Source organism: Chinchilla lanigera, unplaced genomic scaffold, assembly GCF_000276665.1.
Source record: "Chinchilla lanigera isolate Chin_1 unplaced genomic scaffold, ChiLan1.0 scaffold00120, whole genome shotgun sequence".
In the NCBI taxonomy this organism is placed as follows: domain Eukaryota; kingdom Metazoa; phylum Chordata; class Mammalia; order Rodentia; family Chinchillidae; genus Chinchilla; species Chinchilla lanigera.
The window spans coordinates 2,429,719-2,493,348 of NW_004955521.1; the positions used below are offsets into that span (position 1 = coordinate 2,429,719).

Below are 63,630 nucleotides of genomic sequence, written 5' to 3' on the forward strand. Positions count from 1 at the left end.
TTTAATCGAACTCAGGACCTTGCGCTTGCCAGGCAGGCACTTGTGGCGCTGAGCTATATCCCCAGCCCATGCACCGAAAATATTTTTACAAAGGTTTTTTTTTTGGTACTAGGAATCCAACTCAGGACCTTGCACTTGCCAAGCAGGTGCTTATGCCACTGAGCTATATCCCTGACCCTGAGGTTATTAAATTCAGCAAGGACAGCATAGACACAGTTTGGCACTCTCTGTCACAGAGCTCTGCACATCTCAGCCCAGAAGCCTCAGCTGCCTCCTGTTCTTGTGCTCCCAGCTTCACTATGGTGGTGTGTTCTACAATGCACACCAAAGTATTCAATCCATTCACTCACTCATTCCAAGATCCAACAACTATATTTGGAGAATGGACTATGTCAGCGATATTCTAGGACTGAGTGTAGAGCAGACAAGACAACATAAAGGCCCCACTCTTGTAGGGCTTTCAGGGTACAGTTTCAGTAAGAAGCGTATATTTCCCAAGAAACAAGGAGGTACATGAAGGAAATAAAATAGGGCACTAGGGAGAAGGGTGAGTGGGGCCCCTATGGGTAAAAATGGGGAGCTGGAGGTATGGCAGAAACTCCACGGTAGACAGAAGTCTTTGAAAGCGGTGCTTCAGCTAAGGCAGAACAACACCAGGCAAAGTACTTACAAGTGGCCAACGGCCCCAGGTCCGCATGGTGAGCAGAGGGAGTGGTGCATGGGGGTGGAAAAAGAGGGGCAGGCCAGACCCCAGGGTGCCAGTGGACTGGGAAGATCTAACACATGCACTCGCCACCCAGATTGCACTCCAGCCTTCTCTACTGTGTACAAGTGTAAGTGTGCATCTGTGTACGGTAGCCCAGTAGGCAGGCACTCCCTGACCTTTGGCTTCTATTTAGGTTGAGCAGAACTTTGTGCTTTGAATTGAGCTCAAATTTGCAGAATGTGAGGACAGGGAAAAAATGAGGGTCGCTGCAGGCAGCCGTGACTTTCCAAGCATAGTTGCCATTCCCATCACTGGCCTTTTCCACACAGTTCTCTCTCTAGATTCCTGAAGTGTTTCTTCTCTCTACCCCATCAGGGCTGGAGCTTTGCCCTCTCAATATCCTTTAGGGGTTCTACAGCATCCTTAGTGGTTCTCTGTTTTTGTTTGTTTGTTTGTTTGTTGTACCGGGAATCAAACTCAGGACCTTGCGCTTGCGAGGCAGGTGCTGTGCCACTGAGCTATCTCTTCCGCCCCCTTTAGTGGTTCTTTGAAAACCCTAACTATGTCCCCTTCAAAATTCTCATCAAACAACCAGCCTGCAAGTGCTATTCCTGCACTGACCTTGACCGAGAGATTTTATTCCAAGAACACTGCACCAAGCCACTCATTCCCTCTCAGCGGTTACCTTTGCTGACTCAGCCTTGGTTGCTGTAAGCGGCATATAATTCCACATAACACGAAGACATTTCTGGGTCAATTAAATGTCACTCAGCTCCTACGGTTCCCTTTCTTTACACAAAACTTTCCAGAGACCAGAGATCTTTCTCGAGTGATGCAACCCATACCAATGAAATGATTCAGGACAAAGTTTTAAACCTCAAAGCCAGTGTAGAGCAGAACAACCACAGGATTTTCAGATTATGTGACTCCTGGCGAGTCAACTGCTTCAGCATTAAGACAGCAGTGCTAACAGTGTGTGCTGATGACCGCATCCATGAGCACTTCTGCAGCCCTAGGGAGAGGACTACTCACGCCCCAGCAAGTGACTCCACTTGCTCAGGAACCAGTCAGTGGTACCAGCTACTCCAGCACTAACTTCTCTGCTTCATTGATAATGAGACACAGTGTAAATTAGTCCAGGAAGGCTTTGTTTTGGTTCACTTCTTAAAATTGCAAGGCCCCCAAAAATGTTAACACACATAGATTTTTCTATTGGTCAGCTTAGGTTACCAAAACAAAATACCACAAACTGCATGGTTTAAATAACAGAAGTTTACTTCTTGCAGTTTTGAGGTTGGAAAGACCAAGATCAGGGTGCCAACATGGTCAGCTCCAGGCTCCTGATGAGAGCTCCTTTTCTGGCTTCCACACAGCAGTCTGCTGGCTGTGTCCTCATGTGGCACAGAGAAAACTCTGCTGTCTCTTTCTCCTTGTTGAATAACTGGTTAATTGATGGGTCTTGCAAAGTTGCCCAGGCTGCCTCCAACTCCTGGGCTCAAGTGATCCTCCAGTGTCAGCCTTGAGTGGTTGCACAGAATGCAAGATTTGTAGGTTCAGGAAGGCTCCCACCCATATTTCAGAAGGCTGAGAGGCAGTGTGCCCCTGATAAAGCAGTGTGTGAAGCTGTAAGATTAAAGCCAGAAGTGCAGTAGGGATCCCAGAAAGCTGAAGCCAAGAATGTGGAATATCTGAGGAATGCCTCAAGGAGTAAGCAAAACCTGCTCAAGAAAGAGTCTTTAATGGTGGCAACCACTAGCAATGTCATAGGAATTGGGCTACCCAAGCCCTTTAGAGTTCACATCTTGTCACCAATACTTGCCCCTCATGCTTGATATGGAAGTACAGTATTTAATGTTTGTCCTCATAGATTTTAGTCTTGCTTTGGTCCCATTGGCTTCTCTTCCTGTATTCCTTTCTTTTGGAATAGGAATGTTTGCCCTGTGCTGTTGTGTGTTGGAAGTGTTTAACATTCTCTTTGATTTTACAAGGGTTCACAATTAAGAGTTTGCCCTTAATCTGAAGGGAGACTTTGGACTTGGACTTTTCAGCAAGGCTGGAACTGTTAGAACTTTGGAAACTCTTAGAGATGGCCTAAATGCAATTTGCACAAAGAGATGTGCATGAGTCTTTGGGGACTCATGTTATGCTTTATATCTAGATGTCCCCCTAAAGCCTCATGTGATCATAGGCAGGATCTTTGGAAGATGGTTGGATTATACACCAGTATAGCTGACTTCCTGTTAGGAGGTAGAGTCTGGTCCAAGGAGATAGTTCTCAGGGGCATGGCCTGGAAGGGCTTATCCCCGCCCAGCTCTTCTCTTCATTTTCTGCTTCTCAGCCACAGTGATATGAGTAGCTGTTCCTCCACTATGCCACTCTGCTCTACCACCCTGCCTTGGAGTCTCACAACCGTGGACTGAAACCTGTACAGACTAAAGACACAAGAAATCTTTCCTTCTTTAAGCTCTGGGTGTTGGTTATTGTGTCTCAGTGACAAGAGAGTGACTAAAACTAAGAATAAAATCTAACACAAATGCTGCAATTTATTTATTTATTTTTAAATGTTGCAATTTAATCTCCCTTAATAGTCAGTGTCATAGGAATGGGGCTTAATAGTGAGTTGTATGTTCAGGAAACCCATTGCATTATTTTCTGAACTTTTGTGAATTGCTAAAATATTCAAAAGTAAAGATAAAACATTTAAGAATACCAAAAGCAATTCAAATCAAGACAATAATTCACATTACAGCAACAACAAAGTATAAAACTAGAAAGTTGTGTTTAGAGGAAAATGCAAAATGTTTCTTTCGTAGGCCAGCCCTCAAGTCATGCTGCTCAGATTGTCAGCCCTCCTCCAGTATATTTAGAAAAACAAGGGTGGGCAAAGTCTAACAATTTCTTTCTTGGAGTCTATAATATGGTGATGTACTCTTGAAACTCCAAAAATGGCAACAAATTGGAGATGAGTGTTTGATATCATAACAGAGTGTGACATTTCCCATTTTACAGTCATCCCAGGAGTGAGTGTTTTTGCCCATAGGACCGATAAGGCCATGAAGTGGAAATTACATACAAAAAATTCAAAACTTCTTCAACTTTTCAAACCCTTGGAAGAGACCATCTAGCAGAGCAGTTTTCATACTTCTTGGCCCCGGAATGCTTTATTCTTTACCCTCAGAGAAAAGTTACTGGGTTTAGTTTATAACTGGTATTGCCATATTTTGTAGGGCTTCTGTACTTGTCAGGTTTGTGCATGGGGCAGTGGGTGTACTGCTTTTTGGTGAAGGTAGGTATTTTGTGGCCTTGGCCTTTGGGCTGGGAGGGACTTCACTTCCAGTTAAGGCCAGTACATGGACAGTACGGTGGTAGCAGTTGGACTAACTATTGCTGCTACAGGATTTGCAGGCTGTTATATTTTACAAGCCATGAAGCATATGGACCCTCAAGTAAAGCAAGTTTTTCAGAGTCTACCAAAATCTACCTTCCATGGTGGCTATTACAGAGATGGGTTTGAGCCCAAAGTGACAATGGGAAGCAACATGAATACTAGGTATAAGCCCCAGTGCCAATAAAGAAAAATTGAGACGCTCATCAATGAATTATGCTCTTAAATCACCCCATCAAAGGCGGATCTCCTTATGTAGCAGCCAAAATCAATAAAGCTAAGGATTTAATAGGAAGTCAAGCTAAAAAATGATGTAAATGTATGATGAATTTTAAGTTCATACCTTATGTATATGAGTACTTTTTAAAAGTAAAAACCTCTGAGAAAAAAAAAAATTATTGAGCCCCTAGAGAGCTTTGGGCATATGAGTTATACTTGTCATTATTTATCTTAGCAGAAGGAAAAACTGGAAATTTTTTTTGGAATGTTTTAAAAATATTTTTTATCCACTTATTTTAAAGTTACAATAACATACCCACTACATGTCAACAAATATTTTAAATAACAATAACTTTTTAAACACAGTGAGGAGAGTGGCATTGTTTTAAATTTTGGCAAATCTCTTTCATGTATGATATAACAGAAGACAGCTGTAGTTTTATGTCTGTTTCTGCCTCAGTCATTTGCAATTTGCTTGTTTTGGTTGAGGTATATGAAGACAATCTGGCCGCACATGCATATGTAGTTAGAAAAGGGTAGACTGTTCTAGTGACCTTTTCACATAATTGTGAATATTCTTCTTTAATGCTATACCAAAACTCAACAAATCACAGTTCCTTACAAATTAGTCACAATAACCAATGTGAAACTATAGAAGTAAACTTTTAATACTTCCATGAAAATCCACTGCTGTAACTTGCATTTTGAGTGGACCTTTAGACCACATGTAATATTATAGTCACTTGGAAATGTTTTGTTCTCTATGTGTCTTAGTTACTTTTCTTGTTGCTGACACAAAATACTCAACACTCAAAGGAAGAAAGGTTTATTTCAGCTCATTTTGTAGAGGTTTCAGTTCACAGTCAGCTGGCTCCACAGTCCGTGGTATGGCAGGCAGAAGGCAGCAAAGCAGCAAGCAATGGCAACAGCAGAAGCAGCAAGCAATGGCACCAGACCTCTTTCTGCCCCTTATATTCTACCCCTTATATTCACACATGGGTGTGAGGCAAGCAGCCCTCACACCCATGGTGGGGCACCATTAACCCCAGCGTCACTCACCCTTGACCCAGCAACCTCCAGAAGCCCCACCTATGAGTGCATGGGGCGGTGGTGAGACATTTGTGCACAAGCCAGTAAGTTATACAGCTCTCCCAGAGGCTGATGTATTTCATGAAACAAATAACCACATTTGTTATTATCAACACTGGTCTCTCCAAAAGCGCCTTTAAGTATCTGGAAGCTATCAGGCTGATAATGGTAAATACAAGCTTTCTAAACTTTTGATTTTCTGCTTGAAAGCTCAACCTGTATCATTGGCAACAAACACAATCAGTTGTTTTTCTTGAAGTAACCAGCTTGTTTCTTCCATATTTAAGAAAATGCCTGCCAAAAGCTCAAATGTGAGTCATCACAGTGTGAATTTCCATCGTTCTTGAGTAGAAATTGTGCCCTGAAAGAGAAAGAAAAACAAGATACAGCTCATAACTTCCTGATCAAACAGTGCTTTCCCTCCAGACAACCACCATGCCCCGGGGTATGGCAGCAGCGCCACACACATGTGTGTTAGTCCCGTGGCATCAAACGGCAGGAATTCAGAGTTGAGATCCTAGGAAATAAGTGACTATTCTCCTTCAGTGGGGGCATTCTTGAGAGAGGCGGCTTTGTATTTCAAATGATGAGCGTGTGGCAGTGAAGACCACAGTCATTAGTGACGGAACTTGGTGCTCTTGCCACAAACAGTCCACCATGGCACTTTTATTCATAATTGCTTTCTAGCATCGGGACAGACAGCAGCAAAATGAGAAAGGCAAAGAAACTTCAGAATTAGGATAAAAAGAGTTTTGACCTTACAGACCTCTTACAAAGGTCCAGGGACACCCAAGTATCAGAAGGCACCCCTCTGAGAATTACTGAGCAACAAAATAGCTTGGGCAGTTTTGTGTTATCTGAAGGTTAAATAACAAAGATCAATGCCTTTGGATACTGCAACCGCTTAAAACTAACTTCCAGCCAAGCATGATAGCACACACCTGTCATACTAGAATTCTAGGTGACTGAGGCAGGAGGATATCAAGTTTGAGCCCAGCCTAGGCAACTCAGCAAGGCACTGTCTCAAAATAGTAAAATTCAAAAGGGTTGGAGATATAGCTCAGTACTAGGGCCCTGAGTTCAATCCCCAGTACTGGAGCACAAAAATGAACAAACAAAAAATATAACTTGTTTCTGTTTTTCTAATCAAAAAGCCCAAATCAGATTCTCTGCCTCATTTGTGACCACATACCTGCATTACCCTCATCTATCACTTTTCCTTTTCCTCTCATTTCACAGGTAAAGATTAACATTAAATACTTACAATGTTCACCATATAGTTTTTAAAAAACATTAAAGAGGAAGAATGTGACTTTAATAACATAAAATTCTCCACCTAAGAAAGTTTCATGTGTAAGACTTCAGTTAAAGTCTTCATTCACAGTGAGGTACGCACACCCATATTTATAGCAGCACAGTTCATAACACCTAAATATCAGAAACTGCCTGTCTGTCTGTCAACGGATAGATAGAGAAAGTGCGGTGTTCATACACAGTGGAGTACTACTCTGCCCTAAAGAATAATAAATTTGAGTAACTTGCAGAAAATGGATGAACCTTAAGACCACAATAAATTCTGTAAGAGAAATAAATCAGACACACAAGCTTAAATATCACACAGTTTCTCTTATATGAGAAATTCAAAATATAAATAAAGAACAAAGTAAAAGACAAGTAATAGGAATTAGAGGGTTAGACCCTTTCTTAAAGGGGAAGAGGATCAAGATATGAAGGAAGCAAGGAGGGAAGGAAGGGGATGAAAAAAAAAATTAAGATTGCTGTGTACACTTACCAGCTCCACACAAAAAACGTAAACTTAATGTACTGCAAACCTGTACTAATAAATATTTAAGAAGACAGTCATGGTGGCAGATACCTGTAATCCCAGCACTCAAGAGGCTGAAGCAGGAGGACTGCCATGAGTTAGAGGCCAGCCTGAGATACATAGTGAGTTCAAGACCAGGCTTAACTGCACAGCAAGACTCTTTCTAAAAAAGAAAAAAAAATTTTTAAATTAAAAAGACTTTGAAGTTTAGTACCAACTAATATTCAATACTGACCATAAGCAAGCTACTATAGCGTATGTTTCATCTTCAAGTTATATTTACCTTTTATAACTCATCAGATACTGGCACATTCTTTAATTAGGAAGATTGAGGTATACACATGTTGACTACTTGCTGGAGGTCTACTATGGTGCCCTTACACAAGGCTTCACATTGACAGAGCCTCTTTTCTATTGCCCTAAAATAGGACTTTTAGGTCATAACTTACCCAGATCCCCCAAGAGAAGCCCAGGAAAAAGGCTCTCTTTTTCTGCCAACTTTTCTCAGCTTCCCTCTTGGGGAACCGCTGCCTTTGGGACAGACAGCAAATTAGGTCTGCGCCTCAGGGTGACACCACTACTGCGACAACAGACATCCACAGTTGCCCCTCAGTACCTGAAACACAAAACTGTCAAAGAACAGGGATTTCCTATGACCCTTGCAGTTGTCAGTCAGGCAAGAAAAATAAATCCAACTTTGACCAACATTTGAAAATCAGGAAGTTAAGAGTGTGCTATTACACTGTCAGAGGAGAGAAGAGAGATCCTGAAACTAAGCACACAAAATCCTTAAATCTTCCTCTGGTTTAACAGTCAATTATGGCCTCATCAAAGGTCTTTGCCATCACAAAATTTTGTTTATAAAAATTCAGATTTCACCTGGCAAAACCAAAGATCAAAAGGCACGCCGCATGTTTGGGACTGGGAAAGTCTTTCCTAAGACTAGTGGTTTTGCATCAGAGCAGATGCAGAAGAGCCTGTGGGACTGAGTGAAGACGGGTAGTGCTGGCTGAGGGAAGGTGCTGCGCATGTCCCTCTGGCCACGCGGAGTAACTCACCTGCCCAGGTAGGTGGAGCTGAGTGCAGCAGGAGAAGACCTGTGGAAAGCATCATTGGGCAGGAGGGAGTCATTCATCAGTCACCTGCCTTTGGTTGAGGAAGTCTGGCAACTGGAGAACTGCTGTCTAGATCCCTTTTCTATGTGAAGGAGAAGACTTTTGCAATAAAACAGGCGTTTTGTCATCTTTTAACAAGATGTCCGCTTTATTTTTTGAAATACAGAAAAGATAAGTGAAAACAGGAAATCTTCCAACAGGTCCTCTTCTATTCAGTGAAAACAGAAAATAAGATTTTAAACTATATCAGTACATGTTCAGCTCCTGTAGTTAAAAGTATATATGACTCTTCATGGAGTGCTTGAAGAGCAACATTAAGCAGCCCTTCTATGAATATTGTTCAGTATAAAATTTAGGTGTAGGGAGCTTTAGATTTCCTCTAAAATCCTGCACTATTAGGAAAATCATGTATGAGGATTGCTCATGCAACAGCTTGCTTTAGTTCATTCTTTCACTTGTAAAATCCATAGGAATACGTCAGAAATGGTCAGTTCATGAATATTATTTGCTTTATTCCAAATGAAATTAGACCTGGGGAGACTTTGCTACTTACCGGTATTGTAGCAAAGCAAAAATCTGCTCCTGTCTCAGTCAAGCAGAGCATTAGATAAAACACTGGTGCTGTGGGGCCAGTCCCTCTGGAGGGTTTGCTCGTTTGCCTTCGTGCAGTAAGTATTGGCACACTGGGTCTCCGGGAATATCTTGAAGCTGGCCTAACAGCACATTTGCTGTATTTGTTTTTGAATATAAATGGTACTCAAAACTATGCTTGAAAATTAATTTCTGCTGAAAAACAATAAACACTAATAAATTCAGATTTTGTTTCTGCTAACAATTACTTCATGAAGTTGTTAGATGTGGTGGAAAGACCAGTTCACAAATACACTTTGCAGCAATTAAATCCCTTTGAAATCCAACTATGCCAAACTGGATGGATTCTTCTCAGATCCTGGGAGGGATATCAATACAGGCCTGCATGGTTTCTATGACTTAGTGTGCACAGGAAGAGCAAAGGTGTCCATTAGGTCAAGGTTGTTGCTGTGAAAACAAAGAAAATTAATTTTTAACATTTGGGTCAAGACAAAAGAAAAGTTACACAATCCTTTCATGAAAATACATTCTTAGTTGATGTGGACAATGAAAGGAGCAGAGAAGATACTTTTCTACTCCCTGCTTTATAACTATTGTTCTAAAATCATAACAAAGGCCAAGGAGGGTGCTTTCTCTGTGGGTCCCTAAGTCTAAGATGTGGAAAGTGCAGTTACAGCTCTCTGGCCTGCAGTAGGATCCAGAGATGGTCTGCTCGCCCTGCAGGCTGGAATGGGCAGATTGACGTGCTTAGCCCATTCTCCCAGGCACAGCCATCTGTTTACGCTGCGCCGGGATCACAGTGCTAGGGATTGCTTAGGTACCCTTGGTGTGGCCTGCAGACAATCAGGCCTGGAATGCTCAGCTCTGAGCAGCCTCGAGAAGAAGGAAACTCATTCTGGCGAAGGCTCCCAGAGGCTTCAGCCAGTTTTTGTCCTGCTGTGGACCTCAGACCTTTCCTCCTGGGTCTTTTGTGCTAACCTTCCTCAACTGTGAACAGGGGATGAATCCCTGGGTCCTCCTCAGAGTTATGCTCATATCTCTGTTAAACTTACAGTTTCTCAAGAGGTGACTGTCAAGTGGAAATGGTAATATCAACACAAATAGGGAAGTTTTACACAGACGAAACCAAAGTGTCTCTTCCTTAACACAGAGCAAGGTAGACAACTTTGAGGTAACAGAATAAGATGTTTTTGACAGTAGGAGACTGATCTAGAAAAAGATAGGTAAACTATAGTTAGTCATCTGCCTAAAGATTCCTGCGTGACAAGCAACTTGAAGGACCAGGGTTGGGGAGTTCATTATGTTCTGTGCTGGCCAGGGCAATGGCTTGCAAATAAGACATCATTGTGTGCATATGTCGGTAAGAAAGAGTGTAAACTAAATTGATAAAAGCAAAGTTAACAGCATTTACATTCATTAAAGCAGTATTAGTGAGCTTGTAAAATTCTAAAGAAGTAGAAGTGCATAAGATGAAGAGCTGCAGGAGCAGCGAGGCTGGCCCTGTTGTCATCCACGCAGAAGACGCGGCCTGTGGACCTCAAGCAGGAGCACTGCTGGGCAGAAATGCAAGCTAGCTGTACTCAGTGGGTCCTCTCTGGAAATATCTGGCAGGAACCAGGGATGAAGGAGATTAGCCACACTTCTCTTCCTCACTTGAATTTGCTGTATTTATGTGCATCTCAGATAAACCAAAGTATAAAAATATGTGGTGAGTTTTCTGCTTTCATCCTTCTTTTCCCAAGAAAAATGTGATATATATTTTGCAGATAGGAGCACTGCCCTGTGAAAACAGAAGTCAAAGTGAGAAAACCAGAAAAGCCATACACTGCCTTCTCTAATTTCATTCATATCAGATGCCTAAGGAGTTTAAAGAAAAAAGTAAGATTCCCTCTTGCATCAGCTGTTTATAATTCTTCAGCAATCTTGTCTTGGTTCCAGATCATATTGCCGGGTCAAGGCTAAGATCAGAATGCCCAATATAGTGTCAGTTTGTATTTTAGAAATTGGTTTGTTAATGGCATTCTAATGTCTATCATCATATAGCAGGAACTATATTAATATTTCTTTCTCTCAGGCACTGTTACACAGATGTCAGCTCGAATCTCTATAGAAGCCCTCTACAAGTCAATCTTCCTGGAAATGTATTAGTGATTCTGTGGAGTTTCTAGAAATATAAGAAGTGTGAAAATTATAATTGGAAAAGAGAAACTTTTTAAAAAATTAAACTTAGCTTGGAATGTGTTAAATCATTCAGCTGGATGACAATAACTGCCCTGCAAATTATTCAAAAGTACATTCAGCTAATATAAACTAATAATGCACAGATTAAATTCCTCTACACTGTCTCAATATGTCAAGTGTTTGTACAAATCATACACATAAGAGTGCTGTGTGTTTGGGGTGAAAGCGATGCCCAATGCTAATATTTCACTATTATGAATTAAATGAATACAAAATCCGTTTGTAAAATGTTACTGATGTTTCTCTTTTAACATAACCTTTATGCTGTGTTCAGAGAGCAAAATACAGATGTTTCCCAACCTGCAGGGCTGGAGAAAGCCTGTCTGTAAAGAGCACAACTGTAAACCCATGAAAGGTGTGTAAACAGATGACAGGGACAATTACAATGTGGAATTGATTAGGTTCTCAATTACTAAAAGCACTTCGCCTGCATTATTCTTTTTATGCTACTCTTTGATGACAAAGAAAACATGAATAGCTCATCAGGACGGCAATATGTTCGTGTTTTGAATTTCTCTCCTTAAGGGAACATCTGTAGCTGTAGTTGAGGCTGTAGAAAGAGAATGAGTTTGCATGGCTTCTTATAGGAAGAGGAATTATAATTATAATCATTCAACCCACAAGCAACATCAGTCATTTTTAGTTTTTCAAAATGGCCCTGAAGAGTAGGCAAAGCTCCTACATGAAAGCAGCAGTAGTGTTAGAGGGGAGAGGTTAGGGATAGGTCCTGAGAAAGCACGGCAGGGAACTGGACCTATTAGGTTAGGAGCAGATGTGGTAACTGGTCCACTGTTGTAAATTTGTGCATAAAATAATCATTATTTATCAAGAATTGATTAATTGCATCTGCTTCCATGAATATATGTAATGCCTGTATCTTATGGAAATTTCTTCTCTGATTCATGCTTTGCCTTTTCAGCTTATCTTACAGATGCTGAAGAATCTCATAAAATAATCATAGTCAAGATTTTAGAAATAAATATCACATGAAGGGCTGCATTCAATTCAGGAGTTTCAAAACGCCCACCCCGGCCCTAGAATAGACCAGAACTTTCAGGGATCACTTCAAATGACCCCGTCTCCACACTGGATCTCTCCACTTACTGGGACTCTGAATGGCGTTGCCATTTCTACACCCTGTGCCTTGACGAGTTTGGATTCTCAAGACTTAATTGGGAAAGGAGCCCAGCTTTGAGGTCACAAAGAAAGACTGTCATTCCAAAAGTTGGCCGTTCACCTTAAAAACATCATTTCCCTGTGGGCTTTTTGTTGTTGTTGCTTTAAGTTTTGGTTTTCATTATGCTCTGTTTTTCAAAGGCATCAAAACAGCCAGCCTGTGACCCATACCAGAGTTGTTAGAACAGAAGGATTAATTCTAGACTTGGACCCAAGTGCTGGCAGATGGTTCTGAGAACGAAGTTGGGAGCATGTTTCAGAACACTGAGAACTCATGCTTGTAATGTGCAGATGTGGTGAGACTGGAGTAAGTTCAGAGGAGTGACAGAGATGATTAAAGGGATAAAAAATGGTTTCTGAGGGAATGCTAAGGGGATTCTTTTTGCCTTTATCCCAAGAAATGAGAAAATAATGATTATTAACTTCAAAGCCAGTTTGTGCTTCGTGTCAGCAACAAACTCAATGAATGGAAATGGGCTTGAATTAAAAGCAGGAAAGAATTTGGTGAGAGGAAAAAGAATTTCACATCCTTCAGAGGGAGAAATGTGGCAATCTGAGGTCATGGAATCCACATTTGTAAACAGTTTTTAACAAAGGACTGTGGCACACATCTTTTAAAAATCTAAGTTCATTGACTTTTTTCTTGTTTTTTTTCTGGCTAGTCTAGACTTCAGAGTAAATGCTGGAAATATGTAAATACTTCACTTCCCTGCTTCTTGCTCTCCTCCAAACCTCACAGTCCACACTATAAAGGGAAATTCGTACCTAACTCTCACTTATCAGTGGTCAATGTTTTCTTGATTTTTTTCTATTTCAGCACTTTGTGGAGACAGATGGGGAAAAGGAAGTGCAAGATTATGGCTAGTCAGGGATGCTTAAAGAGAAGAGAAATAGGCAGAGATCTGTAAGAGAGCATATGTCATTGATCTTGTCTACAAGCTAATTGAGAACATTCCCATGCTTTGCAGGGCAATACTACTTCTGGGCTCTCAGGATTTAAGCACTGCTCAATAGTTCGACATAGGGCAGTATGCCTGCTGGATACCAAGACTGGGGAAGCAGTAACTCAATCTGTCTCTGAGCTCCAGTGCAGAAAAACTAAGAAGACCCTGCTTCTGTCTAGAGAAATCTCCACATTTACTTTTTAAAGAATAATTAATAATAGTAATAATAGTAATAGTAACAATAGTAGTAATAATAAAGAAAAAAATTTAAGCCTTTATTCTAAACAGTCAAGGGCCAACCGACTCCTCTGTTTCTTTCTATAGTCCAAATTTTCTTTCTTAATACTCTTTTTTTGGGGGGAAGGGTATCGAGAATCGTCTTTTTTTTTTTTAAGCAACCAGTTCTGCCCAGTGAATGGCCAAAATGAGGCCCCAGCCACATGTAAAAAAGAGCAAAAGCCTCCACTGGTGACCCACAAGCTGGCTAAAGACCCAGGCAAATCTCATCACCATATGGAGTCCCCATCTCCTATGAGAAACCACAGGGGTGTATGCAGGGGTGACATGAATGGAGTGCTGGATCGTAAAATGTTATTCACATGTGAGAGATCATTGTTATTGTTTCCTGTAATTATTCTGCCTAATAACAAAAGGAAAATAACTGATTTTGACACCCAAGTTTTGCTGTAAATAGGCAGAATGTTGTCATGAATATGCAAAATATTATGATCATTGCCATACCTAACTAATTGCATTTGAAACATGCTGGCCATAAAATAATTAATTAGCAGTGCAGAAAGGCATCATGATACTAGCTATAAATACTAAACATAACTAATTATTTCCGTCATAAAATGGTCCTGCCAAGTAATTTATAACAAACCCGGCGTGGAAGGCAAAGCCCAGAGTCCTCCCACAGCTTGCCGAGCAAGGGCTGTGTCACCCAAGGCTTTCTATTTTGTCATATTGTTGGGATGAGTGGATACCAATTTGAACATAAACTAAAATGAAACTAATCTAGGATTTTCAATGTTCTTTGAGCTGTTGGGTGATTGTGGTGGAAAATTCAGGCAGATCCTTTTGTTGTTGACATCAAAAGTGGTAGGTCACTATGGACCTGCGGAGTACATTCTGAGCTCAAGCAAAAATTGATTTCCTTTTTTAAAAAGCAGCTGGCATTACAATGAATAGCCTTCTTTCGATTTTTCTTCTCCAGTGAAGCATTCAGTGAATGCAGCAGGCATAATAGGCTGAAGTAAACAGTGTCAGGTTCTGTTATATCAGGAGCTCTTTTAAACCAAGCAGACAAGCTATCATCAGTGCCTGAAACCCTGCAAATCATGGCAGAGTCAGAAAATGAGTTTGTTTCCTGACCAGTGTGTTGATGACATTTTGAAGAATGGAGGGAGGCGCTTTGCTAATCACTCTGGCTGCTGCGTGCTCCATTATGATGCCATCTCGTTAATGAGCAAAAATAATGTGCCTGGATGAGGCGGTAATAGAATTAGAGCCTCCGCGAGCTGGACTCAGGACTGTCATGAGCATTCTCTGATCCTACGTGAAACGTGTGAGAGGACCTTGGGATTCATCTCTTAAAATCATTTATCAGAATCCTCTGGCCTCATTTTTTTTTCCTGGTGGTTTGAAAATAGGAATTTGGCCTACATCATAACAAAGTATCTCGCCCTACTTTTTAGTCCTTGGAGTAAAGACTTCATGACTAACTCAAAGACAGTCCAAATTGTGGGTGTTTGTCCCCCACGTTTGTGAGATGAGTGGATATAAACAAGGATTTGGTAGATGGACAATGTTAAAATACATTCATTTCATAACAGAATTGAACTTGTAATTATTTCACTGTATCCTAAAGAGCTTGAGACTAGCATTAATTATATTCTAAAAAATATTTCTTTTGAAGTATACAGCCTTCTCTCCTACATAAACAGCAATGCTACAGCTCATTCAACCCTCTTCTGTACCAGCCAGGGGGAGCATAAAGGTCTCCCGAGAGCCCGTAGAATTCAAGGCAAGTACCATTCACATGCAGCAGCTGAAGCTCCGCCCTGAGAGTCTCTCTAACATGAATCCTCTGCCCACTGCTCTCTGGATGAGAAGCTCCTGCCAGGACAGAGGAACTCCCAAGGCACCCCGATGGGTAAGTGCCCATGGGCAAAGCCAGGAAAATAAATACTTGCCACATGGTGCTGGGGACCCCTTCTTCTTCATCCTTCACTGGAATAAAAATGCTTTCTCACCAGGAGGGTGTTTCTAAGCAATCGCACCTCTAAATAGAATGTAATTATGGAGGAAATTAACTTCACAGCTGAAGAGTGTGTTGTCATGATAATTTAGAAGACTGGGAAGGATGTTTTCTGAGCAATCCCTAATCTTTTCTTCTTCTTTCTTTTTGGTTATCGCTTAATGGTATTCATTAAAACCGATAACAGAAATTGCTTCTCTTTAAATTTCCTACTGAGTCTCAATTTAGTTGAGTTAGACTTTTCTTGAAACAATACATTAGTGTCATGCCCAATTGACTTGGTTGTAAAGGAAATAAATCTCCTATGTGACTTTGAAGCTTGCATCTGGAAATGGTTAAAAATAAGCACTCTGTCAGTCCATTGTTCAAAGAATGATTTGGGTACCCTCGTCTCAGTCTCTGTACACTGTCCCCACTTGAGTTCTGCTGTGATAAACATGTGAGAGTCCTCCCTGCAGTGTCCAGCAGAGTCCTCCAGAGTGTTGGAGGTTATGTGTGTTCAGAACACAGAAGCGGTTTACCTTCTATTACTAGCCCACAGGTCCCTGCCTTGGGTGCACAATCACCCTGGGTCCCTGCAAGTCAGCATGCAGCCTTCCTGTGAGCCTTCAAGGGGTCCAGATTAGAGTCAAGAGGTGCTAACAAAAATTATAGTGAGCACTGGTGTCCTTTAAAAGTAAATTTCACCCTCAAGTAGTTAATAGAGAAAATGAATCTTCCTCTCCCTCTATACTTAGCAATCTTAAGCTTAATGTTCAGGTTGGTTATGTAGAGTCACCCAGATTTGTGACATGCGATCAATCCACCATTTACTCAAACTGGATGGCTAGATTCAACACCCAAGTGGTATGGACGGTGAGAAAATGGTGATAAATTCTACTTTGGTCCTCCCCACTAATATACCAGCATGGTTGAACCACATGAGACTGAGTCACTATGTCCACATTCAGATCTTCAAGATGGTAATCCAGCTGAGTCCCGGGTACAACAAAAGCCAGGAAGGGCACCTCATAGTTGAATCTGAGCCCCTGCCCTGCTGTGAATTGTATAATCTTCATAACTTGTAAGTCTGTTGTTACTAGAATTTCTCTTATTTTAATCCCTTTTTAAAAGAGAAGAAAATTAAAGCTTGGGAAGATTGAAGCCACCCAGCTAGTGAGTGGGAAGACCCAGATCTAAGTTCTGGACTTTTGGTCTCTTGGAGCCAAAATACATGAAGATGGGTTGTATCCTCTTGATTTCGCCATTGGCATCAATTTTGGAGAAGACACTGTCACTTCTCTATTGTTCAATTATTTCAACTGATAGTGTTATAACCAGCCGCATCAGGGATGTGAATGGGCATGGAAGTGGTTACTTTATCCTCTCTTAGAGCAAAATAGGAGAGGACCAATCTTTACTATCTGTTGTATACACAAACAGTAGTCCTTCAATGTGGGCATTTTGTCTGCCTTGTGTGAATGAGAAAAATGAACGTCCAGAGAATATAATGATTTGGCAATTTCACGCAAGTCTACAGTAGTGGAGCCAGGCTCCAACTGAGATATTTTGTCCAAATGTCACATTGAAACCAGGGTTGGGAAAATAATTTAAAATCTATAAGGTTTGTTTCTGTGAATAGAAAAGAAAACTCCCCAAGTACACTACTGACATTGTTGAATTTAGAGTCCTCACTGTTTAAATCTTCAAATCCAAATAAAAAATAAGGAAATGACCTTAAAATCATTAGTCTCAATTTCTCATGGAATAAAGCAGAATAAATATGTTGATTTTCCTCATTTTGTTTGGGGTTTTGTCACAGCATGTCTCAGCTGGATAACAAAGAAGTTAATATAAAATGAACCAAACTGGAAAGCACAATGACAAGATTTGGCAATCGTTTACAGTTTAGCACTCTGCTGTGGAACTCATTACAAATCCAAGTCTGTGTGTCCTCTACCAACTCCCTGCCTTTTCAACAACTTAAACACATCTGCAAGGATTAGTAGCTCTTCACTGTAGCATTTTCTTTTTCCTTTTGTTACTAGAACATTTCTTACAAGAAAGTCAGTGTCAGATGTGTAAAATGATATAGTGTGCAGTTTTGCAGAAACAAAAGGTGTTCTGTAGAATACACATCAAGCAAACACTACAGTGAGCCAAGCATTGCGTGAATCTATGACATGAATAAATAGATGGCACTTTGCATTTGTAAGTTCTTTTCAGTGCAGGAGTAAACAATCACATGACCTGGAAATACAGCCCTTAGGACTGCAACAGAACCGGTCTTCACAGTAGTCCAAAAATACTACAGTCCTGGATAGACAGAAAAAGTGCTAAAATTGATCAATGTCCCAGGAAGACTTGATATAAGTTTCACATAAGACAAAAGAACTATGTCAATCTGAATATCGTATATAAAAGTTCAAACCAACTGTCTAAACTAGCCATATTATCAAAATGGAGAGTCAACTTACTCATGAATTATATGACTTTATCATGTAGTTGGTTGCAAGATGTAATATCAAGTACTATTTTCCACATAAATCTGATGGTCACAAAGGAAACTACAAAATGCTACCAAACTCCCAAAGCTAGAATGCCCAGCAGCAAGGCACATGTGTGCTCTTTCCATGTGCACTTGTTCTGTTAATAGCAAATGGTTTCAAACATTCCCAAAGAGGGAGGCGGGTGTGTAAACATAGTTGCCTTCAGTTTGAAAAGTGTGCAATATTTTATAGAGCCAGTATGTCTGGAAGTAGAATTTCTGAACTAATGTGACATAAAAGTCTTCTAGTGTTAGTAATTCTCCATCCTCTTCAAATAAATTTTATTCACATATCTACCCCCTACAGTGGCAGAAAACTGTTACTGTGGCTGTGCTCTGTCTTGGCTTAGCAAGAGAAAATGGTTAAGAGCAAATGGTTAGTGTCTTACCACTTTCAGAATAGATTCTCAGGGACTAACATCAGCAACAGGATGGACTAAAAAATGGAAGAAACAAATATATTTCTACTACGGTAGATTTGAGAGAATGCCAGAGTAGAGCAAAAGTTGTGGAGAGCAGACTGAGGATATCCACAGAGGAAAGAGTAGGGAACACCTTGCTTGTGCCACCCTAGCCCCCAGTCAAGCTTCTGGAGCCCGTCCTTCCTAGGGGAAGTGCTAACTCAAGACTGCAGCTTTATCCTGGCCACCACCAACACCTGCAGCCTTCACCACTAGGGGTCTCTGAAATTTTCACTGGTACCAAGCTTAACTCATGATCAAGTAGAATTTACCTTGGAAAATAAAGTTCACTTAATGTATGTTAGTCAATGTGAAGTTGGTTTAATATATGTTATTCAATGTGATCTACAGACAAAAAGAAGGAAAGACAAAAATTACATGATCATCTCAACAGATGCAGAAGAAGGACTGGACAAAGTTCAGTATCCTTAAGTAAAGCACTCAACAATTTATGCACAGAAAAAAAATTTCCTCAACATAATAAAGGTCATTTATGCCAAGCTCCCAGATAACATCACAAACACCACAGAAAAACCTAATTTTTTTCTTTTAAGATCAGGTACAAGGCAAAGATTCATATCACTTCTAGTCAACATAATATTGGAAGCACTAGTAAAGGTAATCAGACAAAAAGACTCATTCAAATTAGAAAGAAAGCCATAAAATTATCCCTGTTTTTAGATAGCATGATTTTATACATAGAATATGAGTTTTTAAAAACTCTACCAACCAGAAGTGACCTAGAATAGCAAAGACAATCCTGAGCAACAAAAACAAGTCAGGAGGAAACATAATCCCAGACTTGAAATTATACTACAAAGCTACTGTGATACAATCAGCATGGTACTGGCAAAAAAAATGGAGCAGATTAAAAGATGCAGGACTAATGGAGCAGATTAAAAGATGCAGACACAACTAAAAACACAGTCTATGATAAAGGGGCCAAACATGGTCACTGGAAGAAAGATAGCCTCTTCAATAAATGGTGCTGAAAAAACTGGCTCTCCACATGCTGATGACTAAAACTAGATGCATGTCTATCATCATGCACTAAGTTAAAGTCAAAATGGATCAAAGATCTAAATATTAAAGCAGAAACACTAAATCTACTGGAAGAGAAACTAGGTAGAAATCTTGAAAACATAGGGGTAGGCACATTCTTCATGAACAAAACCCAAACTGCGTGGGAAACACTTCAAAGAATCAACAACTGGGATCTCATCCTATTAAAAAGCTTTTGTACTTCAAAAGAAATCACCAAAAGACTGAAAAGACAACCCACAGAGTGGGAAAATATTTTAGCTAACTGTCTCTCAGACAAAAGACTTATATCTACAACATATAAAGAATTGAAAAAACTTAGACCTCCCAAATTCAAAGATTCAATCCAAAAATGGGCATATGAGATGAATACACATTTCTCAAAGAAATACAAATGGCAAATAAATACATGAAAAAATGTTCAACATCATTGGTCATTCAAGAGATGCAAATTAAAACAACACTGAGATTTCATCTCAGCCCAGTAAGAATAGCTACCATCAAGAAATCAACTAACAACAAATGCTGGAGGGGCTGTGGGGAAAAAGAAACCCTTCTTCACTGTTGGTGGCAATGTAGACTGATGCAACCACTTTGGAAATCAGTTTGGAGATTCCTCAGAAAATTAGGATTAGAGGTCCCATTTAACCCAGTTATTCCCCTTCTAGATATTTTCCCAGAAGAATTAAAAACATTATACCACAGTGATATATGTGCACCCATGTTTATAGCAGCATAATTTGTCACAGCCAAATCTTGGAAACAACCCAAATGCCCATCAACTGAGGAATGGATAAAAAAGATGTGGTATTTTTATACAATGGAGTATTACTCAGCTATAAAGCAAGATAAAGTTGAGGCTTTTATAAATAAATGGATGCAACTAGCGACCATACTCATAAGTGAAATAAATCAGACCTGCATGCATAGTCTGTATTGTCGTCCTTGTGTAAGAATCTGAAAGAGTAAATAAAATCTGAAGGGTACGATAGATATTGCGAGGGGGAAAGAAACTGTTCAATAGGAAAGAACAACTGGGGTGAGGGAAAGGAGAAAACAAAGAAGGAAAGGGAAAAAATATGTACATATACACAAGATAGCTAAGATAATTGTACTACTAATTTCTATTGGTTTATTGAAAGGAACAGTTAATATTTAATTGTTTGATCAACTTTGCATACCTATATCTGATAATCTGAGCATCTACTTTGAAGATAATAACAAGTAATACAACAACCACTGTTGATTTCCTATCATTATGTTTTGAAATTCTGTATCATTTTTATAGTTTTTGTGTTTTTTGTTTGTGTTCTTTTCCCTTTAAAATAAAAAAAAATAAAAACTCTACCAAAATACTGATAGAACTCAAAAACAAATTCAGTAACATTGCAGGATACAAAGTGAATACACAAAAATCAGTTGCATTTTTCATCACCATAATGATCTATCTCAAAAAGAAATAAAGAAAACTCAAAACAGAAATAAAGAGCGAAATAAAATAAAGATCTTTTTTGAATGGGAAGGGAAATAAGAGGAAAAGGGGCTGGGGAGGGGTTGGGAATAAAGAATGAATGAAGGACTATTATGTACTTGTACCAACTCCTCACAAGTAATGTGATCATTATGTATTGCAAATGCATACCAATAAAAAAGATACAAAGAAAACAATCCCATGTAAAATATCATCAGACAGAACAAAATACTTACACATAAATTTAAACAGGAAGATAGAAGACCTGGTTACTGAAAACCATAATGCATTAATGAAAACAACTAAGACAACACAAATAGTGGGAATATATCCTGGGTTGGATTGGGAGAACTAATACTGTTATATGTGTCCATATACCCAAAAGTGATCTACATATTCAATGCAATTCCTATCAAAATTCCAAAGACATTACTCACAAAAAGAGGAAATAATCCTAAAATTATATGAAGCCACAAAAAAACCAAATAGCCACAGAAATTTTCAGAAATAAAAATAAATCTGAAACTATTGCATTTCTTAATTCCAAATTATGTTACAAAGCCATGGTAATCAAAACAGCATGGTAATAGCATCAGAGCAGATATGGTGACTGAAATGGAATAGGGCCCAGAAATAAGTTCAAATCTACACAGTCAACCAATTTTCACCCAAGGCACCAATAAGACACAGTGAAAGATACACAATCTCTTTAATAAGTGGTGGTGTTGGGAAGAAGAATGAAATTAGACTCTTACACCATACATAAAAAATTAAATTAATATGGATTAAGGATGTAAATATCAGACCCAAAACTATACAACTCTTAGGAGAAAACATAAGGGGAATACTATTTGACATTGTTCTTGGTAATTTTTTTGGTTATTGCACCAAAAGTTTGGGAAAAAGAAATGAAAAGAAGGGGAGGGCCAGGGAGAGGAGGGGAAAGCAAGGCAAGGCTGAATGTGGTGAGGCACCCTTATAATCCCAGTACTTGGGAGGCTGAGGCACTGCAGAGGAAGCAATCAACAAAATGAAAAACCAACCTTAAAATTGAGAGAAAATATTTGCAAACCATGTATCTGATAAGGTGTCAACATCCAAGATATAAAAATGATTTATAAAACTCAAAACAAAAGAAATCAAATTTTAAAATTGACAAAGAACCCAGATAGAAACTTCCCAAGGAAAACATACAAGTGGCCAATAGATACATAAAAGGATGTTCAACATCAGTAATTATCAGGAAACTGCAAATTAAAATCACAAATGTACTTCTTGCTTATTAACATGGCTATTTCCAAAATAAATTAGAGGTAAAAAGTGCAAGTAAGATTGTGGAGAAAAGTAAACCTTCACACAATTGGTAAAGCTGTTACAGAAAACAATATAGAGAGCTCTCCCAATTAAAATGAGAACTACCATATGACCTAGCCATTCCTCTTGAGTATATACTCAAAGGAAATAATATTGATATACTTAAGAGATATTTGCACATCCATATTCATTAGCATCACCTACATTAGCCAAACTACAGTAACTACCTAAGTGTCTGCTGACAGATTAATGCATAAGGAAATGTGGTATATACAGCATATTCAGTAGAATATTATTTAACCTTAACACAGGAAGAGCTCTTGCTATTTGCCATGATACAGATGAAGCTGGAGGATAGTGTGCTGTGTGAGATAAGTCAAGCAAAGAAAGACAAATACTGCATGTCTCACTTTTTGTGGAGTCTTTTCAAAAATTGCATGTATAGGAATAGACCAGAATGATGGTGGTTACCAGGGCCAGGAAAGGAGACAGAAGAGGAAGTTGAGGCTTGGGTATGATGTAATGGGGATATGTGTGGTAAAGGATACAAAGTTGCAGTTATGCAGGATAAATAAGTCGAGCCATCCTGTGTACAGCATGAAGACAACTGTTAATAATAGTGTACCCATACTGGAAATTCACATACTCTTAGTACAAAATTTCTAAAAGATAACAATATGAGAGGATGGGTGTGCTAGCTGGCTTGGCTAGAGTAACCATTTCATTATGTACATCAAAACACCACCGTGTACCCCTTAAATATGTACAGTATTTAATAAAATAAAGACACATTTTACAAAAATAAGTATCATATTCTCTCTCACATGCAATCTGCTTTTTAAATCATTTATACAAAGATGGTGCCTTGAGAAAAATATATTCTTAAAAGACTCTTATTAACTTTTATTCACAGAGCTGAATGAGGCCAATTTCCAGGGCAGGAGTGCTGCCTTCTATAGAAAACTCCATCTTATTTTAATTTTTAAAGAGTGAGCCTACTGGGCAGTAGGCTATTGAATCACCATTGCATGTGTTTATTTCATGGCTTTAAAGTTGCACGCTAGGGAGTCCTCTGGAGTGAGGTTTGTTTTTCTGCAGAGTGAGTACTGCCAAGACAGCAGTCTCCTGTCCCCAACGGGTGCTCCTAGTGCTGGCTCCCCAGCCCCACGTGCATGACCTCCACAGAGAGGGAAAGAGTTAACCCCTTGGGCTCTGTCCAGTTCTCTAATTTGACATCGAGTTTGGAATGCAGAGCTATGAATTCCTATTCCTGGATGCCCACTCAACAGCCTATGAAATGCAACTTTGTTTCTTGGGATTGAGGCCTCTCTGTCTTTTATAATGGAAGTGATGGATAATGCTGACCTGCAGGAATTAATTAGTATAATTTACTTGAAGGTTTCTTGCTAACGTCATTATAATTCATCTCCATAGGAGTCATTTGATTATTGACTTTCTTGCCAATAAAAATTAATACAGCTAGTTACTAGTTACAGATTATTAACCCATTTCAGTCTCTGTGGCAGTATAACAATGTAGTACGGGGACATCAGGACCCTGACCCTGATTACCCATTCTATTTCCTGCACAAAAAATGAAACTCTATCATGTTCTTGAGCCCAGCACAAAGGAGACATAGATCACGAAAAATGGGCTAGCCAGGTCTCTTAAAACTACTCGGAACTGGGGCTGGGGATTTAGCTCAGCGGCACAGCACCAGCCTGGCAAGCACAAGATCATGAGTTCGATTCCCAGTACCGGAAAACAAACAAACAAAAAAAAAAACTACTCAGAACTGTGAAATATTTGGGTTGCAGGTCCTTCATTACATCTCTAAGTATACAGAACTGGGCAGGGAGGATGAGATACCTGCCATATCAGGAAAACCTAGTGCCACTGCAGGTGGGTTACATGAGGCTTAGCATTCCTGAGCCAGTAGTTTACCATCAACCCTATTAATGAATTAATGCATTAATTACTCTAGCTCCTAAACACAACCCTGTCCAATAGGAACTGCTTCTGATCCACCCTTGGACTTGAAAGTGTACTGCATATTTTTTGTTAATACCTTGTCATTTTCCTGAAATATGCCAGGGCAGGACTGCTGCCTTGTATAGAAAACTCAATCAAATTTATAAAGCTATTTTTAGCTGAATATTATTTGTATGTGTGTGAAAGACCCATGTGCCTACTGTAAGTGAAATAGATGTGAGTTATCCCGTGAGTTTGTCCAGTCTATACAGACATAAAGAGTAAAGGAGAAAAGCTGAATTAAAGTAGTTTCCAAATTGGAAATACAACACATAACAAAGGAGAAAACCATTAAAAATTGTTTACTGTTTGATTTGTATTTACTATTCCCAACCCTAAATAACTTATGTAAATTGTTATTATACTCATTACTATTTTCAGCCCAGAGTTTCTGGAGAATGAGTTAAGGTATAATCCATCTTCGCCATGAGTTTTTGTTTCCTGAGTGGTTTTTTGGGGGGTGGCTTCTGTGTTTTTGTTTGTTTGGGGTTTTTGAGGCAGGGTCTTCCTTTGTAAACCAGGCTGGCCTTAAACTCTCAGTGATCTTCCAGCCTTGGTCTCCTGAGTGTTAATATAGGCTTGCACTACCGTGCCTGGCTCTCTTGTAGAAGGATTCTCTAACTAACATTCCCTCTGAAGTATATGTGACACAGCTGGACTTGTATGAAGCAATTTTTGCCCATGAAGTTAATTGCATTGGCCTTTCTCTTATAAGAAATCCAGTATAGTCACTCCAGGGCAACTCTGGTCTATGAACAGTTATCAGATGTCAATAGTATGAAATCCAGCCAGGGATATACCTCAGTGGCACAAGTGCCTGCCTGGCAAGTGCAAGGTCCTGAGTTCAATTCCTGGTACCAAAAGAAAAGAAAAAGAAATCCAAATGAAATAATGCACGATGATTTGGGATAAATTACAATAAAATCTTTCTGGGAAAACTAATCTAAACTATCCTTCAATTGCATAAATACAACCTCCAAAATCTAAAAACTGTAGACTTGAAGAATGTTTTTACAGAGGAAAAATTCAAACACTGCTCCAGAGAAACTCCAATAGGTTGACAAAATTCTGAAGTTGTTGTTCATTTCCAAAATTAAAAAAAAAAAGATAAACAGGTTATTAGTCCCACAATGGCCCCTAATTATTGCATGGTAAGTCTAAAATACTATGGCATGTGCATGTTGCAAAAATCACCAACTTTGTCAACTGGAAAGTCGTACTATAGGCCTGACTCTAACAATAAATAGATCTATGCTTGTATGTATGTTATCTGGCAGGGACTTAATTTTTACCAGTAGAAACCAGACATATGAATTGCAGCCTGAATTATGTTTGGTACCTGGGAAATATACATATTACAATTCTCTCTCACTTTTTAAAATAAAGTAGAAGTGTTACCCTAAACACTTAATATAGTGGAACTAGCTCCATATTACAGATTTTGCTATTGCCAAGTATGTATAGTTTTACACTCTAATAAGAAAACCCTTTAACTCAACAATTATATCTGAATTCCAAAGCTACTTATAATGTGTTTACATACTATTTGGCCATTTGACTCTTGTATGGTCAGTATTTTTTTATCAGTTCTTTCTGGAAGAAACAGGAGCAGTAGTAGGAAAAAGAATGGGTTCAAATCCCAAGTCTGCCACTTAGAAGTTGGGTGACCTTGGGCAAAGACACTCAAAGGTCACTTTTCTCATCTATCAAATGAAGATAGCATTAGTATAGCTTTAATAATTGAGGGCTGGGGACATAGCTCAGTGGCACAAGTGCCTGTCTGGCAAGCGCAAGGTCCTGAGTTTGATTCCTGGCACCAAAAAAGAAAAAGTCCTTCAAAAAAATAGATTTAATAATTGTATTTATTAAGAATTTTTAAATATTTTGTTTTTAAGACACGTGTATATGACTCAGCTACAAATTGTTCAACAATGATATTATTAATAAAGTAAAACAAGGCCCACCATACCCTGGTGGAGCAGGCCTAGTGAGCTCCAGGGAATGGGCCCAGTGCAGCAGGACACTGTCTCCTGAGTGGCCCCTCAGAGCCAGAACTTGGTGAGTGAGATGAACCAACGCTGTGCTTCAGTACACAGACATGTGAGACAGGAGCAGCTGGGTAGACCACCATTTTATTTCAAAGGGTTCAGGGTGCATCCCAGAAGCAGAAAAGTCCCTGCCAAAGTCTCAGAGCAGACTGCCAGTAGCTGGGAAGCAGACTAGGGGGACTTCTATTGAGAGATAGGTGCTGGGGCCACCCAGACTCCACTCTGGTGGCCACTTTGGCCCAGCAACACAAGCAGGCAAGCAGCCTGAGGCACAACAAGGGCACATCCCCTGCCTTACAACCAGCAGGTAAAAGGAGCTAGTAGTATAAAAGAGAGTAAGCTGTGCAAGGTCCAGAAGGAGCCAACTGTACACAGGTCTAGAAGTAACCCCAGGCTCTCTCTACTCAAAGGCACCACAACAACTAGGCGAGCACAGAAGAGATAAAAGTGGTAAGGAGAAATGGACATCCAAAACATTGTCTGCTGAAGACCATTCACAGCCCCCACATCCAGAGGACAAGATCAACCCCACGCCCAGCACAAATTCTACTGCAGACTTCACAGTGTTACACAGTACATTTCTGGGATTCAAGTTGGACACTACCACAGAACCGTGAACACCTGAGGAATGTTACTGTTTTTCTTTTTCTTTGTTTGTTTGTTTTTCCTTTTTCAGTCTGGTTGGGATGTTCTTTGTTTGTTTTTGTTTTTTTTTTTTTACTACGTAGGTTTCTAACCTTGACTTTTCTTTTGTTCTATTTGTCTTCTTTCCCTCTTCTCTCCACTATCTCTCTTGATTTTATTATACTTTCATGTGAGTAAACCTAGTCTCTTCTCTTTCTGGTTCCCTTCAATATTCTTTTGCTTTTTCTTTCATTCTTTTTTTCCTTTCTTTCTTTCTCTCCTGTTTGCTCGTTCAGTTTCCCCAACCTTGCATGATCATCCTTTGCCTTACAGTTTTGCTCCCACTATATTTCTCCTCATTTATCTCTCTGGTTAGTGCCCTATTCCTCTTAAATACCCACCAAAGAGGATAAAATTAATTTACCAAGGGTAAACTCATTGCATACAAGTTCCTGGTATGTGTTGGATTTTGTTATATAACTGTAGAGTTTACTTTTGTGGTTTACCAAATTAGTAGTTACAAAATTAATAGTTGCCACAGTTTATGAGTGGCTAGGCTGCTCTTGATGCTATTGTTAATGCTAGTTGTACTATTTTAGCAGGATGTCATGTGTGTTGTAATCAGATTCTCTCCCTCATATGACAACGTGATCATCTGTGGTAATACCCATCAACATAGTCCAGTACCAAAGGCTAAGGTACTGAGCCAAATAGACTGCAATTTCTTATCCCCAATAAATTGGGAAGCTAGTTTCTTGGGATAGAAATAAAGACCAAGAATCACCTATACCAAGAAGACAGCACTGAGAAATGCACATATCCTTGGGAAGCCATGATGTTAGTGTAAAGCTGTTTACCATAAGACATCCACAAGTGGCAATACAGAAAATAAAACAAAATAGAATATGACAAGATATAGAAGCAAAAAGCAGTCCTAGACCTCGTACAGACACAAGACAACTCCAGAGCACAATAAGATAGAAGAAATTAGAAGCCACACATTGGAGCTTTCAAAAATTATAGCAGCAAAAGTGAAAAAAAAAAAAAACAATTGAGGTGGCTATTAAAAAATGATCTCTCAGCTAAAAAAAGAAGATAATCAAAATGAAAGACATGCCCAATGAATCCAGAGTAGATACAGTTAAATAAAAATAGAGGAAGTTAGGAAAACCATGACTACCCAACATAGGAAACAAATGGAAGCCTTGAAACAAACCAAACAGATACCTGGGAGGTTAAAAATTCCACTGAAAGTATATGCAACAGATTGAACAAAGGTGAAGATAGAATATCAGATCTATAAGACAGGACTGCAGTTGGTGACCACAAAAAGAAAGATATCTTAAAAATAGCAAGGGACCATGAAAAATCAATCCAATAGTTGCAAGATGAGTTAAAAAAGAACAACATAAGATTGAGCAGAGTCAGTGAAAAAGCCAGAGATAACTCAAACACCATAAAAAATTTCTTTTCAGAAGTAATGACAGAAAACTTCCCAAAAATGGATAAAGAATTTAACATACAAATAAATGAGGCAAATAGAACTCCAGTAGCCATGACCAAAATTAATCTGTATAGAGGCATATAATAATCATGATTCCAGAAATTCAGCACCTGAACAGAATATTAAAAATGGTTTAAAAAAGAAACATGAGATCTATAACAGAAAACCCATCAAAAATGACAGCAGATTTCTCAATAGAAAGAAGAAGAGCCTGGAGTGAAGTACTTCAAGCCTTAAAAGAAAACAATATCCAATCTAGATTTATGTAACCTACAAAACTGTCTTACAAAATTGGTGGAGAAATAAGATACTTCCACGACAAAAAACAACTGAAGAACATCATGATAACCAAATCAGCTCTCCAAAATGCTCTGAAGGGTATTTTAGAAAAAGATAAAGAGAATCACTATTCCAAGAACACCAACAGGAAGAACTATCAAGCAAGGCAAGGAACTAAATAGAGGGGAAAGACAGGGTACCATCAACAGGAAAATAATATGAGAAGGATAAGCCAACATGTACCAGTTATAATCACCAGTGCAAATGGTCTCAATTCACCAATCAGAAGAAACAGATTGGCAGAGTGGATCAAGAAGCAAGATCCAACAATATACTGCATACAAGAAATACATTTAACTCAAAAGGAAATTCATATACTCCATGGATGACAGGAATCCAGAAAAAAGCAGGTGTAGCTATTCTATTTGCAGACAATATGAATGTCAAGCCAAGACTAATAAAAAAAGACAAAGAAGGGAAAACTGCAAGAAGAGATAACAATCTGAATATATATGCACCAAATACAAGTGCACCCAACTAAAGAAAATAAATATCAATGGACATGAAAAATCAAATAAGCATTAACACAATTGTAATGGGCAGAACTTAATACTTCACTGTCACAAATAGACAGATCAACTAGGCAAAAAATCAACAAAGAAATAAAAGATCTAAACCAAAGCTGTGAAAAAATGGACTTAGCAGATGTCTGCAAAGTGTTTCATCCCACAACATCAGAATACACATTCTTCTCAGCAGCACATGGGATATTCTCCAAAATGGACTATATAGAAGCCCATAGAACATGATTAAATAAATGCAAATGAATTGAAATTATCTCATAAATATTATCTGACCATAGTGCAATGAAATTGGAAATCAACAGCAAAAGAAACCACAAAATTAAATAACACACTCCTGAACAATCAATAGGTCACAGATGAAATTAAAGAAGAAATTAAACAGAATCTACAATTAAATGATTATGTTGATACAACATAGCAGAACTTATGAGATACAATGACAGCAGTCTTAAGGAAATTTATAGCAGTAAATTCTCACAACAGAAAAACAGAATGGGCTTAAATAAACAACTTAATGTTAAAACTCAAACTTCTACAAAAAGAAGAACAAATGAAACCCAAAGATTGCATAAGGGTGGAAATTATAAAGATGAGAGCAGAAATTAATGCAATACAGACAAAGAAATCAATAGAAAGAATCAATGAATGAGTTTGTTCTTTGAAAGACTGAATAAAACTGATCAATCCTTTAGCCAACCTTATCAAAAAGAGGAAACAAAAGACTCAAATTCATGCAATTAGGAATAAAAAGGGTGAAATCACAACAGACCCTGTGGAAATCTAGAAGATCATCAACATCTATTTTTGAGAACCTGTACTGTGACAAGATGGAAAACACAGAAGAAATGGACAGATTCCTAGATACATAAGAATTACCAAAATGGAATCAAGAAGATAGAAAAATTCTAAATAACTCAGTATCAGTCAATGAAATTGAAAATGTAACTACAAATTTACCAACAAAGAAAAGCCCAGGTTCTGATGGATTCATTGCTGAATTCTATAAGAAATTTAGAGATCTAATACCAGTACTTATGAGACTCTTTAATGAAATTGAAAGTGAAGCAATACTTCCAAACCCATTCCTGAAGCAAGTATTAACTTGATACCAAAACCGGAGAAAGACCCAATCATAAAAAAGAACTTCAGGCCAATCAGCCTAAAGAACATAGATGCAAAAATTCTCAAGAAAAGACTGATTATTGGAATGCAGCAAATCTTGAAGAGGATTATTCACCATGACCAAGTAGGATTCATCCCAGGGATGCAGAGATGATTCAACATACTCAAATCTATAAATGTAATACACCATATCAATAGAGCCAAAAACAAAAATCACATGATCATTTCAATAGATGCAGAAAAAGCATTTGAAAAAATCCAACACCCATTCATGTTAAAAAAAAAAAAAAAAAGCCTACAGACCCCAGGATATAGCTCAGTGGCACAAGTACCTGCCTGGCAAGTGCAAGGTCCTGAGTTCAATTCCTGGTACCCCCCCCAAAAAAAACCTACAGAAAATTGAAATATATGGCCTTTATCTCAATTTGATAAAAGTCATTTATGACAAACCAACAACCAACATCATAATAAATGGACAAAATTGAAAGTTTTTATTCTGAAATCAGGAACAAAATAAGGGTATCCACTTTTACCACTCTCATATATACAGTCCTGGAAACATTAGCTAGAGCAACTACACAAGTGAAAGCAATAAAAGGAATAAGGATAGAAAAGCAAGAAGTTAAATTATCATTATTTGTGGGTGACATGGTACTGTACATAGAAGATCCCAAAAACTCCACCAAAGACTTCAATATTTAATAATCAAATTCAGTAGCATAGCTGAGTATAAAGTCAACACTAAAAAATCAGTATCTTTCTATACACAAAAAACAAACTCATTGAGAGAGAAATTAAGGAAACAACACCTTTCACAATAGCATTGAAAAAATGAAATATTTAGGAATCAATTTAACAAAGTGAGTAAAATTATATACATTGAAAATTACAGTATTCTCAAAAAGGAGATCCATTTGACCCAACTATTCCCCTTCTGGGTATCTTCCCAGAAGAATTAAAAACATCATACCACAATGATATATGATCACCCATCTTTATAGCAACACAATTTTTAATAGATAAATCTTGGAAACAACCAAAATGCCCATCAACCAAGAAATGGATAAAAAAAGATTTTTTTTATACAGTGGAGCATTACTCAGCCCTAAAGAAAGATAAACTTGAGACATTCCTAGCTAAGTGGCTGCACCTTGAGACCACCCTTTTAAGTGAAATAAATCAGTCACTCGTGTGTAAAGATTGCATTGTGTGTCTGGTGTGAGAAATTGAAAATGTAATCAAGGACCAAAGTGTACAATAGGTATTGCAAAATACAAAGAGATGGCTCAAAAGAAAGAGGCCTAGGGAGAAGAGACAGGGAAAGAAAGAAGGGGAAAAGAAAAACAATAGTAAAAGAAGGATAAAATGGAAAAACAAAGCTTTGTAAATAAAGAAGGGAAGAGGGGTTGAGGGATGGGAGGAGTTGGGGAAGAAAAGAGGAATCAAGTTATATTCTATACAGGTCCAAATTCCCTAAGATGAATATGATCGTTATGTATATTTAAATTGTACCAATAAACTTTTAGAAAAACTAACCTTCATTAGTAAAGTTAACCCATCTCTCTGTTTTTGATAGAATTGATGGAATAGGCGTGCAAAATGTCTTTTTCTAGACCTTACTTAATAACATCTTCCCTGTTGCTCACCTTTGATAAGCCCTGATGAGTATAATTAGTGTACTAGAAAATTCAGTAGGTTTGGGGAATTGTCCTCCACATTCTGTAAGATGTCACATGAGAGGAAGCCCAATGAAAGGTCTATGGGAACTCTCTATACTATTTTTGCAACTTTTCTGTAAGCATAAAATCAATTTCAAATAATAAAAAAAGATTTTTAAAACATAAAATAAAAAATGAAGTAAAACAAAAATTATGAGAGGAGTTAATAACTAAAGAATAAATCCCTTACTGCATTTGTTCAAAACATGGAAAGAAGTTTCTGAGTGATGGATTCTTTTCAGGGTCAAAGTAAGGCTTTTGACTGGTAGTTCTGTGAACATATTGAAATGATAATTTCTAGAAAATGTATCTTTTCTTTTAGTACAAACAGAGCTATTTTTATGCAACTTAACTAAAAGGCAAAAGGCAAGAAATATGTTCCACTCCACCTGGTTTGCTTCACTAGGGAAGTGGTTGCATACATCACGGTTTGCAGTGCACTATGAGCTCAGATGTCATAGAAACCCGGTTTGCTGTGCTACTCCAGTTTCAGACAGTGGGGACTTGAAATAGCTCCATGGCTATAGTTCACTTTGCAACTTATTTAGAGAAAAATGAAAACAAATTAAAATCTCATATAAAATAGATATGATAGTGTGAATAGTTAGACAGTAAAGTTGTACAATATTAGCTGTTAAGATCATGAATCTTACAGCCTTACAGTCTATCCTATCTGAATTTCTTAGAACTTTCTGGACTCTGATTCTCTTATTGAAAAAGCAGGGCAATAAAGAATATCCATCTCACAGAATTATTATATGAATTAAATGATAGAATACATGAAACAAGCCTGAAGCTCCGCCTGGATTCTTTGGAATCACAGCAATCACAGTTGTCCTCAGACTGGATGCTTTCATTAAACAGAGAATCAGTAGCCAGAGTCCCTGAGGTCCCTCAGGGAGTTTAATTGTGTACATAATCCATCGTTGCATGAGATTGCCTCAAAAGTTAGTGCCTTTGAACAATGATAATTTATTGCCCTGGTTTCTGTGGATCATGAATCTGAGAATAAACTAGCTTAACATTATTCATGAAGTGTTGGTTAACATGTGTTCCCCGGGCTGCAGTCATACTAAGCCCTGACGGGGGCAGAAGGATCTGCTTCCGAGATGACTTCCCCACGTGGGTGGCCAAGTGGGTGCTAGTGATTGGCAGGAAGTTTCAGTGCCTTGACACCTGCTTTGGTCTCTTTTTCCTCCTGGGGATGAAATACTCAATACCCAGAACTTCAAGGATGAGAAGTTTATATCAGCTCATGTTTTCAGTCTGGTTCCACGGCAGAACTGCATAGTGGCAGGGCCTGGGAAGCAGAGAGCAAAGGAAGAGCCAGGGATAAGGACACACGTCACATGCCCAGGGACCTCCTTTTCTGACCAGACCTCACCCCTAACAGCACTTTCAGCTTTGATTCTTCAGTGGATTCATGCACTGATGAGTACAGCAGCTCCAAGATTCAATCACCTTCCAAAAGTTCCACTCCAAACACGTGAAGCTTTGGGTGACATTCTAGAGCTACACCATAACAATGTGCAAATGTCTCTGTGGATGTTTGGGTGTCAGCTTCCCTCAGAACAACTGACCCAAGAGGAAACAGGCAAAGGTGAAAATGTCTTCTGTGGCTTTGTCTTCTAAGTAATACACCCTCATTTCCACTGGATTCCGGTTCTATAGAAGAGTACTATATAGAACATGAGAGGCTGAGGCAGGAGGATCACAAGTTCAAGCCCAGCCAGGGACAAGGTATACTTTGTCACAAAAAGCTGTGGGGAACAGCTCAGTATCAAAGCCCTGGGTTCAACCCCCAGTACCAAAACAAACAAATAAACAGAATATAAGTACCAGGAGGCAAGATTACTGGGTTGTCCTACAAGAACAGCTACTACAATGTTACCTACCTGAAAGTAAATCTGAAACTATCTTTTCAAGAAAAGTGCAGCACCTTGCTATAAAAATATGACAAAAAAACAAAGCTGGAGGCCTCACAGTATCTGACCTCAAAATATGCTACAAATCTATGCTAACCAAAACAGCATGGTTCTAACATAAAAATAGACACGTAGATCAATGGAACGTAGAATGGAGAACCCAAAAACAAATATATACATCTATCACCAACTGATCTTTGACAAAGGCACAAAAAGCATGCTGGAGAAAGGACAGACTCTTTAATAAGTGGTGCTGGGGATACTAGGCACCTTTTGGAGAAGTGGCAAGAAGACTCCTATATATAAGTGGCAAGAAGACTCACTCTATATAAAAGCACACTCAAAACAGATGGAAGACCAAATGTACGAGCTGACACCATGGAACTACTAGGAAAAGGGACAGGGAAAACATTTCAAGACAGTGGTATAAACAATGATTTTTTTATAAGATTCCAAGAGCACAGGCAACAAAATAAAAAAGTAGAAAAATGGAATTATACCTGACTAAGAAGCTTTTACACAGCAAAGAAAAAAAATCTAGTAGAGTGGGAAAAGACTCTGTAGAATGGAAGAAAATATTTGGAAACTGTTCATCCAACAATAGACTAATACTCAGAACATATAAGCATCTCAAAAACCTAACCAGAAAAAAAATCAACTAAAAATAGGCAAATAATATGAATAAGATATACTAACTGCCAACAGTTATGCTAAAAATTTGCGATATTGCTAGTCATTTGGGAAATGAAACTCAAAGCCATAATGAGTTATCATCTGACTCCAGTTAAAATAACTATTAAATAAATAAACAGAGCACTGGCAAGGACGTGGAGAGGTGCTCACCGTCAGTGGGAATGTGAATTAGTACACCCATAGTGAGAAACAGTGTGAGTATCTCAAAGAACTAAAAAATATCTCAATCGTACATTTTAATTATCTCCCTTTTGGGTAAATATCCAAAGAAAATGAAATTAACATACTAGAGAGAGACCTGAAATCCCACGTTCATGGCAGCACTATTCACAACTGCTAAGATATGGAATCTGTGCAGGAGCTCATCAACAGATGAATGAATAAGTGGAATGTCACATAGACAATGTAATATTTAACCATAAAGAAGAATGAAACCCTATCATCTGCAGCAAAATGGATGGAAATGGAAGGTTTAACATGACTAGAATATAGTAGATAAAGAAATGTAAGTATTTCATGTTCTTGCTCATGTGTGGAAGCTTTAAAAAGTCCACCTGCAGGTAGAATAACTACTACCAGAGGTTGAGAGGGACTGGCGTGGGGCGGAAAGGTCGTTGGGTTTGATCAATGGGGTAGAAAATGGGTTGGACTATCACACTGACTCCTCTGACATGTGCAATTAATATGTGTTAATAAGAAGATGAGCAGAAGAAACAATGAACTTGTGAAATACACAGTTAAAATTAAAATAAGGCATGGAAAATACTGATTATAGGGATTTTTAGAAAGACAAAATGAGAGTACACAAATGCAGTTGAATCTTATCTACAAAGAATGTTATTCTTGTGAATAATGTACAGTTTGGCTCTGAATAAGATACACAAATTATTATTATATGCATTTGCCAGAGGACACATGTGACCTTGGAACAGTCCTATAAGAAATTTTACTTTCTTATAAATTTTGGAGAGATGCACTTGATTATCTTACTTTCTGACCCAAAGCCTTCTAGGACCTACCATCATATTTGGAGCAAGATTCAAATTCTTGAAAGTGGGCCCCAGGTCTAGAAGATGCAGCCCTGGCTACCTCTCCACGTGTCCTCCACCTGCTCACTGTTCCTGAGCACCACAGCCTCCTTTGTTTCCAAAATACTCCAAACCACCAGGCCTCAGCCTCTACAGCTGTTATTTCTCTGTGTAGAACAAACCTCACCCCAACAGCCCTACTTGTCCTCACTCTAGCCTCTGTTCAAATGCACCCTCAAAACAAGCCTCTCCTGAACCCCGTCTAAAAATACTCTCCCCCATCCCTTTCTCTCCCTTTGTCCTACTCAGTTTCTTCACAGCTTTTTCTCTATATAACTTTAAATTTTATATCACTTAATTAACATGTGAATGTAAGGACCATGACCGCAGTGACTTTATTTGATCATGAATCTCCAGGACAATATCCAGAACATAGTAGGTGTGTATTAAACTTGTAGTGATACATTTTGAAATATTTTGTTGTAAGTAGTAAGATGGGATGTATGTAAAAATAAGTTCTTCTTGGGCAGGACTTATAACCATAACAATGTTAGAAATACACTGGGATTGATATAATTTGGGAGGTTTAAGACAAGGAATTGTTTGGGACTGATGTGAAAGGATTTGGGGCTCTCAGATGAACACAGGATAATCATCTCATGCCATACTGGAATTTGGAGCCTGACACTTCCCTCACTTCTCCATATAGAAGGTGGGCCCTTGGCAGAAAAGAAGATGCAAAGATGCTGAAAGAAGGCCTTGACTACTTTACAGTGAGCCTTTTTCATGAGAGAGGCTGACTGCACCTGGGGGAAGGGGCTCCTCAGAGTTACACACTTGCCGAGGATAAAACATGTCTATGGATGGAGGATTCGGCTCAGATATGACCCAGAGCCAGGCTGTGAGGTGGAGATGCACAGGTCTCGTTGGCTGCCAGCCTCTGGAGGCTGAGGACTCTGCTCGATGGAATCTGACGCTCACCAGTGTTTGTGCACATCAACCAAAGAAAACATGCTCAGCTCCAACTGTCAGCATTAAGCAGAAATAAGGAAAAAGAGAATAAATGAAGCAGTGACTATCCTGTCTTCGATCTTCCAGGGTAAATTATGAACTCGACACGAAAGTCTTTAACTATGTTATCCACTTGAAACCAGGCTCCATTTCTTTTTTTCAGGGGAAGCACGTTGACCTCATTTTCCTTCTGTGTCTTCATTGTTGCGCTGTTCTTTCTTCTGTGAAATAAGACTCGGTCCCATTTGCTGGCAGTTCTCCCAATCAAACCTCAGCTGGAAAGAGGCCTCAGCTTTGGTTGTCTGTGAATTACTGTCAGTTCCCTTTTTAACAGTCTTGTCATGTCTGGGAGAAAAACGTATTTCGAATTTTTATGTCAAGAAGCAATAACTGTTCTCTGCCCTCACTCATGACAAAAGCCACAGGAAGTTCTTCCCACAAGTTTTGCCAGATTTACCTGTGTTATTCACCCTGTGATACTAGAGAATGTTTCCTGAAAAAAAGAAAACCTTTCACAAGGGGATTATATAGGACAATATCTCTCCTCATGACTTTTTCCACAGACCAATAAAATATGTGCTTTCTTCACAGTGTATCCTGGTTTTAATGGAATCTAAACTTTTTGGAAGTTTTTCCCTTTGTTATATAGTTTTTCATTGTCAAAGAATGGTGTGAACAGATCAAAGACCTACAGGAGCAAATCTACATTCGGGACCACTCCCACTGGCTGTCTGATAGGGACAGGGACAAAGCACTCAGGTGGCAGAACTTGGTGGCACCAGGTCGTGGGTGATTCTGGGCCAGAATTCACCTGGCTCTTTCATCAACAGGTCATTTTCCAATGTCTTAGTCCCATAAGCAAAAGCTCACACACCTCCTGCATGGGAACATAATGGACACCCACAGAGAAATACTTGCTATCAAGTGTTAGCTTTGCTCAGAGGGAAAACAAAACCTGTGGACCCTTCATTGAATAAACAAAGTCCATGACCTGCTTTTACATTTTACCAGATTAACAAAGAGTCATCTCCCCAAATTTCCATGAGAAACAAGGTCTTTTCTAGAAAAATTTAAACAGAGAGACTATAGTTAGTACTCACTTCCAGCACTTGTACTTTTATAAAGCAGATGGTATGCGCTGAGTTCATCTTTTAGCTGATTACTGCTGAGTCTTTCTACAATTACATAAAAAGGACTCTGACCACTGTCTGTTTATGCAATGTACTTTTAATTGATTGTGCCAACTTGAGATGTTTAGGAGCTTAACTAAATTGGCTCAGCAATTCGACATTATAGGGTGTAGAGGACCCACCCTAGGGCAGCTCACAGCCTGGATGATGTAAAGAGGAAATGAGGAAGAATAGACCAAGCTTCTGTTGTTCAGAGGAGCTCTAGTCTTCGCCTTCAGCTCTGACATCCTCTCCTGGCTTCTAGCACAGACTGTCTTCTGCCATGGATCCTTCAACTTTCTGTCATAGATGCTTCGGCTTTCTGGTGTAGATTCTTCAGCCTTCTGGCTTAGACTCATCCACCTCCTGATATGGACTTGCAATGATGCTGCAGTGAGCTCCAGACCCAGGACTGAAACCTTCAGTCCTCAGTGCGTAGCCAGACCCTCTGTGCGCTTCCTCAGCCAACTCTGGGTTGGATGAGTGGCCAACTCTGGTTGGATGAGTGGATGGGTGGCCATCACAAGCCAATGTTGGAAACTCTTTTCTTTGGTTTTTTTTTTGGGGGGTTTTTTGGTTTTGGCTTTGGTTTTTTTTTGAGGTTAAGTAAGAAAATTATTGGAGAATAGGAATGGGGAATGGGAAATAGGAATAGCTCCTGAGAGACAGGAGGGATCCCAAATGGGTTGCCCCTTGTAATTTTTGACACATTTGTGTAACTTGTGCTATATCTGTTTCCCTAGTAAAACACTGACTGATACATACAAAAAGGATTATAATGACAAGTAAAATACACGATGAGCAATTTGTATCATACATTGAGTTGTTTCTTAGACCCAGATTTGCCCATCTATGCAGCCTTAATTATCAAAATTGCTATAATATCCTGAGCCAAAAAGATGACACAGTGAAGCATCTGATGTGTGCCTGAGTACAGGTGCTGTAGAAAGGACTAAAATGTTGTATTTGCCTCAAAAAGTATTTAAAAACAATTGAGTGAATTTTGTAAAGTCAGCCAGTAATTTCCTCATTTGACCAGACAAATTTCTTTCGCTTTCTGTAGCGTAATTACTTATCAAAATCTTTTAAGTTACCATCTAAAATAGTTTCAGCCAGTTTTAGCCACTTTCCCCCAAGTTCTGCTACTTTTCATTTTCAAGAAGAATTAGATTTCTTTATGATTCAACATGAGACATTTTTCCTAAAACTCATGACTAAATTTCTAGACTGGACTTTAAATAATTCTAAATAAATATAAAGTTCTGACATTAAGTTCTCCTTTCTTTAGAGAGTTCTTTTTAAGTTTTGGAAACTTGTTATATTTTAAGATGTGTGCAAGATGTAAAATCTACACAGATAATAATGATTAGAGACAGTCCCAATTTGGAATAGGTATATTTTGTTACAGATCCTTTGCTATATGTCAGTCCCTTTAACAGCCTTGACAAATGTTTAATTAATTTTTCTCTTTTTCCTCCCTTTTTCTGTAATTATTATACAAAACATTTTGACCAGTAGCTAAACTTGATGTACTGCGTAAGTATACACCTTAACAATTTTTAGTACAGGAAGTTTAGCACTTTTCTATGTATATTAAATATATTTACAAATTCTACCCTCTGAAAAACCCTATACTTTAAGTACTATTATCTCATCTTCACTTTAATGATTATAGTCTTGAAACACAGGGAAGTTAAGTAACTTACCACCAAGGTCCTGTGGCTAAGATGAGATAAAGCCAAGGGGTGAATCCAGGTAGTCTGGTACCAAAACCTGATCTCTTACTCACTTACCATGCTGACTTTCTTCAACCAAGATGAATATAAATGTTGGATCAGACATTTTCACTTACTCATTTATCATGTGGTAGAATACTACACACTAATACATAGGACCTACTGGCTTACATAGCAACATGGATGACTCTCACAGATACAAGGTTCAGTAGAAGAAGTCAGATCCAAAGGAGCACATACTCTGTAATTTTTTTATGTCAGGATTTCTCATCCTCAACTCTACCGATATCTTCAGCCAGAAATTTCCTTAATGTGTGGCACTGTCCTATGCACTGCACAATGTTGAGTAGTAGCAACCCTGACTTCCACTCATCGCCTTCCACTCACCGCCTTCCACTCACCGCCTTCCAATAGGACCCCTACTCCCCTGCTCATTGTGGCCACCACAAAGGTCCCTGTGCATTGGTAAATGTCCTCTGAGACAGAAATCAACTTCAGGTAAAAACCACAGGTTTATATGAAGACTTTTTGAAAAGCACTAGAGCCTTGAATAGTGATGAGGGAACCTATGGGAAATGTTCTAGGTCTTCATTACAGTACTGGTTTTATTTTAAATTCATCAAACTAAATGCCTAAGACATGTAAATTTTATTGCATGTAAGTCACACATACAATATTAAAAACTGGTTGGCTTAGGGACGGGAGAAAAATTGTACCTCAGGAACTCAGAAGAAGAAAACAGTCATCCTGAGGTGTGAAGGAGAAGGCTGAGGGGAGGACGGTGCTGACTGAGAAGGGCCTGCGTAGCAGAACCGGTGGCAGAGGGCGGGGCAAACAACTCACAAGAGGCAGCAAGAGCAAAAGGCACTGAAGCTTTGTTTTATTAAGAACATTTCATCAGGTACCATTTTCCTACAAATAGAACTGAGGGAAATTCAAACTGCATGTGGCTAATATCTAGGTCAATGCTGTGTTCATGAGGGGCTGTAACAATCACCGTTTGGTAATGGTGAAAATTAAGCCTTGGAAATTAAATAGAATAAAAAACCATTGGGCCTTTCAGCTCATTACCTCACTATTGCAGAATTCCCCACTGCCATCCATTCTTGCTATTTGTCCAGCCTCACTCCTTTCCAGGTGGAGGATGCTTCTACTGCATTTTTTACACGGCTCATCAAAAGAGGAATAAAACTCTCCAGGGAAGTTCCCCACTGTCTTTTCAGCCATCGTTTTCTTCCAGGCTACTAATTACTGTTAGTTGCATTATTCGTCATCATCCTTAATTGAGCATGAACAATGGCTCAATGCTGTAAAGAAAATGTTGAAGGAGAGTCATTTTACTAAAGCCAGAGGATTTGGAGCTGAGTCAAAGAGAAAGAATAATGAGAAATAGAAATTCTTCCAAGGAGAGGGAGGCCACTGCGCAGTACAGAGCTGCCCTGTGTGCATGAAGAATAGTCATTCTTTGAGTTCAGTCTGGGACAAGGCTACTGGCAGGACCTCTGGCCAGATCCACCCTCTGGAGGAGGGTGCTGTTCGTCCATATATGGGGGCTGGAGCAGGTATTAGAACCTAGAACAAGGAGGAGCTTTATACACCTTTTTGTGATACTTCATATTCTATACAGAGAACCAAAAACAGCAGTAAGCCCAGAGGCAAATCATCACTGAATTCTTTCTCTAGAATAAGTGCATATTGAGTTTTTTTCTGAGTAAATTGTTACCATTGAGATTTATTGGAATTAGTGGCAAGTCTTCACTTTTTCAAGTCTTCTGTATCAGAATAATTTTTAGCCACAGGTAATTTCTAACTCACCTATGGATAAAAGAATACCCAGTGAAGAGTGACTGAAACAGTACAGACACTGATTACCTCACTTCTCAGGAAGTCCACAGGCAAGTTGTTCATAGCTCAGCAACATCAACGCTATGCGTCCAGATGCCATCTCTTCCCATGCTTCTGCTCAGGAATCCTCAATATGTTGGTGATGCTTCCTTCATGGTTACAAATTGACTGTTCCAGCTGCAAGCATTACATCTTCAAAAGGCAATATCCAAATGCGAAGAGCAAGAGGGAAGGCAAATGCAGAGCTTTGCCTATGCAGTGCCCACTCTTTTACAAGGGCAAAACAATTTCCCCAGAAGCTGTGTGTGGTAGTACATGCTCATATCCCAGCAGTGAGAGAGGGTTATGCAGAAGAATTACAAGTTCTAGTCTTGCCTGAACAGCTAATGAGACCCTATCCCAAAACAAAAAATGAAAAGGGCTATGTATATATCTCAGTGGTAGAGACCCTAGTGCCACAAAGAAAAGTTTCCCCCAGAAATTTCTTATTTCTTTAACAAGAACTGTCCTAGTTAGTCACCAGCCAAAATGGAATGAGGTTTTTTTTGGTTACCTTAGATTAATCATGATTCATCCTGGGATTCATTGTAACTATCATAAACTCAGTAATTTTCACCAAAAATGAGGAAGAAACTGGGAAGCAATAAAATAACTTGCCCAATCCTGATTTTGTATTTATTTTCCTTGAGGAGTGTTTAGCCCACGTACTTTGATGGTATGTTCCACTGTATAAGCCTTGGTCCCAAGTTTAAATTATTAATTCAGTTAGATACAAAGTTAAGATCTAAATGAAATATACATCTAGGTTATATTCTTTAAATATTCGAGGTAGCCCCAGGGCCGTTTGTACATGTGATCCTTCATTCAACAAACACCAACTAAATGCCTTTATATGTCAAGCACTTCTTTGCATCCTGATGAACAAAACAAGGAAATTTCTTCTTTCCTGCCTCATACATTGAAATAAGAAAACAGACTTGGAGCAAGAAACAGATACTCAGTATGAGTTTGTGCTCTGTGCCACAGAGAGCGCTAAGTGCTATTTTAATTGTGGGTGGAGGAAGCCTCTTTAGAGATGGCATTTGAGTAAAAATAGAGTAGACCCTGGGTGAAAAGTGGCCAAGGGTACAAAAGCTTTGAGGGGAGACTGTCTTTGCTTGACAGTAAAGAGCTTGAGGCAGGGAAGGCAACAGGAACAAAGAGTGAAGTCAAGGGTAAAGCAAGCAGATTATGCGTGGCCTTGCAGGATGATGGAAAGACACTTTTTTCTTTTACTTTAGATGACTCAGGAAGGGATTTGGAGGAGGTCTAGGTAGATGAAGGACTTGATCTTGCTTATATCTTAAAAGAATTGTTCTCACTGCGTGGGGGGAATCAACAGTAATCAGATATGAGAAAAATCAGACAGGTGTATTAAGAGGCCACTGCAGTGACACAAGAAAGCAGTTTAGGTTAGGCTGCTGTTAGTGACAGTAGAGATCTGCATGTGGATTATGTGTGATGTGAGAATAAAAGAAGGTTTAAATGGGGCTCTTGGTTTGGAGTTTTTATTTCCTGAAATGAAATTATATCAAGGAATGAGTTTGGGGTGTGGCAACCAAGCATTTGGCTTTGGACATATTAAGCATGAAATTCTTATTAAATTTCTGAATGGAAATATTGAGTACACAGCTGCACGTATGAGCCTAGAGCTTAAATACACATATATAATATTCAAAATTATGAGATCTAATGAGATCATCAAGTGCAAGAGCTAAATAGAGGACAAGTGGTCCAAGGAGGAACCCCGTAGGACGCTGCAGTGGTGAGACACAGCCAAAAGCTGGGCAAAGGGAAATCGCTGAGACACGAGAAATTCTAGCAGAGGATGGTTTCTTATACAAACATGAAGTGATCAACTGTGAAAATGCATTGACAGATCAAAATATAAACTGAGAAGCCAAAGAGCTTGGCTTGGGGAATGGAACAAAGGAAAGTGATTACCAGTATGCACAGATTTAACACTAAGAATCTTGTTTACACTGCATTGACCATGATGTGAATCATCGTGATTTCCTATGATTATCTTCTCTCGCGGTCACTCTAGTACTTTTACAGACATTTAAATTGCTTTCAGCAATATTTTTATGCTTTCGTCTAATAAAATCTGATTTAGAAAATCTAATCAATTAGATATTTTAGGCCTTATCATTGATATTACAAATTGGCTATGGTTTTACAAAGTGATGAACCACAAATGACAAGCCCACTGATTTAATTTACAAAAATTTTACTCATCTGTTGCCTTTCAGAATCCATCTACTGCATATACCAAGGCACATTGCTCTTCCTAATAGATGACATTGAATTTCTAATGGGAACTTCTGCAATAACAGATTCATCACATCTGAAGCACGCGCCTACAGTATTTCATTTTGTCACTGGCTGCACTTTAAGCTTTGCAGTGAGGCTCACAAAAGCCATAGGATATCATTTTGCCTGAATCAAGAGCTTTACCTTCCCAAAGAAGAAAGAGAATCTCAAATCCCTGTTTAAACTGAATAATCCCTACACATCAATTTTTTCTTCCAGTATGTACTTTTTCATATTGTTTTATCTTTGCATTTCTCCTATCTTACATTTCAGCTTATTTCAAGTAACTATACATCACATAACAAAACTAAACTAATATGATATCATGATCAAAACTTAAATATATATTATAGAGACATGCTCTGGGAACCATTTGAAATAATCTTCTATTTTATGTTATCCTCTTTTTCAAGTCGGGTCTCTGTGATTTAGCTATTTTTCTTCTGCAGCTGATACAACATTTATGTGGGGGTAGACTTCTAATTTTACTTTGCTGGTGTATAAATGTGTCATTTTATACAACTAGCTGTTTTTCTTTGTTGGAACTTCTTTCTCTCTGTTTTAGCCTGGGGCTGTCCTCTTTATTTGATCAGTATAGTTTATATCATATTCTAGGCAGCACTTCTTCCCAAGAGAAAAACAGGATTTCAAATTGCTACTCATGATTCCTAAGGCAAACTGAAAGGGCGCCGCCTGAATTAATGTTTTCTTTACTGTTTTCTGTGCTTATTGGTCTTATTTCCATTAGCTGATGGATACATTTATTTTCTATCTTTTAGTATCATTCTTTCTCTACAACTGCTAATTATTGTTTGGCTTTATTATTTATGGTTGGCTGTTTGGTTAGATAGAAAAATAATCAATGTGAACATTTGATGGCAAAATATTGAATTAACTTCTCAGTAAATAAATAACAAGTAGTGTCTGTTCCTTAGGTTAGCTTCTGAGATCAATTCTTCATTTAAGAAAAGAGAGCTGGATTCTGTTTTCTATATTCTCAGTTTACAGGGATTATTTTTGCCATGAAAATACAGGATCTATTTTAAGAGTATTTGTCTAACAAAACAATGTATTAACTAGGCCTAAACTATTTCATATATATTTTCATCTCCATATTTGAAAGAAAACATGCACCATTGCAGAAAATAGTGGAATTATTCAGCTACTTCTGATAGAATATTAGTTTCCCTTACCAGCCAAAAGCAGAAGTATCTTGAAGGCATCTCATGGTAATAAATCCTCCAACAGAAATAGTTCTAATAAGAAAAACTTATATTTTCAATAAATTTGCATAGGAGCTGAAAGAGAAAGAAGTGATGTAGACATTCTTAGCGTCAGATGTGGAAAGCAGAGACAAGAGCAGGGCTGGGATTCAGACCCATCTTCACAGGACGAGCAAAACTCCCAGGCCTTGGGAGGTGGAAAATCCATGTGGAATCACTTCCAAAGTTTAGCTTTTGTTTCATACCCACTTTTAGTAATGTGCATTATTAACAAAAGTAACTAGAAATTATTCATGTTCTCATTATCTCAACTTTTGGGTATAAATCTACAATTGGAAAAAAAAGTATCCAAAGTTCCCTGTTTCCTTTATGCATGAGAATATTTTTCCCAGAATATTAACTAAGCCGTTGAAGTTAACCTCGGACTTAATTGGATAGCCATACACTGCCAGCAAACTATACCTCAGTCTTATGTTGAAATGCAGTTTGAGGAGTTACAACATGATAGCCTTATTATAACATATTCTGCAGTATGGATTTGAATATGTCTTATCTCGGGACCAAACACCACCCATTCACAGGTTAGAAGGCCAGATGGATACCTATTTCAAGAGAATCCATTTAACCCAAACACCTACATCAATCTGAAGCTTAATTTGGATGATAGATGAACTGGTCTTCACCTCTTCTCTTAATAAACCATAATTCATAACTACTCTGGGGATGTGAGTACATTTATTCTTTCTCGTTTACTTTAAAACAAAGTACATTGGTAGGGAAGCACTATTGTTTCACTGATTGTAAATTAAAATAATAAAATTAATGTCAAATGTCATTTCAGCATATACTTTGTTACCATGGTAACCCACAGGTAACTGAGTTGGTAAAACTGTAAATTACATATTCAGCTATTTAAAGACATCAATGAACTGAAGTCATTTAATCAAGCTTCTCATTGCTTTTGCTATGTAATCAAGACGACCCGATTAATGTCAAAGTCAGAAAGTCACAAGCTTCCCTCTCCTTGTTTGGCGTTTCTTCTATTGAGTTCAGCCTGCTCAGAGCTATAAGCTCTATTTTGTGAGCATATTAAGAGATTTGTTTCCTTGAGGGAATGGGGCATGGTACAAAAAGTAATTTTACTCACAAATACAAGACAGAGAAGGTCAAATTCTCCATCTACCCCTCATATGCAAACACTGTATGAGCCAAAGCAAATACGCTTCTGATAGAAAGACTCATAGAGTCTTCTGATTTTTTATACTCACTCCAACACAGCCCCTGCCAGTGCCATCTCTTCTGGACTATTCCATGGTCATTTGGACCCAAATCAGAACAGACTCCCATGGTTTGTTCCTTCCAGAGTACAGAGCACTGGGGATCTGCGTCCGTTACCCTGATCCATTGTATTCTGGGGACGACTTCTGATGCTAATCCGGGCTCTTCCTGGTGGCTGACAAGTGCCACCTCCACTACCCCAAATATCAGTCCCGGGGCTGGGGATTTAGCTCAGCGGCAAAAGCACCTGCCTGGCAAGCGCAAGGTCGTGAGTTCGGTTCCCGGTACCAGAGAAAAACCAAAATACAAAAAACAAAAAAAAAAACAAATATCAGTCCCTACACACCCAGGTGCTCCACTGAATTCCTAAAAATCCACAGTTGTCCAGCTGTCTTCGCTGACCACAAACCATACTTGATAGTGACATTCAGAGGATACAAAGCAAATGAAGGGAATTAACCTATTTTTCTTTTGAGAGCTGAGCTGTGATGACACGTGGACCCAGAGATAGAGAATTCTGTGTTTGGAAGTGTAGAAGCACAAACCCCGGAATCACGGCTTTCCTGCAAGATTTACATGAATGGTGCTTATTAATGTGATTTTAATAAGAAACAAATTGACATAAGGCCTCTCTCTCATCCCCAAGTAGCTTTGCCAGCAGATGGAGAGAGCTCTTTAGTCACTCCTGAAATACCTTGAAAAGCCACAGGCATTGTTGCCCTGGCAACATTCTATGAGAACAAATCTTGACCCAGATGAGAGGGTAAGGCAGGTAATGTGGAATTTACAAAGCAGAATGAAGCCTTTCCAGTAAAAGACGGCTCAACTGTGCTCAATTGTGAGACCTCTCATTTCTCACTCAGAGCAATTCTTAAAGTAATTTTTAGACCTCGGGGTGACTTGTCATACCTTTTTCATAGGTTTAAACTCCCTGCACTTCTCTCCAGAGGTACAGACATACAACGCAGCTCAGCAACAGCTCGAATAGAACAGGGGAGCAAGACTCCTGGCTCCCCACAAGGTGTGGACGACGCACAAGGGAGCCAGAAGGGGCGACGACGTGATGCCTGTGATGGCCATTCCTGACCTGAAAATGGCACCTTCGAGCTGCTGGTCCTGACTTCACCAGCAGAGAAGAGACATCCCCCAGCAATGCTCAGAGGCCCCTCCCCGAGTGCCCTGAGGTCACGTGCCTTACCAAGATGCCTTCTGGGAGAAAAGCTAAGGGAACAGACAGAACTCTGGAAGCTTGCATTTTACTTTAGCAAACAAGAAGAGACTAAGTTATCCAAATAGACTTAAAATGCTCACATCAGATTAGATGGAGTTTATTTGATCAAACTAAAATTTGATTTTTATTCCCACGGGTAGTGTATAGGAACAAGGAGAATTCCAGACCAGTTATAGGAAAATTAAGGATGCATTTTTCTGAGTAATCTGGACTTAGGTAATTTTGTGACTTTGCTCTGCATATTCCTGTCTGTGTGTGCATGTGTAAGTATTACACGCATGTGCACACATACACACACACACATGCAAAGAGGCAGGAATTCAGCCTCTTTCATAGCTATACTTCTAGTGCTCTGGGACGCTAAAAGAGGATTACAACTTTGAGTCCAGTGTAGACAACTTAGCTACTTAAGGATCCTGGATAATGGGCTTATGGAAACATATAATATTTTTTCCTTTCTGTTCACTTGTATTTACTAAATTTAGTAGTATGTAATTGTAGTAGTATGTACTTTATCTGTACAGAATCATTTTTTAAAATAAATAATGAGAACACACTGTTTCTCAGGGGAGTTTCTTCTTTAAATTCTAAATAGCCTTTCCAGCTTGCCTGATGTGTTCTTTAAAGATCCTAGTATGAAAAGCCAATTCCCCTGACTTGCCTGGGTCCCTGACTGGTACCTGATCATAAAGTACCTTGGTTATGACACTGAAGACCTATAAGCAGTGCTAGACCATTCACAGGAGTGTGGCAATGGCACATGTATCCACTTATCTTGCTTAAGATTCTTGCTCCCAAAATTATTGCACTGTCCAGATCCAGTCTTGCACTTGGTGTTGCCTGGCCATGCATCTTCTAGAAATTCTCTTTTCCAAAAGAAGCATCTTAGGATAAATGACTAAATTCTGAGCATTCTCAAAAGATTCCCCAGACCCATCTCAGATCTCAAAAGTAAAACCAACCAAAACCACTTTGCACTGTCTCTGCCGCAATGTATCATCTAGTGTTTCACTTTCTCTCACACTTTCCTGGGTGCAGTTTTAAATCTGACTGCTTGAGAGATGGAAAGTGCTATGTTTCTAACATCCACAGCTCAGTGTATATAACAAAATCAAGAATGTTATAAAAGATATCCCAACAGAAAGAACTAGGCAGCACATTTAGAAGACCGTCTTTTTTTTTTTTTATGTTATAGTTTTACTTTCACTTATTCTACAGAGTACCACAACTCAATAGATTCTGGAAAATATATATCTAAGACCAAATTTGAGCCAAATGTTATCGTATAAACACTCTGAAAGATAACACAGAACACTTCATTCCAAGTAATTAAAGCTTATTGGAACCTGCCTGTATTCTAGCAGTGGAGAAGCCAAAGCTCTTATCTGACAGGTTAATGAGGATTTGAAGTGAATAGTATTACTAATGAGAGTCTTTAGAAATTAAGCATATCATATTATTATTAACAATGCAAGAGCTAAACTTCCAGAGATTAGATTACATAGGATAATTCTGAAATGTGAACAAGCCAATATCAAAATGACAGGCTATTTCCAAGTGGGAAAAAGAAGACATACAGTATAGAATAAAAATTAAGAATGGATAAGACAATTAAGATGTTCCTATATTTAAATGTCTTTAAGTAATAGAAAATGTAATATTTTATTTGATAGTAGTCTGTCTTCTGTGTGTGTGTGTGTGTGTGTGTGTGTGTGTGTATTTGCACATCCTCTTATTTTAATGTTCTAATTTAAGTATTATAAAAAGAAATAAATAGGTGCTGGAAAAATATTTTGATGTTATGAAAAATGTGTGTGAAATAGCCCAATTCTAACTGCTCAGGGAGTTTTACTCTAATACAAGCCATCACCTAATTTTTCCAATTCTTCAACTGCTACCTTTTTTTTTCTTTTTTGTTCATACATTGTGTCTAGACAGAGAAGACCACTGTAGAAGTTTTCAAAAACAGTGTGTGGCAGATGGGTTTTGGGACCAAGCCCTGGTAGGCGATCTCCTACCAGTGTTCTTTGCCCCGCTGAGATATGCTGTCTCTACCAATAGGAACATAGAGATTTCCCCAGGTGAGCGATGGAATCAGACATTACTCCAGCAACAAGATGATTTTCAATGAGCTGGAAGACTAACAGCTACAAAAGTTAATGCTTAAGTGGTGGGTGGGGCCAGCCCATGTTTTGAGAAGATCCCCATCTGCAGTGGGAACTAGAAGAAGCAGGGCTGGAAAACCACTAGCAATGAAAGTAAGAATAACCACCTAAGGGGGGCACTCAGGGCTTGTTTTCTTGGACAGTGTGGGTGGTAATGCTGCTGGGGAAAAGGAAGCGGAATCAAGAGGTCTTGAGAAAGTGAACAGGACATGGTGATGGATGGAATATGCAGAAATTAGATCATGTATAGGCCCCCAAAGAATTTCCAGAACAACCTCATAAAGTTGATAAGATTATTGACATTTTATAGACCAAAAAAAGCAAAAGCTCAGGAAAACATGAAAAAGACAAAAGTCATGGGGCTTTTCTCACGTTCTCTGCCTCTACTCCCTTTTTAAATTACCTGCTCCCACAACACAAAGACTTACTGAATCCATTTCTTGATCAATAATGCCACAGGAAATGCCTTCTTGTTGCTTTTAAATGTATGGCTTATTCAAGTTTATTCAGAGATTAGAGTGATTTTTTAAGCCATAAAGTCCATGTCCTCCTAGATACAGAGTTGTGACAGCTTTTCCCAAGTCACAAAGTACAACTAAATGACTGCTTGGATGTTCGTCCATCTTCCTGGGCCACACTGACACAAATATACACACACTGGGGTTAGTGAGCAAGGGCATGGCCAGAGTTTAGGGGACAGAGTTTAGAGTCTGCCCATTTAATGAGTCAACACGTTTCTCTGATCTAACCATGTTTTTCAGAGTTTTAAAAACTCAAATATATTAAAAATCATTTTTCATATTTTTACTTTGCATAATCACTTCATGAGTTGTTACTGGACAAAATAATCCCCCCTCTTCATGTAATCATGCCACCCAGTTCCCTAGGCGAGCGATCAGCTCCCGCCCCTTTGAAGGTCATCGTGCTAGCTCCTTCCTTGGAAGTCCTTTAGCATTTACTTTCTAGATCCGAGCTTCTCCAACTTTAATGTGCATCTGAATTACCTGGGGATCTTGTTAAAACACAGATCCTGACTCAATAAGTCTGGAGTGAAGGTTGAGAGTCCCCATTTTTAACAAGTTCTCAGGGGATGCTGACATGGCTGGTCTAGGGGCCACAGTTTGAATGACAAAGTGTTCTATGCACAGAGCGTATGCTAACTCAAACAGGAAAAGTAATGCAAGCCTGGTTTACTGTCTACAGAGCAGAACTGCACAGTAGTGATCTGATTACTTCCACCACTTACTACTTGCATGGTTATCAGTTACATAATCTCTCCTCTTTAACTTTTCTCTCCTATATCCTCAAAATAGTATCCACCTGATAGACTATTACGGGAATTAAATGCATAAATACAAGTGCTTCCAATAGTGTCTGGCACAAAACAAGTACTCAATAAATACTGGTTCTTACCATCATCTCACCAACTAGATTCAGCATTCACTGAGGTAAGAGGTTGTTCTATACCTCACTGCAAACTTGGAATTTGTCATACAGCATCCCTTTATAGAGATGATAGGTGGTGCAAGGTTTGATGTTAACTTTGCTGAGTGGTTATAGCATGTCTCTTAATCTGAACAGTATTTTTATAAAGTCTTTCAATAGTTAATTGCCTATGTATGACAGCCCCCTCCAATTGTTCTACCCATTTAAGGAAGGGTAATGAAGAGTACTCATAATGTTTATGAGTATTTAGTATTATATATAAATTATAAATGACTAATTTCTTTATATTACTAAAAAATGCATTTGTAGCACAAGCATACAATAGTGGGAATTAATTAAATGATGAAGAATAAATTGGGTCTGAATTCTACCCTGAGAAAACTATTTTTATTGCTAAGTAACAGATATCTATGAATCTCAAGAATTTGGAGAACAGAGATGAAAATTCTGGGGAGATTTTAAAGTAGGAAGAATTCCATCATGGCCAGAGGGCTCGACAGATAGAACAGTCTCTGGTCTTTCAGCCATCCATTCATTCTTAATGACCACAACCAGTGAAGTAAACTGGAAATGACCCAAGGCATCCCTACCTTCATTGACCACCCACTTGTGTACTTGCAGGCTTTGTTTCTGTTATCTATTATGACATAGCAAACCATGCCACAATTCAGTAATTTTAAACAACTCATGATTATGTCTTGTATTTCTAAAACTGGTCAGGCTCAGCAGAGCCCTTTCCCCACTCAGGTTTTCTCCTACAGTTGCCTTCAGATGACAGGTGCGGCTGGTGGCATCTACATTCTGACCAACTAAGGTGGTTTCATTACTTGCATGTCAGCTGCCTCATACAGCTGGCTGGAGAGAATAATTAATAACAGGGCATCCTCTCCCTTCGTAGTTTCTCCACATGGCTAGTGGGAACTGTCCCACTAGGTGTGACCTCAGGGTAGTCCAAGTTCTTAGCTGAGGCTGGCTGTCCCCCAGAGAATGTGCCCCAAGAAAGCTAGGCAAAATCTACAAATGTCTGTGATGTGCTTCAAAAGCGTGCAGTGGCTCTTCCCTCTCGTTCTATTAGCCGGCCTGGATTCAAGGAGTGGGGACTGCACAGCGGCCCAGCCTCAGGAAGGTCCGTTTCATGGGGGAGGGGTGATCCTGACAGTGGCCACCACAAGCCCAGGAGCTTTTCGGGCAAGTCCTGTCTCGCACACCTGTGGGAAAGCAGGGGTTGATATCACGTTTTAGACCAACACTGATATGAAAGGGGACAAAACCAGAAAGCACTTTTCATTAAACCCTCTGCTCTTACTCATTTTTCACAACTTTTGGATAAACATATCTATTAAGGAGGAACATTAGCAAATTTCTACCAGGATTTGGAAATTCACAATCAAACTGAGACAGAATATGACCAGAGAAGTTGTTAAACAATAGATCTTAGATGAAGTTTAGATACCAGAGTGTTCATTTCTTCCTAAATGTTTTCTCTGAAAGAAATGTTTAGGTGGCAGATATTGTAAAGAAATGCATTATCTGTTGACTGAGTAATGCAGGGAAACCAAGAAGCCAAATAGCTGCTGCTGATTCCTTCCTGCCAGAAGCTCTGTTGAACCAGTTCTAAAAGACATCTCACCGAAAGGGACAAGAGGCCCGTTCTCCCTCCACTTCTTGCCTCCTCCGCTCGTCCTGGAGAAATCGCCCAAGAGCTGTCCGAGTCTGTGGCTGGACTGGATTTGGACTCTCAGTCCCATCATCCAGCCAGATGTTTTCATTTTTCAGAAACATTTCTGTATCTCTTATCTTTCCCTCCCATTCATAAGTGGGTAATTAAAACTGATTGCACATCCACTGGACGTGAGGTAATATATTCAGTGCTCTTTCCAAAAATCTCTTATCTTCATTTTGCCATAAAGTGGAGGCTAGACATACACAGTTGTTTTCGGAGGTTTTCTCTGTGGACTGCACGCAGGTGTTGAAAGGTAATGAGGAAGGGCACGGTGTGTTTAGTGTGAGTTGCTCACATGTTTCTTCAATGCAGGGCACACGTGGCCCTCGTCATCGTTTCTATACCCAGGGACAATGTTTCTAAGAACTGCTCAGAACTTACAAACTATGCATTTCTTACTTTTTGCTACCTCTGTCTGCCCAGCCCCATTTTATCCTTTGATAAAGTGCCTTTGAGGATTTGGTAAAACTGTCCCTACCCTCTGGAGCTCAGGGATAAACCTAGGAGCCAGGCAATTTCACAGAACATTCCATCACTTACCCAAAGAGGAGGTAGCCTCAGAATCAATAATCAAGTTAGAATATGAAGATCCTATTCCCAGGCTCTACATGGATCTAAGGAAAGTAAGAAGATTCTCTCCCGAGTGCAGTGTGAGCAAGGAGCTCCCAGGCGCATTGCTGAGGTGTGAAGTAGCCAAGCCCAAGAACAAAATTAATACAGAGGGAAATAAGGTGGAGATGATATGAAAAGAGCAGAGTTCTTGGCATTGTGCGAATTTCTAGATCTAGCCATCTCTGGAGCCACAGTACCACTGAACACTTTAGATACACTAGTCAATGAATTCTCCTCACTTTTTCATCTACTGTGGATTGAATTTCTGTCATTTGTTGCTGTAAAGTCCTTCCAGTACACAGTTGCTTTAGGTCAAACCAAACTAAAGCATTCTACCGACATAACAATACAATCAGCCAAGACTTGGGAGGATCCATCATTCTGGCAGCCATGGGGATGAGTTTGCCAAAACCGTACAGCATCAGAGCAATTGAAGTATTTCAGCCGCTGAGTGAGAGAACTGGCTTGGGCGTTTGGGGATCTCTTTCTCCGGCTTATGCACCTGCTTATCTCTGTCAGGATTTCAACAGATATATTTTAATAAAGTGATTACTTACAGAGCAATGGGCAGGATTAACGAGAGATGAGAACCCAGGGGCTAGAGAGAATGAGAAGGCTTCCCACCATGTGTTACCAACTTTCAGTGAGAGCTGGACCCCCGGAGGGGCCGTTGGCAGGAGCTGTGCTCACAGAGGGACTCTTGCCAGAAATACAGAACCAAGACACGGAGACAGCAAGGAAGAAATGGCCCGGTTTCTTTCCTCCGCCCTCTGATCTCCTGCCAGTGCCTCCTGTTGGCCACACCAAATTGGAAGCCAGCTGGCAAAGGAGCCTAGTGGTACAGACATAAAATAGTGCCAGGGAACAAAGACAGTATAGAGGAAGAATACAGGTGAGTGGACAAAGCAGAGGATAATCAGGACACCTACCCACCCTCTATCTTGGTAGAAATTATTCTGTACATTGAAGGATCATTAGGGAAAGAAAGAGGACTTTTATTTCTAACCCTGCATTCATAGATTCAACAATGTTCACTTTCCAGAACTCCCTTCCTGTCTTTGCTCATGTGAATCTGTACCATCTCTTCAGAACTGATTTAAAAACTTCTTCCTTTCATTATCATATAAACCCTTTTGTCCTAGATTTTCTCACTTATTCCCTACATAGCATTATATACTGAGGATACAGAAGGAAGTAGAAAAGGACCTGAGGATGCTCTGAAGCCGGGCTCGGGGATGACAAAGAAAGTGTTTGATGTTCCTCACACTCTTTGAAGAACAAATACACCCAAGTGCATGGTCTTTAACAAGATGAATGCTTGCGCACGCTAGGAAGTTTCGCTGTTTTTGTGCACTCTCAACATAAATCTCCTGGTAGACATTTCTCCTTAATGCATACAGTATGCGGGAAATTGTTTTTTGGCCATAAAAATGCATTAACAGCTCCAGAGGAGCAATTACGCCATGTATTGTAAATGCACATTAAGACTAATACACCACACTTAAATAAACCTCAATGAATTCAGAGCTGTGGTATCACAAGTCCAAAGGTGACTCAGATTAGTTCAAGATATAAAGCCCCAGGGGGACAGGGCTTTCCTCCCTTGTGTCAATTACAGTGGTGCAGGTATAAAGCAAGAACTTGATCCCATTTTGTTGCTTTTTAAAGAAGCTTCAGCACCAAGGATGAGGCTGCATGCACAAAAAAGAGTTTATGCCTGCACATTCCCGTGGAGAATTTTTGCAAATTCTCTGACTCCGCTTAGCCCTGAACATTCAAAAATCATTGTGTCTCATGCAGTTGGCGAGTCAATTACTGAGGTTCTGGTTTTAAAGTAGACTTTATTTATTACCCTTGTTATGGCTGAGATATGGAGGACCCTCACTGTAATGTGTGAATCAGATTCTCCTACTGTTGTATCACAAATCTCATTGGATGCAGCGAATTTGCTTTATTCGGGTTCATTCTGGATTAACAGAAAGGGAAATATGGATTTTTTTCATTCACATAAACAATGAAGACTTGTTAGAGACTTGTTTCTGATGTTTATAGATTTCTCTTTAGTGCATACAGCCTATGGAAAATTGTTTTTAAGCAATAAACAATAATAGTATTTGGGGACACAGAGGTACTACTGCTGTACTGCATTCAGCTTGCTGATAAATTTCTCTGGCCTATTTTTTTCTTATGCAGACATAAAAATACAAAGACAAACAATAAATTTTCCTCCCTCCGCTGCTGCATTTTCTGCTTCCACTTTATTTTCCACTACATTTCTCATTTGATATTACCTTTTTAAATTGCTAAATATAAATATTCCACAATGAATGTCTGTAATTAGGTTGTCTGCTCCCCTTCAAGTTCTTGTTAGAAAGAGAAAGGGCTTTAATCTAAAGCAAACTAACAGAGTTAGAAGTTAATTAGAAATTAGCCATATATCCTGGGTAAATTATTTATGCTAAGCCATGTGTTACTGTAAAAATAATATACATTTACACTGACTATGGTAAACGTAAAATAATTAACAGTAAAAGGGAAGATATTATCCCTTAATAGAATCCTTTTGCTAGGACCAATTTAATTTTCTTTCTTATAATATTGAATGATAACCCAGGGTCTCTGCTTTGTGTGTAAAACACAAAGGTTCTTTACCATTTCTTGAATTCTCTTCTTTTCCTTTCTCTTTCTCCCTTTTCAACACAAATACTTGTTATCTGATTTACATTACTATTCTGCATGCCTTTTTCTTATTTCTCCATTTTTCTCTATTTTTTGTTCTTTTTCTCTTTTCCTGTTCTGGTTTATTTTTCTTTAAATATAAACTAGTAAACATCTACCATCTCACTAAGCATGTGTTGTTCTTCCCCTCTTCTTTCTCTATTCCCTTTCTCTGTGCTAATTTTTTTCCTTTCTTCTTTGTGGTATCCAACCTTCTTACAAAATGCTCATTATTTGAGCTGCTCAAAAAAGCCCTATAGTGTTGACACAAAACACAGTATATTTTAACTCCCTCCTCCTCCTCCTCCTCTCTCTCTCTCTCTCTCTCTCTCTCTCTCTCTCTCTCTTCCTGTTTCTATTAGCAAAGATTAAAAGGCAAACTGGACCAGCCCTGGAATGTGCTCTCAGTCCACACAGGAGCTTAAGGCTTCAACCCAAAAGCTGCAATATGTTTGGTTCCCATGTGAGCACATAAATGCAGTAAAATTTCACAGCATCCCTTTTGGGAATAAGGCATTTGTGTTCATATATTCCTATATACATAATCAGTATTAAATACAATCTAATGAAGTGTCTTTGTGTCTAAACTGCCACTACCTGAGAATTCTCCTTACAAAACATTCATTGAATTTTTTTCCCATTCATGTCTGGCAGCAACAAATACTGTGCAGCTTTTACATGGTTAGTGTAGGTGTTGTTAATGTACTTTCCACATCCATTTAAATGCAAATCTTCATGCAAATAATCACTTGGAGGAAGAGAAAAAGAGAATATGTTTCGCTGAAGACAAAGCTGGAGGGATAATAGAAAGCATGAATAGGGGGTCGGTGGAGGCTGCACAATAAAAGCCTCCTCTGCACGAGAATGAAAACACATTAACGACAGCACAGAGGATTTCTCAATAGGTTCTTACAGTATTGTTGTATGTAAACATGATTCCCAGCAGGTGAAACAAAATAAATGAATTTGCAAGAAATATACACAAGTCTCTCAAAGTAAAAGGTCAAATCCGTTGTACAGAACCAGCACTTGATCAATGCCCAAAATACTAGCTACGGACAAATATTTATGCTTCAGAAATCCAAAATTTAGGATTGAATAGCTCTTTGTCCAAATGACTCAACTGATAAATAATGCTGTGGAGAAAGTGTTTCAACAGAAAAGCAAGAAATGAGCTGGGACTGAGTAAATATCATTATACTAGAGAGCAGCAACTCTGAGGCTGAACTTGGCTCTGGGGAGGGCTGGATTGCAATCCTAGGGAAATTTCCCATTTGCACTGTTTGCAAAGAAAATGCTACAGCAGCAGAGGTTAAGTGCTAGCACTGAGAAAGGCAGGATGTCCTAGAGTTCCTCCATTATTTCTGTTTTAAGGACTTCTCCAAGTTTCCTTTGGATGCAATCAAGGGACTTGACAAGAAACCAGGGAAGTTGCGGCGTAATGAGGCCAGAGGGCTGGTCATGCTGTATGAGGGAAAATGACCTGTGGGTATTACGTATATCTGAATGGATGAACCTATTTGTGATTCATGGTGTTGTATCTGAAAAAACACTTCAGTGTTTCTGTAGGTTTCATGATTTGCAACTGCTCCATTTGACGGCACCAACAGAGCAGTGGAACTTGGAAGACTGAATTAGGACATGCTTTGGAGGGATTTCAATAGACGCAGGCAGCATTATATGCTCTTTAACTTGGAGAGATTTCACATTTCTTGGAGAGTACAACTGGCTAGAAAAATCACTTTTGATTTCTTTGGCAGTGTATCATCAAACAACTCTCTCAACCCCCTCCACCACTTTGCCAAAAGGATAAAAAGAAAATAACAACTCTGTACACATCTATTATATTAACTATTATTGGCTGTGTTCCCCACAATGGGAATGTTTTATCCTTTCAGTGAATGTAACCTTTTGAAAACAGCTCCCTCCTCTTACTTATTTATTAATGCATTTATTTATTACCCTTTGAGATATCACAGGAACCGCAAGACGACTGTGCACTTCACTTGCCCCTCTATATTTGCATACTTTATGCCCAGGATTTCAACCCCTTCGCTTATAAGCAAAGCTGGATGAATTCTGCGAAAGACGTGGCTCTACAACTGGACATCAGGGGTACTGAAAGGGAAATTTTTTCTGACTGTAGAGAACTAGTTAAGATTAGGTGAAGGAGAACAGCAGAGGCAGTTTGAACTTTGAACAGGTTCTTAGATTTCCAAGCATTAAATTGTTCACTGGAATGATTAATACACTGATAAAACTTACTTATACTGATATATATATATTTAAATTATAAACTTAAGCTGCCAGGTACATTTGCTACTTTAATTATTTGTGTTTATTAAAATGTATTCAAATTACTGAACATATTTATTTTTAAATCCATATTTATTTGTATTTTGACTTATATGTCCTCTTTTCCTTAAGGAATAGGTCAACATGACACATTTGTCAGAATAAGCTAGATAATGCTACATAAACAGCAAGTCCAAAATTCCCAGCAATGGAAACTAACACAGAGTTATTCGCTCTCACTTACTCAATATCCAGGGTGGCTCCAGGAGAGTTTTGAGGCCAACTAATATCCATGCAATGGTTCAGTCATGCAGACTCCTAAGGGATCCACTTTCTTATAATTGTGCCATCCAAGACTCAGGCTATCAGGGTATCACTGTCACCACAGAGAGAGAAAAGCACTGCAACTGCAGTTAAATATTCCAAATGTGTAATGACACACATCATTTGTTCTTGTAGCCCCTTGGCCATATCTAGTCCCATGGCAGCAAGAGCAAGCAGTGGTCCTCCCATCTGCTCTGAGGACCCAGAGCACCTGATCTGATTCAAATGTGGAAACCTCTGGAACAGAAGAACATGGTGGTATTAGATGTGATTGTTCTCCTTAGAAACCTCACAGGATAAAACTAGTTCCTTGCCTATCGCATTTGGAGTTCATTTTGGGGTAGTATGTGTAGACTTGTCTCTTGTTCTTGATGGATTATGAGGCCTTGGAGGTTAGGAAACACACTTTGGTATTTTTTTTTTTAGTACTAACTGACCTTCAACATAATAAGTACTCTATAAGTATTGGTTTAATGGAATGAAGCCATTCTTCCTAAGATAATCGACAGTGTTTCCTTGTCTTTTCTTGGTCTAGACATTCAGTCACAAGTTTTGCAAGATTATCGATGCCTAGACACACAGAAGAAACAAGTGCAAAATTCAGGGGCCCAGCCGGACTGCGTCAGTAAATACTGTTGAGAATGTTTTCCAATGAAGATATTTTATAGTTATTTTTCTGATAGGAAAAAATGTTAAAGAGCTTCAGGAGAGGAGATGATATGTGATGCTATAAAAACAACACTGAACCAGAGTCTGGAAAATTGAGTCGTTTTTTTGGCTTTAACTCACTTTGCAACCTGTGTATTCACATCAGTTCAGCCTCCGTTATTTCACAGAAAGATGGAGCTGGAGCCATAGAAGTCCTTCCTCTGGATACTCTATGAATATGCAACCTAAAGGAAATTTAGATTTTTTCCCAGAAATTTTCCAGTATCAGTTAATGCACTTAGGGTTAAAACTATAAGATAAAGAAATCTTTAATATTCTCTTACCTTATTTCACAATTTTTTCCCATTATCCATTCAAACCCTTGATCATTCAGTATCCTTTCCTCTCCCTTTTGTGTTTCGTTGAAATTTCATTATGTGAATTCACCTCAAAACTTATTTTTCCTACTTTCCCTTGATGTAGGAAGTCAGTAAGCTCTAAGTAAATAAATTTCAGCTAAGGAGTTGTCACTTCGATGGTAGTAATCCTCTGCATGCTTTTGCAGAAGGAAGGACACTAGATCACCCCATGCCGAAATGCTGGTAGCTAGCCCATGGGGTGGTGTGTGACCCAGAGCTTGCCAGGAAAGTGCTGCTGCTATTCAAGGCTTTGAACCCTGGCATTTCCCAAAACACTGGTACTGCTTTGATTCATTCACAGTAGCATACATGACAGAAGCACTCATTGCTGAGGTCCTGTCCTAGAGTATTGCTAGCACCAACATCTGGTCAGGCCGGTTCTGCTCAAACAATGTCACTCTGTTTCCTAATTCTAAAATCTCTTGACTGCTACCCACTTTCCCAGACCCGATCCTTCAATCTCCTATTAATTCTGAAGCCTCTGGGAGCTTTGTAGTGATTTCACATATTTGTTTAATACATGAAAAACCATGTGTGCTCCTCACAACTAAGATTCCACATTGATTTAGAGATTTCAGCTGATAATGAATTGATGTGCCACTTTGGCCAGAAAATATGTTTTAACAGATGTTACCTGGTTTGACCATGAATATGCCTAAAGCATGTTGCTGTTTACAATGTCAACTATGTCACCCTGGGAAAGATGAAGATATCAAAATAGAAATATTTCCAATTTAAGCTTCTAAGAGAAGAATTTACTTGACCAAGATGAACATAATATTAAGTAATATGTCAGGCTTCATAACCAGAACCAGTCACTCCCTATGCAGATTTTCTTTACTATACTACCTTGCCTTTCTCCAAAAGAGTTGCTTTAGTTGTAACAGCCCAACATAGAAGAGACTTTAAAAAAATAAAACAGGCTTGGAAAAGAATGCCCCTGAAACTCCACCCAAAGGAATGGCCCTTGCTTGTACAGATGTAAATGATCACAAGCTTTATTTAATGCTAGTTTTGCCACATTCCCTTACTCAGTGCCGCAGCTCTCCAGCGGAGTACAGACTGCCAGAGGAAAACAGATGCATGATCCTTAACAGTCCACATGCTACCACAGAGCCCCCCAAACAAGCAAGTATGCTGATTTTGCCCCTTCAAGAGGTACAAAATATACCTCCTTTGTATCGCAGCACATAACTTTTCCTTTTAATATTGACATATCTCCTCCTTTTTCTCCACAGTTTTGATTTCTATGGGATATGAATACAGTGTAAATTCTAGGAATACAAATTCCTCCAAACGAAATCCAAGAGCTTTAATCTGTTTTCTAAATTTATTTCCACCTGCCTGAATTGTGCTGTGCACAGTATTTTCCATTCTAAACACCTGCTTGGAGTTTCAGTTCCTAAAAGAATGAACGTGCCTTGGAAACTGCTGTCCCTGACAACAGCAGGTAAAGGAAAAGAATTAACTGAACTTTGCACCACTTTAGAAGTCAGAGGTCCAACTGCAAGTGTCTCGCGAGGGAAGATCGCCCCTGGGTCTCCGAGGGTGGTCACACTCGTGTCAGAGGTGGATTCCCACGGCTGGGGATGAAGGAAGCGGAAGTGGGAACAATTACACCAAAATGGCGGCGCATTCCCGTTTGTCCTCACGCACAGTTGAGTCACTGGCAGTCGAAAGCGTACCTGTAGTTACTGGGGCACTTCATCCATTAGAAGAAGGAGGAACTTTGAAGAGCATTTGATCCTAAAAGAATAAAAGAAAGATTGTGACAGCTAGGAAGAAGGAGGATGTGCAGGTCACACTCCTGGAGCCAGAAGTAGGAGCAGAGGACAGACACAAGGAGGAAGCCCAAGGGACCCTTGAAGAAGACCAAGAGCAGTCTGTCATCTAGATTTTTCAAAGAGATTGAGCCTATTACTCAGTGTTGTTGTTTTGTTTTGTTTTGTTTTCGTTGCAGACAACAAGATCCACCCTAGACATCATAAAGGGAAAGCTAATTATTACAGAACATAACAGAGCTCAGAAAATCAAGGGTGATTTGGAAAGACAAGCTCTAAACACAGCTTTTAGAAAAACTTTCATACAGACTCCAGAGATCACTGGCTAAAGGCTCTGATTATAGTGTGGGGACTGGTTGTGATCCCAAAATGCTGAGCATAGAACTGCCTCTGCAGTCACAGCCCCAGAACCAAGCTGCCTCATCCTACTTGCCTGCAGGTGAGCTCTCTGTTCACACAGCCGTCGCCTCTTGCTCTTTTCCTCACTCTGAATGTCAGGTGGATGTGTCCTCTTGGAGAGTAACCTGAGAGGCACCCGTAACCACAAAGAAATCCATCAGATCCAGCTTCCTCCTGATGACAGCGTACTGTAAGGAACAGGTTTCAAACGAAACTGTCTGCGGATTTGCCACGCTGATCCTTCGCTCCCCTGCTTCTGAGCCCCTAAACCAAAGGCAAGGCTGGTGGGGAACTTGCCTGTCGTAAGGTGATGTTTGTTCTGGGGAAATAACAACCCGGGTTTTATCTTTAACATCCCATTGGCACTCCCCTCCTCTTCAGGCAGAGGCCATCAGGAAAATTGCTTCTAGAAGAAAGCAGGAAAGCTTGCTCACCTAGGAACTGCCCTTCCAAAACTTTCTGGAGGTGGATTGGCACAAAGAGAAGAATAGAAGACTCTCTCAACTTTGTGAAACAAAAGCCCTGTAAAATATTGAAGGCATAGCCAAAGCCTTGATCTCAGGGGCAGGACTTTTAAGTGAGGCTTCTGAGAATTTAGTAACAAAAGCACCTTATTGGTAAGATTCCTTTTAAGTCCCTTACAATGTGTGCTGAATACCTCGGGATTGCAAATGAGAAGAAAGCCTAACATCAGGGGTGCAGTCAGACTAGGAAGGAAGCCAGCTGAGCTCCTGCATTTGTCCCTAATCTAGACTTAGGTGTTTGGCTTCTCCTCCGTCTGAAGTACACTTTAAGGACAAAACCATCACAACTGGCAGATGCGCCAGCTAACTGGTTGTATGACGTTTGTTTCTCTATCTCCCCTGCCTGCTCCTTTTCCTGTGATTAATTAGATGTGAGTAGTAAGTGAAGGGCTTTTCCCACATGAAGTTTGAAGAGCTGTTTGTCTGCTCACTGAGTTTACTTTCGTCAGCAAAGATACAAAGCCCAGGACTGGTTCTCATGAAAAATTGTAACAAGTCTAGATTCCTTATCTCTCAGGAAAGAGATGCACGTGACCCTGAGGACTGAGAAGCCCTTTCCAATGCAATTGCCCCTCTGCTAAATATGCACATCGGTCACTAAACAAGTGTCTACCAGTAATGTATTTGTTAATTGGAAATTAGAATCCTAAACTGAAGCTGATTTCATCTTTAAAATCATGAGGGTCGGGATGTAAATCAAACTTCCCCTGGAGCTATGAGTAACCTTGAAGTCCAAAATGATGTCCCTATCTTAGAAAACTCTTTGGACTACTTTTCCTTTTTTTTTTTTTTTTTTTTTTTTTTTTTTTT

General features: G+C 39.2%; 1 long non-coding RNA gene and 1 pseudogene across 1 annotated transcript; one reads left to right on the top strand and one right to left on the bottom strand.

Moving 5' to 3' along the window:
- Nucleotides 1-3,919: 3,919 nt before the first annotated feature.
- On the top strand, nt 3,920-4,403 carry LOC102014703 (annotated as a pseudogene).
- Nucleotides 4,404-7,358: 2,955 nt separating this feature from the next.
- Nucleotides 7,359-42,232, bottom strand: LOC102015042. The gene is made up of 6 exons (XR_264607.2): nt 41,710-42,232; nt 40,909-41,144; nt 8,893-9,377; nt 8,283-8,421; nt 7,674-7,853; nt 7,359-7,387 (listed from the first exon to the last, which is right to left on the bottom strand). It is a non-coding gene; the product is annotated as an uncharacterized LOC102015042 (long non-coding RNA).
- Between the last annotated feature and the right edge of the window lie 21,398 nt (nt 42,233-63,630).